Source organism: Acanthochromis polyacanthus, chromosome 5 (assembly GCF_021347895.1).
Source record: "Acanthochromis polyacanthus isolate Apoly-LR-REF ecotype Palm Island chromosome 5, KAUST_Apoly_ChrSc, whole genome shotgun sequence".
NCBI lineage: Eukaryota > Metazoa > Chordata > Actinopteri > Pomacentridae > Acanthochromis > Acanthochromis polyacanthus.
In genome coordinates, this window is record NC_067117.1 from 31,688,648 (window position 1) to 31,749,595 (window position 60,948).

Sequence of the window (60,948 nt, forward strand, 5' to 3'; positions counted from 1 at the left end):
CATAGTGTAAGCCCACACTGATTTCTTGCCATAACATCATCAACAACATTACTGGGCCTCTTTCTGTGAAATTCTGTACTGAACAGTGATGATGTACATTTAAAACGGTGGCAACTGACACAGCAACTCGGATACTTATAACATTTTGGGAACATCATAGAAGGCACCAAGGAATGTATCAGTGTGGAAGAAATAAAGAAAACCAAAACATTCAACATGTGGATTGAATTGAATTTGCAGTACAATTGATGCGTTAGTTTCTTACCAATGAATGTTCACTGTGACAAATTTCTGTCTTCCGTGAGCTTACTGCTGAAATGTCTTTATAAGAACATTTACTGGACATGACAGTTGCGCCTCGTTAAAGTAGAGATCATAAGGCATTATAAAGCATCCTTATTCCACAGATTGTGCACAGATTGTGAATGGAGGATTTAATCAGAGTTAATGCGTACTGGCAAAATATTAACTAAAAATCGTCTTTAGATGTTTAATTACTTAGCTCACTTGTTGAGACTTCCAGTGACCTTGTGTACATTGTAGGACAGTATATTTCCATGACACACTCTATCCAAACAACAAGCACAAAAATTGTGATTATTTTCAAACTGGGTACAAACCACATTTGTAGAGCTGCCATTAAAGACTAATTTTCTGCCAATTACTGACTATTTTAAGCCCTTATGAATAAATCTAAGCACGTGGTAGTTTCATTAAAGTTTATTTTCCATTTGAGTCTTACAAGTGTAATTAGGAGCTACAAGAACAGGAAGTATTACTTCAAAGATGGCGCTGGTGAAACAGGAGCCTGTCATGTGCAGCTTTGCGTTTATACACACACAATGGATGTACGACTAGTCAAAAGTTTGGACACACCTTCTTATGTCATGGTTTTTATTTAATTATTTTGTACATTGTGGATTAATATTGAAGACATCAAAGCTATAAAAGAATACATATGGAATTATGTTGTAAACAAAAAGAGTTCATCTTCAGTGTTAATCTACAATGTGGAAAATAATACAAATAAATAAAACACATTGAATGAGAAGGTGTGTCCAAACTTTTGACTTGTAGTGTATATGGAGGTCATTGTGCACACTGCACATCTTCTCTACTGTCTAAATGTGTTCTTCAGTCTTTTCAGCAAAAAATAATCTTAAAGATCAATAAAGTATCTTTAAGTCTGTCCATCTGTAAAACTCTTCTGACCAACAAACAGACACCACTCAGGGTGGCTTTGCTTTCAGTGCACCTTCCAGATTCCAGTGTTTTTCCATCAAGTACTCATACATAGTGCTGTGGTATTCCATCAAGGCTTGCACAGTTGTTATGACCCTGGGGTGTTGAACTCCTTCTCTTCTTCCGTGGAAGTCACCCGTCTCATTTTGTGTGCAAACGTGTCTGTGCCAGTCTTTACAAGTGATTGGTGGCTTCATTGTCCCACCTTCTTGTTCTGCAATCGGATTGGAGCAGCATCTGCAGGACAGACCGCCAATGAAATCACATCAATTACTTTGCACCTGTGTTTAAAAGCTGCCAATCCAGCATTTACTGGCAGCTTTGATATATTAGGCAGCTCGTCTTGTGACTCTGTTATAGAATTGTTTGATTGTAGTTAACAGGAAGGAGGTCTGAGACTCTAGCCTCTACAGTAGTCTCTAGCCCTCTAGTTTTAGTTAGTGTAGATGAGTAAGGCAGGTTTTGGTCTTTAAAACTTTTATTTTGTTAATTGCAGTTTGTGCCACTTCATCTTCTGTGGTCTTGATTTATGTTAATTACCAATTTTCAATGGAAAAAACAATTTCAAACCCTGATTTAAACAACAACCTGACTGTTTTTGTTACTTCCCATTCCCCCAGACAATTGGGTTGTAACAACCGAGTACAAACCATCATTTGGTTTGTGATCATTTGAAGTATTCCTAAGCTTCTGGGGCTTTCAGTCTTTGGGAACTTTTACAGTGAACTGAGTCAGACCTTGCTGCAGCTGCCATTTACTAAAACTGTAGCGTTGAGTGCAGCCTACCAATAACTGGAGCACAGCAAAAATCCAACTGACATTATAATGCAGCAATTATGTTGTGATATGGAAGAAAAGCATTCAGTCCATTGATCCATTATATATACACCCAACCCGGTCTCACGGGGATTCGTGAAACTGTCACGTAAGTTTTAGTTTCGGTTTCGTGCGCACCAACACGATTTCGTCATGTTTTTCGTGCCGCTCACCACGAAATGTTTTTCGCTGTGGTAATCACATCTGAAAGTGGTTTATACCGGCGGATTCATGACGATCTAAGCTGTCCATCGGCGTATACTGCTTGTGTGATCGCGTTTGCGGCCGCCGGACATTCTTGAAATTCCTATGCAAATTGGTAAGTGTACCACCGGCTTATGGTTAGGTTATGGTTAGGATTATGATTAGGGTTATGTTTAGGGATGATGTCATGCAAAATATAGCGTTGGATTCGCCGCGGTTTTACATTAAAAATATAATACACACATTCTTTTGAAATACGTTCTGAGTGGCACGAAAAACATGACGAAATCGTGTTGGTGCGCACGAAGCCGAAACAAAAATTTACGTGACAGTTTCACGAATCCTCGTGAGATCGGGCTGATACACCACATTAGGGTCGCAAGGGGGCTGGAGTCTATCCCAGCCAGCCTGTCCTCAAACCAAAAACGACCACATAGGTCGTTTGTACACGCCTGTATTACAACTGAGTGTTACGTTTTGACTATGCGACCTCTGGCAGTTGAGTAAATATCGACACTCCGGTGTCGCAGGTGAAACATCACCATGAACAAACATTTATCTAACACTATATCTATCCCTAACCATAACCCTAAACCCGTGCTGGGAAAGTGAGGAAAAAGCCGTTTTGCGAGGGAAAAGCCGTTTCTCGAATTAAATCCCGTAATGCGTTCCTTTTCCCCGTAGGGGCGCTAACGTAAATACGCTCTCATGGGTCGTATTTCGGTGAACGTTACACACGACCGATGTGGTCGTATGAATTTGAGGACTTGTTGATCCCAGCTGACTTCGGGTGAAGGCAGGGGACACTTTGGGCAGATCACCAGTCTATTACAGGGCTACATATAGAGACAAACAATCACATTCACATCTACAATTTAGTGTTACCACTTAACTTGAGCATGTTTTTGGACTGTGGGAGGACAACCCGGTCTCACGGGGATTCGTGAAACTGTCACGTAAGTTTTAGTTTCGGTTTCGTGCGCACCAACACGATTTCGTCATGTTTTTCGTGCCGCTCACCACGAAATGTTTTTCGCTGTGGTAATCACATCTGAAAGTGGTTTATACCGGCGGATTCATGACGATCTAAGCTGTCCATCGGCGTATACTGCTTGTGTGATCGCGTTTGCGGCCGCCGGCCGCCGGACATTCTTGAAATTCCTATGCAAATTGGTAAGTGTACCACCGGCTTATGGTTAGGGTTATGGTTAGGGTTATGTTTAGGGACGATGTCATGCAAAATATAGCGTTGGATTCGCCACGGTTTTACATTAAAAATATAATATACACATTCTTTTGAAATACGTTCTGAGTGGCATGAAAAGTCCGCCGTTTAAAATACATTGGTGCGCATTTCGTGGCGAGCGGCACGAAAAACATGACGAAATCGTGTTGGTGCACACGAAACCGAAACTAAAACTTACGTGACAGTTTCACGAATCCCCGTGAGATCGGGCTGGGGAGGAACTCGGAGTACTCACACATGCACATGGAGACAATGCAAGCTCCATGCAGAAAGATCCGTGAAAGGTCAGGATGTGAACTGTGGATCTTCTAGCTGGAAGGTGAAAGTGCTAACCACCAAGTCACTGAGCAGCCCACATCCACTCCAATGAAAGAAGAAAAAAGAGTAACATGCTTCAGTTTACTTATATTGACTTATTTTCATCATTAACCTCCTGTTATTATTCTAACTCATGGTAAAAGAAGTGTACTTCCAAGCAGCTCTACAAATGTTCCTCAGTTTGAACACTAACTGATCAAATGGGATTGCAAAATATCTTTTGTGTCACTTGGACAAACAACAACTTTCAGTTGATGAAAGCGCTGAGGTACTGCTACTAGCAGAGCGCTACAACATCAAGAACTACCATGAAACTATCAGAAGCGAAAATAAACATCTTGCTTGTGCATACACTACCGTTCAACAGTCTGAGGTCACCCAGACAATTTCACGTTTTCCATGAAAACTCACTCTTTCATTTATGTGCTAAGATAACTACACAAGGGTTTTCTAATCATCAATGAGCCTTTCAACACCATTAGCTAACACAATGTAGCATTAGAACACAGGAGTGATGGTTGCTGGAAATGTTCCTCTGAACCCCTATGGAGATATACCATTAAAAATCAGCCGTTTCCAGCAAGAATTGTCATTTACCCCATTAACAATGTCTTGACTGTATTTCTGGTTAATTTAATGTTATCTTCATGGGAAACAAATTGCTTTTCTTTCAAAAATAAGGACATTTCTAAGTGTGCCCAAACTTTTGAGCAGTAGTGTAGCTTTCAGGAACCTTCAACATCAGTAACGTAGCTACGTAGTGACTGACGCTTATGTTGTTACCATGGAAACCCACAACGACAGGTCAGCAAGGGCTGGACACACAAATCCAATCTGATCACTTGCAAATAGCAATGTGGAGAGCTAAAAATCTGATTTGACAAACAAATCTGATTTGCATGATGTCTGAACAAGGTCTTCCAACATTGTCTTTTATTTCTTGTTTCGATGCACATTTTCAATTTTAAAAACCCTTGGGCAGACAGGATTAGTGTTTCTAGGTCAGTCAGGGTTAGGGTTAGTTTTTTTTTGAGTAACTCTTAAGCGATTTTAATGAAATGTATCCAAAGGGCAAAAGAACAAAGTCTACTGCTTTTTTAGATCTTAATTGCAGACACTTACTGCCACACAGAACAACTTCACACCAAGTAAAGATCATGTGAATGCTTGTTTTAGAGAATGAGTGTCAATCAACAACTGTTTGCCAATTTGCAACCCAGTTATTTCCTTTACACATACAGTAGTTGAATGTCGAATTCTGATGTCGAAATCACAGCAGTGGATGAAGTGAAAATAAAGACAGCTATGCTAGCTAGACTCACTGAGTGTATGGGAGCTGCTCATGACTCAGCAGGCCTTGGAATAACATGCTCAAGTATTTCCGGACAGTTTGATGCCCTAGGCGAGACGTCTGCCAACTCTGTTTTCGTCCCTTCATAGTACAGCATCCAGTGCACAGTCTAGACCTACAATGAAAGCAATAGAGATTGGTCTTTCAGCTGAAAAGCTCTGAAATAGGAAAATATCCCACAGTATATTCTATAAAAGCCATAGAAAGTGGACATCAGTGTCAATTTTCTGTAGCAGGAAGGTCTGAGGAGGATTTAGATCAACTTTGTATTCAACTGACAGCAGATGTGGTTCACCTGCTAAATTAATATCCCTGACGCAAAACAGCCGCTAGCTCACTGCTCACCTTTAATAATTGAAACTGCCCTTTATTTTGATGCCTCTTCTGGAGCACAGATTTTTCAATCAAATCCCAGAGCAGACATGTGGAACCATAATTGGCTACCAAGATCAAAATGCCTGAATTTGTCTGCCTGGAGTTTCATCTCCAGTGTTAACAAAGGCATAAGCAGCATTTTTGTGATATCAGTGACAGATTTTCAGATGTAAATTTAGAGCAGTGAAAATGCTTCTTCCTCCCGTGTTGCACCTCTACAGCAACCTGCGCTACAGTCAACTATCAGTGGGTTTGAATACAAATGGGGCAACTCCTTGGATCCTTCCAAAGTGTTGACTCAAATATAGTCCAACCAAAATTGGGCTTTTGACTCCGGTACCAATTATTAGAGAGTAATTTCAAGATTGATGTAATGGCCAAAAGTCTTTGAATTTATAGAAAAGTGAAGTGACAGTGCCGTTATTTAACTTTTCAGCAATGTAATTTCAAAGTATTTAGCGATTTACCATGAAGACACCACTTAGCTCCTCAGCTCCATCAGCTCAACGGTGATACATACTCTGCTACATGTGCTGCACACAGTGCTCAGTGTCTGGACAAACTGTGCAATGGCACCATTTCTAAATCATCCCAATTATCTTTTTGCACATTATGTTCTTCAAAAAGCTTTTCTATCACGCCATATTGGACAACATAAACACAAACGTTCTAAAGTTTGGGGTCACTTAGAAATGTCCATATTTTTGAAAGAAAAGCAGTTTTTTTTCTATGTAGATAACATTTAATTAATCAGAAATACAGTCTAGATATTGTTAATGTGGTAAATGACTATACTTGCTGAAAACGGCTGATTTTTAATGGAATATCTCCATAGGGGTACAGAGGAACATTTCCAGCAACCGTCACTCCTGTGTTCTAATTCTACATTGTGTTAGCTAATGGTGTTGAAAGGCTCATTGATGATTAGAAAACCGTTGTTCAATTATGTTAGCGTGTGTGAGTTTTAGTGGAAAACATGAAATTGTCTGGGCGACCCCAAACTTTTGGTACGATAGTGTAGGTCAGTGTCAGCCACTAATACTGGTTGACAGATATATTGATTGGGTAATTAGTGTGAGATTACTCGTTTAACCATGTTGTCATCTTTAAGATATAACTTAACATCCTGGGGAGTACAACTTGTCTTACAAAAACTGATACGAGAGGACTGATGAGAAGACACGTGTTTACACAGTAAATATGAAGCTACTGCTGGTAGTGAGTTTGGCTTAGCTTCATACAAATATCTGAAACTAGACAGAGACACACTTCCTACTACAACAAAATACATTGAATTAAAAAAGGAACACTTATTTTAACAAGGTCAACTGTATTATGTCAGATTTTTGAAATGTTAATTGACCTCTTAGTATTAAAAACTAATAATAATAAGACAATGTGAGTCAATATGTCACAGCTTGAGTGACAGTGAAAGACTGAAACACACAAAACAATAATAACTTTATTTGTATAGCACCCTTAACCCTTGCGTTGTCCTTACCAAAAAATGTTGTTGCCTTGTCTGAAAAAAGTCCGAAAAAAAAGCAGAAAATTTTCCCCAAATTTATAAAAAAAAATTTGAAAAATCTTCAGGAAGAAAATTCCTGAAAAGTTTCCCTCAAAAGTTTTATTTTTTTCAATAAACAATCCTCAAATTTGACAGCGAAATTCACTGGATTTGGATTGATTTTTTTCTGAATGTTCTTAAACATTTTTTTCAATTTGTTTTTTTCCACCAGAAAATGTTGGAAATGTGGAAGTTTTTACTGTGAATTTTTTTTTTTTTTTTCCCACATTTTTAAACTTTAAAACGGGTCAATTTGACCCGCAGGACGACAGGAGGGTTAAGAACAGCAATCAACAATCAAACAAGACATAAGGAGAAGACATAGCAAAACAGTCAAGTACAATAAAGAGTAAAAATGGCAAGTTAAATGAGTAATTACCTAGATTAGCATGCATTTCAAAAAAAGGAACCAGACAGTTTAAAAATTAAAGAGCAAGTCTGAATGTTAAAAACAGGAAATTAAAAACCAATAAACTAGAGAATTTAAAAACATTTTGAGATGACATCACACCAAAGAACTAGGTAGCTAAAATTAAGATAAAACACTAAAACTAATTAAAGCTGAAAGCAAACTTCACATCAAACCAATGTACTCTACATACTCTAGATCTCAATGTAAATGTTGCATTAAATTATAATTATTCCTTACTGTTCATATATTCAGACAAAATCTGTTTTGATGCTGTGGTGGTCTTGTTTCTTTGGAAATGAACTGAATTCAGTTAAATTAAGAAAGTAAATAAGCATTTTTTCCCCCAAACAGCAACTAATTAATTAAGGTTTTTTGCCACAAGTTTTGGAAACAGTATGTTCAATAAAATGCACAATATGGAAGCTGACAGCACAAAATGCTGGGAGAATTTAAATTAGTTTTCAATTAAAACGGTCTGCAACATCTGCTTTGACAAATATGATGTAATCACACATACAAAGTGAAATATGAGCATAAAAGCAGTAGAAACCGATGCAACTGCAAGCTATAAGACCACTGAGTTGTTCAGTGATTTTTTTTCCGTTTATGAGATTTGCCAGCCGGCTGTCATCCCGTCGCCTGGTTTGTCACGTCTGGTGCTCAGCTAATTCTCTGATGATGCTCCATGATGGGTGTGAGGTTGCTGAGAAATTAGTGATGTAACCAAGCACCTCCAGGTCAGCAGGATCTGCAATTTTGTGTTCATGCGTTGCCACGTGCGCTCGCTCTTTACTGCCACGTGACCTTCTGCCTTTCTAATTTCTCCGAGGCCTCACGCTCTGCCTGCCTCTGACCTCACGTCCATGGACTCAGGTGACTAAAACCGCACACACACTCGCAGAGGAACCAGGTGTGTGTGATATAACTGAACACACAGGGCATGTATGGTTTATGAACCGGCTTCACATCATTGCAATGCACCTGTTCAAGTTGCACCTCCTAGATGTGGATGTAAATTCTTAATACAGCAGAAGCAGGACGAGCTAGAGGTGATTTGGTACCTTAGTTCAGAAAGACAGCTTTTGGTCGATCTGCTTCCTCAGTTAAAGCAGTAAAAAAAGCAAAACAAAAAAAACAAACAAGAAAAGCACTCAGAGAACTCAGTATTCTGCCAAGGCTGTTCATTCCACATATGGCCTTGTCAGAAAAGCAGCATTTGTTTATTACTTAATGATGATCAGAAAGCATGCCAACATAGAACGTGGACATTTAACATAGATGAACCCACAAATAAAATGACCTGAGAACAGGGGTGTATTGCGCATACGTGACCTAAATATGTTGTGGGCGGGAGGAATTGATGGGATTGGAAACACCCCCACAATCCATCAATCATTCCTTGTATCATTTCTGATGGACAAGTCCTGATAAGTCCACGGTGGAGGATTTGTAGTAGGACCACAATCATATGATCATCAACAAGCAGCTGATGTGGTGTTCACTTGTTGTCATGGTTACAGTGACGCTGTGTCGCTATCTCATAATGATACAGAAATCTTTAACAAATCCATAGATCCAGACTACAAGCTGCATCCCTGCTACAATCTAATCATTTGGTCCTTGTGTCATTTCTGACTTTGCCATAAAATTCCATCCAAATCTGTTTGTCTGTTTTTGAGTAATGTTGCTAACAGACAGACGGACAGACAGACAGTCGCATGCCGATCATCACATAACGCTGCCGTGTTCCTTAGCAGAGTGAAAAAAAAAAGTGGAATTTCATTCAAACAAACAGTAGACGCTCAGAAGGTTTTGCAGTTTTTAATACCAGCCTCAAGGCTTGGCTGAAGTCAGCACAAAACTGCCACCACGAATAATTACCTTTAATTTATTGCTATTTATCTCACACTGATGGACTTTTAAGTTTTGTAATGTTGTATGTATTTACTGCTCTGTGGTTCTTTTTCTATATCTGCCCAGAGACAGATAGCTAGCTAACGCTGCTGCAGTTTCTTTTATTATTTACACTATCCCTGGAAAAAATAAATAAATAAACCGAAGAGCTTTGTTAACAAGATTAACCAAATATGGACATTTAACCAAACGTGTGGTTTTCACAAAGTGATGCATTCATATCAGATTTGACATGCATTAACATTTTGGCACCATTTTCTTGACACTCCTGCAGTTCTCTTCACAACTGGAAGATAACTACGACAGACTCATTTCTAATCAGAACTACAAGGCTGATATGTAGTGATAATTTGCGGATTTCTGCTCAGAACATCACAGATTTACTCCTGCAAACGATCGGAGAAGAAATGTGGTCTGGGATGTTTTGCTGAATCGATGTTTGACCCCGATTGTTTCGTAGATTCTCGTAACTTCATGTGCCTTTATGAGAACTGTATAAATCTTCTAATTACCTTCTGATGAGAAAGCAAATATGCATATTTATAAAAATGTCAAACTTTTTGCTTTGAAATACGTACTAATGCTGTGTCCAACCAATGTGAAGAGTTTACAGATCTGATCTTAAACCACCCAAACTGCTCACAGAGTCACCAGAACTGCCTTGATAATGCCATCTGTTTCATATTTACACAGTGAAATCTGGATAAATATGATCATCACACCTGTGCCTATAGTGCATTTGCAGTTACTAAGCAACATTTAAGCGCTTCAGGCTAGCGATAGGCAATGTACATGTATTAAAATGGAAAAAATCTCACCTCCAGTTCATGCTGAAGAACAGAAAACTCATGTTGACCACACATCTCCAATCATTTTCCCATCCAGACTCTTCATTTAGAGTTACAATTTGAATTCTTACCATTGCAAAGCATTGTTGTGGCATCATAGTCTCCATTTTCTCTACATCTGCTTCCTTTTGAGATCAGATGAGGTGGCACTCTGCTCCCTTACTGCTATATAATAATATTAATTATATCTTATAGTTTGGTGTTCACCATTATTTCAAATGGAGTGTGCATGTCTCAGATTACAGAGAAGAATATCTGTGATTTTTCACATATAAGAGGGACACAGAGCAAAAGTTCCACCAGGTCGCCTCCAGCTACTGCAGTAAAAACTTCAGCCAAGTTTAATGGTATTTAAAAACTAATAGACATAGATACAAGCTAATGTTTAATGAGGAATGGAGTCATTTAAAAACACATAACTTACCCGGGAGTTCTGACTCACCCTCAGGCTGGTGTGGAAAAAGTTGTCCGATGCTGTGAAGATCTGAGGCCCGGGAAGATGAAGGACCTTCCTCACTCTGAGAAGCAGCCAAGAACTGCAAAACCTGGCTAACTGGGCCACAGCTACTCTCAGGCATCTCATTTTGAAAGCACACATCTGCCATTAAAGGTTTGCGCTGCACTCGGAGCGTGGAAGCGGAGCATGAACACCCATAAATAGGGCGTTCAGCTCTGCAGCTTCCATCACACGACAAAACCCTGACAGGTGCAATCATTTGCTCTAATGACTCCATACTGAGCTCCTTTGAATCAGCCCATTAAACTGGGGTTAATAAGGTGAGGTGCAATGCTTGTTAGTGTAAATCATTCCATTACTATTACTTCAAAATTAGGCACCTTCTGATTTTCAAAAAGGCACTGGGAATGTTGCTTACAGCTACATAAAAGGGTGTGTGGTGGACATAGACAGCACAGGACACCTGGAGGTTCATCTTGGTTGTGCTCTCAGTTCAGTGCTAATAAAGGAAAAACTTTTGCATCCTGTTCCGACTTCATTTGAGTGTCAGCAGCAGAATTAGCCTGAATAAAACACCTGTCATGTAGGCCACCTTCACGCCCTGGTTTCTATCATACATACACAAACAGGTGACAAATCTTCCTTCTTAGATGCTGTTTTGATGTTGCTGATGCAAATGAATACTGTATAAATGTAATTTCAGAGTTGATGTAAGTTGCCAATACCGAGCTTACAAAAGCATTGGCGGAAAAAACAACACAAAGCATCTTTGTGAGGTTTTGTGCCACCAAAACAGCTCCAGCACACCTTAGCATTGATTCTCTAAGTCTCTCTGGAACTCCAATAAATGGATGAAATGCCTTTATTCCAAAAGATTTTCCTCGATGGTGGGGAAAGGGAAGAACTGGCTGATACATCTTTAATATAGTTATTTAATTTGGTTCTTATCATTTTAATTTCCTGAGAGAGGTCTCTCCCATCAGGATAAAGGATGTTTCTTCATCGGATAGAAAGGATAGAGTGGAACCAAACCATGACACCCAAATGTATGCCTACTTAGCAAGCAAGAGAGAGATCAGTTCCCTTGTTTTGATTTTTGTTGAGTTTTTGCACCAACTGTGGTGAAACAACATCATCACAAAATTGTGATGAGTCTCCCACATGCATTTCAATCACCAAGTCAGGCAAAAAAAAAACCTGTAAAAACACCAACAGCCAGCTAAATAATAGGATACAGTATACTGTAGCATGAGACTTAATCCTATTAAACTGACTATAGCTGAAACAAACATGCAGTAAAAGCTTGCATTAAGCCGCATAATTTCCTCATTTAGCAGTAGAAGCATCACAAGATGAAGCAACACAAAAGTGCAACAGCTAGACAAACAACTACCAAAAAACCTGATGAAAAAACATAGATACAGTGTTCCTGCACTGTTTTGAAGTTCATTCTGTGTCCCCACTTTGACACAAAGTCTTGCAGAATGGCCTTCAGTATCATGAGCACAGTATGTCCTTGAGAAAAACAAGTAGCTGAATCTTCATGGGCAGTTTTTATTTTTGGGTAAAAGTCTGCAGACAATCTCCACACCTAGCAGATGCAGCTAATGGCAGGTGTCTACCTGTTGTGTCGCTTCCATAGTCACAAAAAAAAATGCCCTTTTTGCTGTAACACAGAGTGGCGTAACTTCACACATGTCCTCGAATGAGCCCAATAGGTGGGTCAAATCCAGACTGTAAAGCTTTTTCCTTGACAGCTGGCCGTCCCTTTATGCCAATATTATTTTGAAAAGCCAACGCACCACCTGCTGTAGATGTTTGCTGTTGTAGCAAAACATCTGAATCTTATGGGTTTGGACAACACATAGGTGCTTTGTTTCCAAAAGGCTAAAAAATGTTCAGCTTTTAAGGGCACTACTTTTGAGGCTGCTGGTTTATTTGTTAACATAAACACAGTCTATTAGAAAAGGACTGACCTTCAAATGCATTTGCTTCATAAAGTTAGTGACAATAGGCAACAACAACAAAAAAAGCATTTTAAGCATATTATTAAATAAAAAAGAATCCAAAGACAGAATCAGCAGAGCTCACAATCTTATTTTCAAGGTGGAATGTTAAAACAAGAAAAAAATGATCAGAAACTAAAATCCTTAAGATTGATGTGTTCAGGAATACACCTGCTGGGACTATTTTCTCTAGTTATTGCGAACTTTTGTAATACGTAGATTAACCACAGAGTGGAAGATCACACCATTTAGCAGTCCCAGTCCTTCTCCAAATGCTTTGAATACATTGTCAATGAATGTTTTTCATCTTCTCATGATGTTTGAAAAGAAAAATTGGGTGGTCTTACATCTCTTGCAAAACAGATTTAGAAATGTGGAGCATTTAAATTGACAGACTCTTTAAAGTTGTTTTGATGAATTGTTGTGTGTCTGGACGGAGCTGGGGCTCTTCACTTTGAAGACCTGTCAGCATGAAAGATGGATGTAAACAATGCAGGATTTAGCATATTTGTAAAATTGGTTTTGCAGATGTTTCATGAGAGGGGACGTGCAGTTAACATATTTCTCTAGCCCACAAGAATGCACAGTGGGTTTTGGTAAGAAAAGCTGGATACAAACAAAGAACTTTCACCTTTAATGGGATTGATCTCAGTTCTAATCTCTGTAAACTTGTTCAGCTTGTGGTTGTAATGATTTGACTGAAGTGGTCTCAGAAAATTTCACTAAAAAGACAATTTCAGTCTGAATAATGTGACAAAAAAAAGCATTCAGCTGAATTCTAAGGCTAAGATAATGATGAAAAACAAGTTAACAGAGAGACGATTAACTGGCAAACTGGCATATAGAATAAAAATGCAGCACAACTTTGGCAATACGCACACATAGCATAGGCAGGTCGAGGGCAGGACTGAGGCATTTTTAGAACATTTGCTCTCCCATGAGTCACTGCTGCCCCTCAGCTGAATGAAAGGACATCTCAGTGATAGCATCAAAGTAAACACAAACTCACATGGCCATAGGAAGTCACGTTATAGAGGCACATGTAACACAGAGGGACTGACTCATATTCACATTAAAAACCTGCAAACCATAGACATATTCTCTTGCTGCTTCTCTGGCGCTTCAAAAAATATCTGTTTTTACAGTGAACCATCATTTTAATTTCATTTTCCAAGTTAAAAGTACTGTATGGACGTAAAAGCGCTTTAGAGACTGGGAGGTTTAACGCTGCTCCAGAGAAAGACAGACTGTGTTTGCTGTTTAATTTAGGTGAGGATCATTTTATGTTGTACTGTCCTGTATGCCAAGATGTAAGAGAGGTACTTTTCAGTAAGATGTCCTCTGCTTATTTTGATTTCTTTTGGTTGGATGACCATGAAAAACTAGAGTTATGTTTTAGAAGAGGAACCTTTTTCATGGCAGAATTTCTTGGCCAGACTTGGGATAAAAGGCAACATGTTTTGTTTCAGGACTGAGCTGCAGAATATTGTGCGTTTTAAATATATTCTGCTGCAATGCTGGTATATTGGTGTCTTGTAAATCCATGAGGGTCGGGGACACTTGTGTGCATGACATGAAAATAAAGAAATCAATCATTCAATCACTCCAAACAGTGTTAACTTGTGGGGCGTGACTTCAATCAAACAGTTCACAAGGTTTACTTTTCTTTTAAACAGGCAGACAAACTTGTTTACATTTTCAGATGTCAGAGCTGCATGAATTCTACTAACAATAGTTCCCCACAACGGCGGCATGTATGATGGGTCACTTAAAGGGATCTGGATAAGACCTTGAAGTCTCTGGTCTTCAACACTGTTGATGTGACTACAGTCCACAGCAATCCATTTGGTGATTGTATGTGTTAACGTAGCTGCTGTAGCTTTGTTGACAGACATGCCCTGGCTGCATTCTGCCAAAATAGTTTGAGGAGCTCGGCTTGATCCGGTCTCGGTGCTAGCAGTTTTACTAACATCGGCAAAGATGTGTGATGTGCTTTGCCGGAAGATGTTATTTCAGACTTGTTGTACTTCAATGAAAAGACAGGTCAAGACTACGATATGTGCAGACAACTTTGGTTTCATCTGAAGTTCCACCTGTAAGCATTTTGAAACAAAAAATTCCATTCAGTACACCGAGACTTATGTTCATGTTTTCTGTGTTTCCCTCACAGTTGACGAAATTTGGTAAATTTACACGTATAGATCGTTGCTGAAAATATGGGAGGAAGTGGGGGTCAAATTTGGCAATATCATTAATTTGCGTTAAAAAAAGAACACGTCAGTGTTTCCAGATTAATCATGAACATTAATGTGCTATCACTGACAGCCCTACTTCCGATACGATTAGCTAACACAATGTAGCATTAGAACACAGGAGTGATGGTTGCTGGAAATGCTCCTATGGAGATATTCCATTAAAAATCAGCTGTTTCCAGCTAGAATAGTCATTTACCACATTAACAAGGTCTAGACTGGATTTATGATTAATTTAATGTTACCTTCATTGAAAAAAAAATGCTTTTCTTTAAAAAAAAAGACATTTCTAAGTGACCCTACTTTTGAACGACAATGTAAATGAGTGTAACTTTATGAATATGATGCATTTTGTTGCTTATAGCTTCACATTCAAGTGACAGCTTTAACAGTGGCTACTGTACGGGAAGCAACCGCATGAGGTTTGACAAACAGAATCCTCCAGAATCTACACTTGACTCATGGAACTCGGAGGAAAAAAAACAATATAAAAATGAGGCTGCTGTGTCCTCTGCATCCTGCTGACTGTGCCAGTAGTCAATTTCAGAGGAATTCGGACTCATTAGCCTCTGAAGCCTTCATTACTGCACAAAAACAAAGACGAGAAACAGCAGACGCTTAAGGAGGAGCTGGTATCTGACCAGCAGGTCGGTTTGGAAATCTGGTTAGAGTGAAGACATGTAAGTCCAAGACTGTGGTCGCACTGGCAGCTCTCAGGTATGAATGTCTGGAGTCACCACAGAAACCTCTCTTTAGTTCTGGGTAATTCTCTCACAACGTTGTGAAACGAGCAAAGAAATTTATATTAGGATTTTATTTCTCGTATGATTACATAATAGCGTCTTCATTCCTCAGTCATGGGAAGATTATGTGACAAAGCCGCAAATTACGCTCCCTGTTTTTAAGTTTTCTGCAGGAGAAATGCTAGCAAACAGCGTCTCGGCTACATGATTTTGGTCAGCGGTTCATTCTTAGTCTTTGACGCCAGGAATGAAAAAAACACTTGAAAAACACATGCACTGAATATTCTAGCAGAGACTCTGGCTCATACAACATCCATATTACCAGGAACTGATGTCAGGTTGTTTTATAACAATTTAAATGTAGATTTTAAGACAAAGTGGCACCAATAATTCACATTCATAAAAAAAAAGACACACATTCAGAGGCACACTGCATCTCCTGGGTCTCTGCTCCGGAGCTCAGCAGGCAGATCTGCCTTGGCATCATAAAACAGTCGTGGCATCTTGGTATTTTCTGGCTGTCTGTCCTGCTCTCTTGTATAACAGATCCCTCTGGGCTGTTGTTTTCAACTCCTACAATGGGTCACTTGTTGCAGCCCGAGGACGCAGCACATTGATTTGTTTTTTGAATAATAATTTCAACTCGCCGGCCTTACATCTCAGTCAAATTGCAAACAAATGAGCTGGTAATGCACACACAGTACGTTTGTTGTGTGTTTACTCTGTGAGTGATCAGCTACATGGTAAATAACGCAGGAGTTCTGGCTCCCAGCAGGCCCTTACCACATACTGGTACTGTAGGATCACAATGTCCAACTCATAAAGCATTTGAGGAAACACCCACAGAAACCGTGATTTTTCCCTTAGTTTTAAACCTTTTTCAGCAAGAAAAATACATAAATATGAAGGTTAGATTGAGCAGCATGCACTGTGCAGCCCAGTTTTAAATGTAAATTTTAGAAAATGTAACAACTCTTTAACTGGGGTAGCTTTAAAGACAAATAGTCTAGTTTCAAGCATCAATTTCTGACAATTTATCGATACATGAAGCTACACAGGCTCAAATTAAAGCCTCTTTTAAAGTAGTTCTGAGGTTTTATCGTCGTTTAAAGAATTTTTATTAGTCCTATTGGCAGTTCTTGTTTTTGCTTGAAAATAACAAATTCTGCTTACTTAAGATCATTTTCACTGTCATTATTGTGATTTAATCTGGCGTCTAATGTCCTGTCCTGCCCCAGTTAAATATTTTTCCAGTTTTAGAGATTTGAAAGTCATGCCAAAAGACTAAAACTAAACTTATCATGAGTGCTAAGCTGAACATTTATCTGAAACGGTGTCTTGATTGAATCCACAAAGCTGCACAAAGTTAAACTGATTTTGTCCTGGAAACACTGAACTTATGGTCAGGAAAAAACCATTTCATTTTCAGTCAACATGTGGTAATGTCTCAGTTGTACAGTTGTGTCTGGCTCCTTCATAACCTGCTGGTCACTAGTTTACTTTTAAAGTTCCAATAATGGTGCGTTTGGGTACTTTTTAAGCCAGAAATTTAGAAATTTACCAGGACGTCTCAATAGAGTAGAATAGAATAGGAAAGAATAGAATAGAACTTTAATGTCATTGTAACAAGTACAATCAAATTAAGCAATCCAGTCAGTGCATCATTCACAAAGTAGCTTAATTCATATAAAAACACAAGAATAGATTAATGAAACATCAGACCTCACACACACACAAGTGTACATAGTCACTTCCTATTACATAGTCTCATTATTACTCCACCAACGCAGTTTGTCTGTCTGTCTGTCTGTCTGTCTGTCTGTCTGTTTGTCTGTCTGTTAGCAACATTACTCACAAACGGACAAACGGGTATAGATTAAATTTCCTGGGAAAGTCAGAAATGGCACAAGGAGCAAGTGATTAGATTTCGGCAGTGATGCAGCTTATAGCCTGAATCCATGGATTTCTTAAAGATTTCTGTATCATTGAGATAGCGACACTGTGTCAGTGTAACCATGACAACAAGTGAACACTACATCAGCTTCCTGCTGACGATCACATGATTGCGATCCTACGAACTTTTGCAGACTCATCAGGACTTATCCATCGGAAATGATACAATGAACAGCTGATTAAATTGTGGGGGTGTTTCAGAGTCCCATCAATTCACGCCGCCCGCTACATATATAGATCACGTGATTCAGTATCTGTACATAATGTACACATGCATAACACACGCCTGTGCTCAACACAATGTCATTTTGTTTGTGGGTACATCTATATTAAATGTCTGCATTCTATGGTGCAGGGATTTCTGCCACGAGTGCTTTTCTCTGAGTGCTTTTCTAGTTGCACTTGTGATATATTGCACTTATTCCTTAAACAGAGTTAGGAGTGGTTATTGCTGTTGGCTTAAAACAGTTTTTGAGTCTGTTTGTCCGTGTTTTGATAGACCTGAAATGTCTACCTGACGGCAAAGGTTCAAACAGGGAGTGGCCGGGCTGTGAAGTGTCTTTTATGATGTTCTGTGCTGTTTTAAGACAGCGGTGTAGTTCTTCCAGTGTGAGTACACGACAGCCGGTGATCTTTTGTGCTGTGTTTTTGTAGCTTATAATCACCTTCCTTGGGGCTTGAAGTGTTCTCAGTCCTCCAGGTGATGGTTAATCGTGGGAGCTTTAGTAGAAAACAACTCGACTTTTTCACTTCTGATCCAAGATGCTTCTGCAGTTCACAGCTGTGTTCAGAAGTGCTGAAGCCTCTTGGACGAAGGTGAAACTTCATCACGAACCTAAAAGAAGAAGTTCAGTTGTTTTCAACTGAAGCTTCTAGGATAACCACCAGCACATTTAATTTATACGAGTACAATTTAGCCTTTGAGCCCCGTGAAGGCCACATTCCTCTGCTACAAATGTCTGGATTGTAAATTTAGAAATTTTAGACTTCCTGAATGCACCATTAGTTAGTTTTTTACATGGATTGGCGTGGCAGCAAATGAATATGATGCCTTAATTTATAGAAGAAACTATCTCCAAATATCACATCACTATAGGTTAAACAAAGGACTGTGCCATGCATGTGTCACTTTACTCACAGGAAGTGGGATCCATGCACTTAGGTGAGAACGTGCACACCCGCATGCTTATTTAACACACATCTGGTATGATAAAGTGATAAAAATCAGCTTCATGGTCATTGTTTTTGGGATGTTTTGCAGATGCCTGTGAGCTATTACATGAAGAGATAGTTTTTGTCTTTTTTTATTGAGCTTCTACATTCTATATTTATGTGATGTTTTTCTTCTGATAGAAGAGGGATTAACACAATTTGTTTTAGTTCCATGTGTTGCTTGGGATTGTGTGAAGTCAGTGGAAAGCTGTTGATGACAAACAGTGTGCAGCTCTGTGGTCCATGTGGTTCGCTGCTGCTGCCGCCTGATTTACAGCTCCACAGTTTATAAGACCTCAGGGACAGACGTAGAAATGTGAGTTCATCCTGGCTCGACAACAACACGAAGGAAAAACAGGGAAAAATTTAGCGCGGTCGTCATAAAACAGCGGCCCGTTGCTTCGAAAGCTAATCCGAAGGCCAAATTTTAATCACTCTTTTTTCGTTTTCTGCGAATTTCATGGTTTCTTGTGTCGCTGGTGTGTCCCAAAGTTGATTTAAAAGTTTCTTGGAGCAGATGGCTGCTGGGCTCAGTTTCTCAAAAACATCCTCTGGGTGAGAAGATGTTTCTACAGTTTCATTGGCAACGATCATCTTGATCTTGAAATGTTGTTTTGAAAACAGCGGCCTTGTCATTTACAGTTCCGTAGCACTGATTTTTAGACAAAGAAAAACTTTTAAACCACATATATCTTTTTATTATTGACCTTAAATGCATCACATGGACAAAAACAGGACTATGTAATGCAGTTGGGTTCTTACAGCAAAACATTTAGCCTCCATAAAACCAGCATCTTTGCTACTGTTACTGAGGATTTTTGTACCCACCGGCAGTCTTACTGGAGTGATTTATTATGAAAACATATTTATGGATGTATGCATTGTTTCTCCTTTGTGCTGCAGGCAGTGTTAACATCTTCCAGAGTTTCTGACACAAACAGAGAAAATTGAGAATTTGTGGATTCCAGGTTGGGTAGAGAACACACATTTATTATTTCTCACGTCTAGCAACACATACACTACCATTCAAATGTTTGGGGTCACTTAGAAATGTCCTTATTTTTGAAAGAAAAGCAATTTTTCCATCAAGACAGCTGAGAGATTAAAGGAAAATCCAACATAGAATCTTATTGAGGTGTTTGGCCACCATGTGCTGCCGGAACAGCTTTAGTAAACCTTGGTATTGGTTCTCCACGTCTCTGAAATTCTACTAGAGGGGTGAAACATCATTCTTCCCAAAGATATTCTCGTATTTGATGCTTTGATGATGGTGGTGGAGAGCGCTGTCCAACGCTTACACCACTGTTCAAAAGTTTGGGGTTGCTTAGAAAGAGAAAGAAAAGTAGTTGTTTTTTCCAACAGAGATAACAAGCATTAAGGAAAGGAACAAAATGAGATGATGGAAGTAAGGATATGGGTGGATTCTAGATATTTATGGACGCTAGCAAGGAGTGTACACATTAAGATATCTTGAAAAATTATGTCTGACAGCCAAACGTTATGAAACAGTAGCTGAAAACCACAAACATGTACACTACCTTTCATAAGTTTTTGGTCACTTAGAAATGTCCTTATTTATGAAAGGAAAGCAATTTTTTTCAGTGAAAATAACATTAAATTTATCAGAATTACAGTCTAGATGTTGTTAATGTGTTAAATGAATATTTCAGCTGGAAACAGCTGATTTTTAATGGAATATCTCCATAGGGGTACAGAGGAACATTTCCAGCAACCATCACTCCTGTGCTCTAATGCTACATTGTGTTAGCTAATGGTGTTGAAATGCTAACTGATGATTAGAAATTATGTTAGCTTATGAATAAAAGTGTAAATTTTCATGAACAACATGAAATTGTCTAGGTGACCTCAAACTTTTGAATAAAAGTGTAGACATACAAGTTCCTTCTCTTTTGCATGAGTTCTCTGAGTACCTATGAGGGTACTTGTGATATCAGGTTTGTCTTCCACCCAACTCCTCTGCAGTCGTCCACGTGCAAGCTCAAAATGTGTGACTGCACATAGCATTCGCACTCCGAGCACACTTACCGCACATGTGCCAGGAACATAAATGGTGCTCAAAGCAAAGGCTTGTTATGAAGAGAGACTGTACAGGGAGACTCTCCAGCATAAACTCTTTTACAAATCGGCATTAAAACAGCTATAATTGAAACAGCTGGACCTTGGAGGCGCTTTCATTTGTACTTGCTTTTCACAGAAAAGTTCTAAACCCTTTAAAAAGTACAAATTCACAGCCTTTTTGGAGGCATCCACTGGAGCACGTGTTTTTTATGCTTTCGATACGAGGTGGCGTGCGACCAACTCATGTGTAACCAGTGTTTTATGAACAGAAAGGCTGGACCTTAGACAAAAACTACGAATAAAAGATTGTTTAGCTACAGCTGTGAGCATCAAACATGCAATCAAATCACTTTAAAAAAAACAAAGTGGAATCAACGCCTACACATTGCAACGCTTTTACATGAACACAAAGCAGGTAGACCACACACACACACACACACCCTAAAAAACAAACAAAGTAGGCTACATGTGCAATGTACAGAAAACAGTCAGACAGAAAGAGGATTGCAGGGATTTAGCAACGAGATCACGTGTGTGTTCTGCCGAGCAGCCGTGACATGATGTTATGTAACCTATGAGAAAGAAACACATACACAAATACAGAGTTGGACTGGGAAAGAAATTCAGTCCAGGACTGATCCACTGGGACCGGCAGGGAAGGAGGGAGGGGTCGGCTCGCTGAAGGCTGATTACATATAAACACAGACGCTGCACGTTCTCATGTGGACCCCAAATAACACACACACAGGGAACAGTAAAGAGGCCGCTACAAACTTTATGGGTCTTTTTGTTTGTGACAGTCCACGAGTCCATTAAAGTTGCAGCACGCTGGCATTCTCAGAGTTTTCTAGCATTCAGACAAAAACAACACCCACAAAAGAGCTCATGCACGCCCCACTGTCATTTTTTTATAGCCCGAGAGTACAAATTACAAATGTTCCTCTGGAGGCTTTACAGTCTGCACAGCATATGACACCCACACCTCCTCTATGCTGCAGAAACAAGCAACAGATGTTGTATGTGAAGCCCAGATCAGCACTTACAAATACAGGCAATCAGGATGCCAAAATTACAGATGACAGATGATTACATAACACACTCGAAGAATATGATCCACACCAGCGGCCTGCAAAAGTGTTAGAAGTGCAGCTTTCTCCAGTCCCGTTGCTGTCACCTAAACAACCACAGCTGCATTCAAGGACACCTGTGGGACACTTCATGCAAAACAGCAAAAATAAAAACAACCTACATAAGGATTTAGTTGAAAGCGGGTTTCCAAGGAGAATTTTGATCTGGCGTAATCCCGCCCACTCAATAAGGGGAGTTTTTAGCAGGAATTTTTTTGAAACATCAGCTCAGAGCAACATCTGGCAGCAGCCCCAGACACCCATAACAGCTCAGTATTAAGTTAAACACTCGGAGACGAGTTGTGTTACACTGCCTGGTGTTAAATCCAGAAATAGGCAGCAGACAGTAGGAGGCCTGTGGTATTTCTGACACCTCCATGAGAGGATAAGCACTGTGAGAGTCGTTGTTTTTTTTTCTTTTCATTGAAGGACACATTGATCCGAGGCTCAGATTGGTTTATTTTTGAGTATGTGGGCCACATGCCTGTCTAAATGGCACTTTTAACGTGTGATTGTGCACGTCTGTGTGTGTGCTTATGTGCGCTACGTGTCCGTCTGTCTGATGTTATTCTCGTCCACAACGCTGTGCCATGTGACAAAGCTCCATTGTGAGTCTATTTCCAGTTCTTCTTATCAGCTGCGTCTGTGGTCGTGTACTGACATGTAGTCCGCAAACACTAAAGCCTGGAAGATGAAAGCAGCACGTCAGCGCCGGCTTAACACCTAAAACCCAGTATTGTTTGTGGCTCTAAAGAGCTCCGTGGGCTCTTTCAGGTCTTGTTGTTGGTTTTAGGGCTCATGCACCGTTTTAAGTGATTTCCCAGTATACAAAGTGTGATAAACCCCGCGGTGCGTCACCCAAAGATGGGGAAGAAAGTAGAGTTTTTAGGAGGTAAAGAGACAAACACTACTGTTCAAAAGTTTGGAGTCACTGACAAATGTCCTTATTTTGTTAAAGAAAAGCATTTTTTAAATGAAGATAACAATCAGAAATACAGTCCAGACATTGGTAATGTGGTAAATGACTATTCTAGCTGGTAAATGAATATTCTATCCATAGACTGTATCTATAGTGGACGTAGCATCTGGCTCCAGAATTGAAGCCAACCCGGAAGTGTCAAAAACTTGCAATATCACGCCATCCGCTAGGGTTGGCTCCAAGAAGCGTTTTCTCCGTAGACCCCAATTCATTTTTGGAGAAAATAAAATTTGATAGACGGATTTTCTACAGCTCAGGTTTTTTTCCCCGTTAGTTTTCATGGTCAAAATGAGAGATCAGGTGGCCGATCTTAAAATAAATCAATACTGAATTTTAAATAAATCGTTAAAGTTGGCGGAGCCAGGGGGCGTGGCTATACTTGATAGACAGCAACAGAAGCCTCTGCGGTAAAACATGTGCGGGATAAGAGAGTCCTCAGCCAATCCTGCCCCTAGTTGCTCTCCGGTCCAGACTGTTTGATGACGCTTTTTACGTCACTGGCTCCAAAAAATCCAAAATGGCGACCAGGAAGTAGCAAAATCCAGGCTTCATTTTCTCGGCGTTGAAACCAACGGGTGACGTCACGGTTAGTTTACGCCTGATTCTAGCTGGAAACAGCTGATTTTTATGGACTATCTCCATAGGGGTACAGAGGAACATTTCCAGCAACCATCACTCCTGTGTTCTAATGCTACATTGTGTTAGCTAATGGTGTTGAAAGGCTCATTGATGATTATAAAACCCTTATGCAGTTTTTTTAGCACCTGAATAAAAGTGTATGTTTTCATGGAAAACTTGAAATTGTCTGGGTGACCCCAAACTTTTGGCACAGTAGTGTATTTTTTCCAAACCACAGCTGAAAACTCTATTACGTCTGCACTGCCTGTAGACACCATGGTCCTATTATCACTTGAACTTATGTTAGGCCTTATCTGGGTTCTTCTCTCCTGCCTAGATCCCTGTTTGTGTTGTATCTACTCTCAGATGTATGTCGCTGTGGAGAAAAGTGTGTGCTAAATAAAATTGTAGAATTGTAAAACTTACTGTCAAATGAATGTTTTTAGAAGGTAATGCAGTGTCATGCGCAGAAAAGTCAATGTGGCTTTAAAACGACTCTTTAAATTAACAAATAAAACAATAGATCTGACACAAACACAGTGTCATGAATTTTATGCTAGTGGATCCCTTTATTAATGTCGTAACAGAAATGCACATGAACACAACAGCACTGCTAGTGTTGCTTCACTGAGGCCACAGGGAAACTGGATCAATCTTATAAAGCGACTGAGTGACTTCTAGCCATTACAAGCCCCACCTGCATCTTCATTAGGCTGACATTTGAAGAGCACTTTCTCAGAATTGGATTAGAGGATTAATTCTGCACTTGTGTGCACTTTGAGGTGTGAATAATTAAAATGCCAGCAGGTGTGGGTTCCATGGTGTAATGGTTAGCACTCTGGACTTTGAATCCAGCAATCTGAGTTCAAATCTCGGTGGAACTGTTAGCACATCTGAAGTCAGAGACGGAGTTTTCACACTGGATGCATCTGCACATAGCAGCTAAAATATGTTAAGCAAAAGGAAAGTTAAATGGGGTATGGAAAGACAAGGAATCAACTAAACAATGATTTTTTGTGGCAAAATCTGGTGATGTCGATTGAATTCTTTGCTTATAATCTATGAAAATTGATTGTATTTCTATGTCAGAGGTGTGGGTCAGTTGTCATGCTGCTACACTGAGCAGAAGGAGAATCATCACTTATTAATCTCTGTACTTTCGCAAAAAACTTCAAATGTCTCAATCTAAGGAGGCCCATATCTCACACCAAGCAAGAGGCTGTTAAATATAACTTTCTGACCCACAAAACACTCAAAAACTCACCATATGGTTGGTTTGGAAGACGTTATGATCTGCACAGATTTCAATTCTCAACCCACTTTTGTATCAGTCTCCCCAAACATGGCACAATAAAACTGAGAAACCGTGTGTTTAGACATATTTGAGCAAAAAATTCAGAAGTCCTGACCGATAACCTTCCAGTCAGTCACAAGCTCACCTCTCTAATCCATAAATGACGACACCGGTGTTGCTGTTGGCTGCTGCAGGAAAAGTGACAGGAGCAGATTCAAATAACTTCGGCCACATCAGAGACATTCTCAGCCTGAGTGTGAACGCTCAGCAATGTGGCCTCATCACATCGGAGCTTCAGTGATTAGAACCCGGAGAGCATCTCTGACACAAGTGCAAAGACTTGTGAAGCATGAAGTCATTCACTATTTATTCGCTGGCCGCCTCAAAGTCCTGGATGACATAACTTTTGAGGGCAGAGCTGCCAGTCAGCTGCTGCAGCATCATAAAAGACAATGAAAGAGTGAAGCTCTTCTACATTTACGGTCTAAACATGTCAGATCTGAGATTTAGTTATTAAATGCTGCAATAAAAGCAGTCCTCCATTTACACAATACAATACAAAAACTTTATTTATCCCCGAAGGGAAATTCAATTTACATTACTGGTCAAAAGTTTTAGAATGCCCCAATTTTTCCAGTTTTTTATTGAAATTCAAGGAGTTCAAATCCAATGAATAGCTTAAAATGGTACAAAGATAAGTGTTAAAAGCTAGAGGGTTTTAAAAAAAGGTTACACAAAACTGAAAAATAATGTAGGTTTCAGAATTATGCAATAAAAAAAAGCCTTTTTAGGGAACAAGAAATAGATGAACGCCTTAAAGCTGTTCTGCAGCAATGGAGGTTGATCAAGCCTTAAAGTTGGTGCTAATAAATCCTACAGGTGTCCCAACTTCTGTCTGTATAAAAGTAGTGTGACACCTTAGCATCAAACCCTCCAGAACATTATTTGAACAGTATTGTACAGCTGAAAGTAATATGTTGCTATAAATATGTAGAGGAAAATGCAATTAACAACAGAAGAGAGACAGACCATATAACACTTCAAAATGTAGGCCTTTCCTACTGAGAAACTATGAGGAAAGTCAAGGCATCAGTACAGTTTTCTTCACCATCAAAAGGCTCAGAAACTGGAGGAAACTCTGACAGGAAGAAATCTGGAAGAGCCAAAGCCACAACAGAATCAGAAGACAAGTTTCTGAGAGTCAACAGCTTCAAACACAGATTAATAGAGGTCGTAGTAAGAAGTCTGAGTTTCAACTGTGAAGAGAAGACTTGGAGTTGCAGCAAGAAAGCCATTGCTAAGATGTTAGAATAAGAAAAAGAAGCTTGTCTGGACCATGAAACACCACCAATGGACTACTGAAGACTGGAAGAAGGTATTATGGACTGATGAATCAAAATTTGAAATCTTTGCTTCATTATGCAGCATTTTTGTACACCGTTCAGTAGGAGAAAGGATGGTTCCTCAGTGTGTGACGTCAACTGTCAGACATGGAGGAGGAAGCGTAATGGTCTGGGGCTGTTTTGCTGAATCCAGAGTCGGTGACTTGTACAGACTGAGAGGAACCCTGAACCTAAACATCTACCACAGCATTCTGCAGCACCATGCAGTACCCTCTGGTATGTTCTAGTTGGTCAGAGGTTCATCCTACAGCAAGATAATGACCCAAAACATAAGTCCAAGCTAAACCAGAACTACCTTAGGAAAAAAGAACAGATGGTGAGCTTGAAAACATGGAGTAGCAGCACAGTCTCCAGATTTAAACCACATGGAGTTGGTTTGGGATGAACTGGAAGAAGATTGAAAGCAAAGCAACCTACAAGTGCCACACATTTATGGGAACTTCTGCTACAGAGTTGGGAAGAACTTTCTGAAGAATATTTAATTTCCATTGTGGAAAGAATGCCATGAGTGTGCTCAGCTGTTATATCTGCCAAAGGCGGTATTTTGATGAGTCAAAACTTTGGAATACATTTTGGTTTCTAAATTGAATTTGTTTTTAAACTTCATTTGATTGTTTGTTCTGTGCTTTCATTTCAGTGTACAATGAGACATCAACATGCATAGTTTTCAATGAAAAAATGGAAAAACTGGGGTGTTCTAAAACTTTTGACTGGAAGTGTAAATGAAAATGTGGAGGTGTTTACATTTAAGTAGTGTTTGTCTGTGTAATAGGCATAAGTGAAAGGTGCAGCAACAAAAAAAAAAGTCTAATTTAATAAGGATGGTCACTCAGCAGCTAAAACCACACTCCAAGAATCCTCCACTGCCTGCAGCTACCTCAGCGCCGGATGGCAATTTTGCATCTGTTACCGACCCTCATCTTGGAGAATTGAGCAATTTAAAGTCAGACGACCTCATGGGTGGATAAACCCAAACAGGCACTCATGGATAGTTTTCCACTTCAGCTCTCCTGAGCCGCTGCTACTTAGTGTAGACCGTGAAAGAAGAAGAAGAAAAAAAGAGTTCACATAATTTTTAAATATATTTTTAAAATACACAAAATATATTAATAAATATCTAATATAAAATAACATCAAGATAACTCAGAATAGCTATAAAATTTAAATGAAAAAAATCAAGAAAATTTAAATTATTTAACATAATAATTAAAATTTGCAAATCTATCATAATTTCATGAATATTTCCCTATTATACAATGCAAATAGATGTAACACAAAAATTCAGCAATTATACAGAAAAATGTGCAGATATTGAAGTGTACATTTGTTAAATGATAGATATCTTGTAAATTATTGAGGTTTTCACAACAAAAATGATGAATGAATGTGTTTTTGTTTGTGTGTGTGATATCTATAGGCACGGCTAAACTATGAAAATACAAATTTAATCATTAAACATATTATTTAATTATATGTATCTGCAGTCAAAATTCAAAAATTGCACAAAAAGCGCATTAAAACCAATAGGAAGGCAAACAAACATTTACTCACCAAAGAAAACTGGACATCGGAATCTGCTGGGGCCCTTTAAATTTAATTAACCAAACGCCAATATTAACCTAAAACCAACTAAAAAAGACTAACAAAGAGCAAAACATACACGTGTAGATGGCCTCTCTTTACTTAAATAATCGTCCTGGCTGTACTCTACACCAGGCATATTAATCAAGCCTCTTTCTGAAGTCTGACACCTTAAAATGGAATTATTCCTAAATGACCACCGACGCACTTATTTGACGGAGTGAATTTAGCTAATTGCTTGTGGAAAAATGCACTGTCTTCAGCATTTCATAAGAGAAGTTGATGAGAGTTTTTTGGAGGCAGCAACTGGCAAAATTCAGTGTTTTTGCACTTTGGCTTCAGTTGAAAGTTGTGACTGTTGCTGCTCGTTTCAAGGCAACAACATTAGAAGATAAGGCATTCGAAGCAGTCACGGTGTGTTCCGAACGTATTTCATGTCCGCGTGCAATGACATTATCAGGTCGATACAAACTTTAAGAACAGATCGCTGATTCGCACGTGGTTCTCTTCGTACTATAATATGTATGCAGCTCTCTACCACCAAGATGGTTGCATTTTCAAACACAGGAGACTCCTGTAGTTGTTTTTGAAAGGCTGTGACTTTGTTCTTTTGACAAGATACAAAAGCTAGTTACAGAATGTGAAGCAGCACTGCCTCAAAGTGATTATTCCTGAGGTGTGTCGAGCACAGTGGGCAGACATAGCACAGGGTTTTGGGGGAATTTTTAATCATTCCTGGGGTTTTTGGGCACCGTGGAGGAGAAACATGGACAAAACAAAGTAGACGTTCGACTACTGGGGAAGTTAGCTGGACTCTTCCACATTAAGCATCAAACTTTCTTGATGCCTTCATGGTCAGCGGGGCTTGGAAATGTTTTTTAACCTGCAGCAGATCAGTTCTTGGACATTAACCTCCTGTGCAGTGGTTTACACTCTACTTTTGACTTCCCACCAACTGAGATAACGAACCCACAGGGGAAGATGTGAAACATTTCAGCTTCCACGTTTAAAAATCCCTTTATGATACAAAGTTTGGGGAACTATGAAAGCAAAGCCGCACACTGTATCATGAAGTTGATTTAACTAAATTTGCTTCATATATTAAGATACTTTGGTATCTGAAATGTGTGTAATATTGTGTGTTGATATTTATAATATTAAATGACTATTATTGCGAGTGTGGTAGGGTTAAAAGCTTTAAGTAAAAGCCTGGACATTTGTCATGAAATCTGTAACTCATTTTAGAGTTATGTTTTATTTGAATTACTCTGATTGAATAATAGATGTAAGCCAAGCTCCTCGTTAAAGTGCATTACGGTCCTGTCCTTTTGTTGTTAGCCTCCAGTAATTGGCCCTTGGAGAGAGATTAGTGCAGTGATAATGGGCGGTGATGGTGATGTAGCCGGTGAAGAACCTCCACATGATTAGTGCTTAATGCAAACGCTGATGCTGGAATCACAGGAGGAACTAATAAACATCTCCCTTTATTCCCACTCCTTATTACCAGTCAGCATCTGCCTCCTAGAAACTGTCGCGCAGCTTTCATTTCAATTAAAGATGAAAATGTCCCATAAATGGTAACATGCAGACGGGTTATATTCCTGTTAAGACATCAGAGGTTTTGCAACTACAGAAGTCCAATTTCTGCTGTTAAAAAAAACATTAATGATTGAGCTAAAAACAGTTTTTTCTTGCAAAAATCTGCTACAGATCAGTACACACGGTGGTGACTCCAGACGTTTTTCTCATGCATCATATAAGTGCAGTGACACACGTTCTCAATATAGTATCTACCGTGCTTTCAAAAAAAATTAAAACATGAATAAATAAATATATAGCAACATATATGCACAACACTATAACAAAATACAGGCTACAAGAAATGTGTAAATGGAACACCCGGTGCAACCAGAAATGTTTAAATGAAAACCTAAAATACTGCAGCAAGTCTGTAAGTATGGAAATATGATGCGACCTATTACCCCTGTAGGAGTAATAAAACACTATACAGGTAACAACAAAATGTGCAAATGGAGCACAAGGTGCAACCGAAAATGTGCAAAATAAACAAAAGCAACACAAAAATGAAATAATGCGGCAAGTTTATATATGTGTGTGTGTGTGTGTGTGTGTGTGTGTGTGTGTGTGTGTGTGTGTGTGTGTGTGTGTGTAAATGATGCAAGAAATAAACACTATATCAGTAGTACTGTCTGTCTAACACTACAACAAAATACTACACTAAAATACAATATAGGTAACAACAAAATCTGCAAAGGTGCAACTATATATGTGCAAAATAAATAAAAAAAGCAAAATACCCCAAACAACGACAAAAAAACTCTAAAATACTGCAAGTTTGTAATATGGAAACATGACAAGTATTAAACACTTTGTCTATTAGCAGTACTGTGTGTTCAGCACTACAAAAAACATATAATACACTAAAATATAAAGCAGGTAGCAGCAAAATGTGCAAATGGAGCACAAGGTGCAGCCACAAATGTGCAAAAAAAAAACCCAACTAAAACAAAACAAAATACTCCAAAAAACAACAAAATCTCTAAAATACTGCAGCAACTTTGTAAATATGTAAACATGATGCAAGTAATTAACACTGTCTGTCTATATATATATATATATATATATATACATATATGTATATATATATATATATATATATATATATATATATATATATATATATATATACTACACTAAAATACAATGCCAGTAACAGTGGATGTGCAAATAGAGCTCAAAGTGCTACCAGAAATGTGCAAAAGAAGAAAAAACTAAAACAAAATACCCCAAAAAACAACAAAAAACCCTAAATTAAATAGAAAAAGCAGAAAGTTTATATATATATATGTATGATTGAAGATAAAATTATTAGTCCCCCAGTGAAATTTTAATCTTTTTTTAGTAATGTTGCTAAGAGACAGACAGAAAAAAAACAGACAAACCAACGCCAGTCATCACATAACTCTGCTGAGTTCCTTGGCAGAGTAAACATAGAAATATATAGCAAGTCTATAAATATATACACCCTGTACCAGTCAGTAGTAGTAGCTTTTTAAGATCCATTTTAAAGATAGTCGAAACTCTTACTGAGTCTTTTATGCTGTAAGTTTATTTCGGGTGACTAGACGCTGTCTGGTGTAGTGGTTCCAATCCCACAACACATCGTTGACATTAATGAAACCTGCAAACAAAGGGTTTATTCCACTATTTTGTATATTAGTGTCACTGATACTCAGCCGAAATGGCACTGATGTTAAATTGGACAAAACCTTGGATATATTTCAGAACAAAGTGAAGGGAAGCGAGAAAAAGCTTCTCAGTCACAAGAAGCACAATTCAGCCTCATTCTGCAACATTGTGTTCTTTTAGCGGAACGTCCTGTGCTGAACTGAAAGTATCCACCAAACATGCTACAAAGCGTCAGCTGCCAGAATGATAAAAGTACTGTTCTGAAACATTGTGTTCACGGCTCCAAATGAAAGATCAGTTTTGATTTCAGGGAATCAGGAAGGTGGATTAAACATGAAAGCAGCCCGATGAGGCTGTGTTTTTAAAAGTGAAATGTCATAATTGTAGGTTTCTCACAAAAGGTATCATGTTTAAGGTCCAGATAATGCCAGCTGAGACTGATGGGAAAGTCTTTAGTCACTCTGCCAAGGAACGTGGTTGAGTTATGTGACGATCGGTGTTGGTCTGTCTGTCTGTCAGCAACATTATTCAGACATGGATTGTGTATTTGGATGAAAGATTACAGTGGTGAAAAAAGTTTCTGGAAATGTGTGAAATATTGCATTGAGAATCACTTTTAGGTCTTCAAGTGGAGTTTCTTTTAGTACAATCACTGCCATAATACTAAACAAATTTTTAAAAGGCCATTAAACACTTAAAATTCATCGGTTCCATTGAGTCAGTTTGGTAAAAAAAATAAATAAATAAAAAATAAAAATCATTTGTATTTGTTTGTGTCTGCCTAATGCAGCCACACCTTTTGAAACACAAAAAACATATTTCCATAAACACTGAATGGTAATATTTGAGATTGTGTAAAATTTTAATGGTGTCCGAAAACTTTTCTCACCACTGCATCTATTTATCCATTATGCAAATTTCTTAAAAACAAAAACAAAAAAATTCTAGACACAAAAATTAAACAGGTGAAAAAGTTAAAAGTTAAATCAGGTGACCACCAAAGTAAACAAGAAAATCACTCAGAGAGCACAGTGCTCCACCGAGGCTGCTCAGTGGTATGATTTCCAACGGCTGAAATCTTGCAAAAAAATCGGATACCAAATCGCGTGACCTAAATGTGTCACGGGTGGCGGGAATTGATAGGACTCAGAAACACCCCCACAATTTAATCAATTGTTCCTCATATGATTTCCTACAGATAAGTCCTGATAAGTCCGCAGCGGAAGATTTGTAGTAGGATCACAATCATGTGATCATCAGCAGGCCGTTGACGTAGTGTTCACTTGTTGTCATGGTTACAGTGATGTCGTCCCGCTATCTGGCAATGACACAGAAATCTTTTACAAATCCATGGATCCAAACTATAAGCTGCATTGCTGACAGAATCTAATCACTTGGTCCTTGTGTCATTTCTGGCTTTCCCTGAAAATTTCATCCAAATCTGTTTGTCCGTTTTTGAGTAATGTTGCTAACAGACAGACAGACAGACAGACAGACAGACAGACAGACATACAAATGTCCGCTGATCATCATACAACTCCTTGCGCCTCCTGGGTGGAGTAACAACATTCATCCTCTGTGGACCATGAATGTCTCGAGAAAATTTGATAGAAATCCACCCAATTGTTGTTGAGTTATTTCACTCTGGGCCAAAGTTGTGGACGGACCGACGCTGACGTAACCAAAAATGCTTTGATAAAATCCTGAAAGCACCGTTTTCAAAAACAACATCTGACCAGTAACAATCTACCTGATGTTCTTCTGCTGAACTCACAGCTTCACTCCTCCACTGGTGCAAGTCCTTGTAGATCATCTGAACTAGTTCTGCACCCACACGGTCAGTAAAGTATTAGTGAATCACAATCCAGCTTATTGATTTCTGCTGACATCACCACAGAAACACACTTCAAAAAAAAGGTAGCATCTGAAGAGGATGAGTCACTGATTTAACCATCAATTCATGTTTTCAGAGGAAGAAAAAAAATGGTTGAGCATGCAATTTTTATCCAATTTTATCCAATTTGCTCCATCTTTCTGAAGGTTGAAGGAGCGATAAAGATGAAAGCAGCTAATTATTCAAATTTATGGACCTCTGTTATGCAAAAGTGAAACGTCAGTCTGTGAGGACACCAACAGGATTTACTGTTAGTCAGAGATCAGCACTATTATCGCCTGTTAAATACAATGACACTGCAGATGGTTTACTGGATCTATACTGACATCGAGTGGCTACACTGCAACAATACAACAAATCAATACATTAAGCACTTCAATAAGGTTCTGAGGTGTTACTTTACCTCTTTGGAAATGTTCTTTATACTGCTAAATATACTGGAAAGTTATAGCTAGTAATTAGATAACAGAATACGATTTTAAATCATGAACATTTCAAACAATATGATGTAATATTATAGATAAGCATGTGTTTCAGTCTCTTGTGCTAAAGCAAGAGTAATTCTAAGGCCTGTAAACAGTTTGATTCCACACATTATTTGTAGAATTCATCGTGTAAACACATGTAAACATTGTTGAGTGCTTCGTAAAAGGGACTATAAAAGGGTCATTCCACAACTGGAGGACATTTGGGCTTGAAAATGTTTGAAAAATTAACTGTTTTACAATTTTCTGCTACATACTGGCTCAGCTTGCACATCAATGGTACCATTTTTATTCCATGTTTGCTAACCTTACTCTAATCACAGTAACAGGGTTGCTAATCCATGCTAATGTTAGCTTTTTCTCAGCAGTAGAAGCTAGATATTTAGCTAGCTGTTACTGCTGACCAAGAGGACAAACTGACTGATGGAAAACAGTCAAAACAATTAGTCTGCTCCTGATAATATGAGGTAGAGTGAGACATTCAATCAAGGCTGACAATGTAATAAAAATATGAACAATAGAAGAGAGGACATAGCTTTTTTTGGAATATCTGTATCATGCGTACTAATGTTAATTAAAGGTGCTTTTAGTGCACAAGTAAAGGTCAAACTGAATTTTTTGTTACCTTTTTACCTACTTCACCCATCTGCTAATTACTTTGACAGTTGATTAACTTACGAAGCAAATGTACCTAATATTTGACATTTCTTAACCTTGTGAGCCCCAAAATCCGGCAGCAATTTGAAAAGGCAGGCTATCTTTTAAGAAAATAATCAGCCCGGTCTCACGGGGATTCGTGAAACTGTCACGTCAGTTTTTGTTTCGGTTTCGTGTGCACCAACACGATGTCGTCATGTTTTTCGTGCCGCTCACCACGAGCGAAACCCGCTGTGGTAATCACATCTGAAAGTGGTTTATACCGGCGGATTCATGACGATCTAAGCCGCCCATCGGCGTTTGCGGCCGCCGCTGCGGCCGCCGGACATTCTTTATATTCCTATGCAAATTCGGCGGATTCATGACGATTTAAGCTGTCCATCGGCGTTTGACATCCAGCCACAGCAGCGGCCGCGGCTGCGGCCGCAAACGCCGATGGACAGCTTAAATCGTCATGAATCCACCGGTATAAACCACTTTCAGATGTGATCCGGCGGCAGTAATGGCGGCCGCGGCGGCGGCCGCAAACGCCGATGGACAGCTTAGATCGTCATGAATCCGCCAAATTTGCATAGGAATTTAAAGAATGTCCGGCGGCCGCAGCGGCGGCCGCAGCGGCAGCCACAAACACCGATGGACAGCTTAGATCGTCATGAATCCGCCGGTATAAACCACTTTCAGATGTGATTACCACAGCGGGTTTCGCTCGTGGTGAGCGGCACGAAAAACATGACGACATCGTGTTGGTGCGCACGAAACCGAAACAAAAACTGACGTGACAGTTTCACGAATCCCCGTGAGACCGTGTTGAAATAATAATAAATCGGCAAAATGACATCTTTTTTCTGTCTGAAAATGAGAAAAACAGAAAGAATTGTTCCGATTTTCAACTTTTGCATGCTTGATAAACTTCTCAGCTGTTACACGGCCTGTTGAAAATGAACCAAATCTCACTATTTCATCAAAATCCCGTTTTACTCCACATCTTAGTTAAAAATTTGCTAAAAAAAAACAAACAAACTTTGCTCTAACCAGATTTCGCTAAAAACACAAACATGCGAGCTCCTTGGTACAACCGAAAAGCCATTAGTGACTCAGTCGTGACCAACAGTCTGGTGGCAAAACTTCAGGGACTTTTCTGATGAACTTGGCTAACTGCAGGCAGTGTGTATAAAATAGATATTTGAAAATCCATCCATCCGTTCTCTATACACCGCTTCATCCTCACTAGGGTGGCGGGGATATTTGAAAATGTAAATGTTAAAAACCTAGAGTATGTAGAGCCACCATATATTTTTCCAGTATTTGTTACACCTGCTGGCACTTGGAAAAATGTTGTACTAGTTAACTTTTTAAATTTCTAATTGTAATTATCAAAGAAATTTATTTTTTCTCGTTTTTGAATTTATGACATTTGTTATATTACAAAAAGCGCAGTTTGTTTTAGTTCTTTTGGAAAACTGTTTGATGATAATTCCAGCGTATCATGTGATTCAATGTTTTCTTCTTCTACCAGCAAAAAGGGTTATGCTAACATGTTGTGGGACTCACGTTCAATGCATAATAATTATTTAAAATATTCTGTTGAATAAAAAAAATGTTCCCACAATTACAAGAAACATCAATGGAAAAGAAGGAGATTTAAATTTCATTTGAACCGTTTGATTTTAGATCCAATTTGGTCATCTTTGGGATGGGACAAGAGAAAAAGGGCTTTTTAGGGAGAACTCAACTTATTTGGCATTTTAAAAAAATATTTTCAAACACTTTTCTCCTAGTGTTTTTTGTCTCAGGACAAGTAAATTTACATTAACAACTGCATGTTTTAGTATTCTGTAAATGGATTATTTGAAATTTGATGTAAAATATCCTCCAATTCTGGAATGACCCATAAATTCAAAGAATTTGCAGCTCATTTAAGCACTAAACAGGCCTCAGGTCTAGAGCTACATTTTGACATAAGGCCCATTAGAAGTAAATAAAAAACAATGTGTTTTCTTCTATTTCTATTAAAACCAGTCAACACACAATGAGCTTTTGGGGTCTTAATTTGCCACATTATTAACACAACTTGCCCAACAGTATACAAACTTCATGTACTTACAACTAGCTCAGTCTGCTTGTGATTTCACACTGCAAGAGGTTTACTTTGAGTGCATTTATATTGGAGGGAAAAATTAGCTTCCCGTTTGTCTACAGAAAACTGTAAACTCCTAAAACAAAACATACATTTAGAGCAGCCTGACCTGCATCGTGCATCAACCAGAACTGAGCACTGACATTTCTAAAAGTTTCTGAGGAAAAATGGTGTTAGAATTTTCACACTAAATGAAAAACACAGCTTCTTTCTGCAATTACCTTTTTTTATTTCAACCAAATGAAAACCAATGTTTACACATCTGAGCAGGATTTACTCCCAAGTTCCACAAAAAAATTCTAAAAAAATACATATAAAAAAGACTCAACTAAAACCATCCAACACAATCTCAACATTAACAGATCAACAGGTTTGGAGTAACTCTGAGATTTTTGTTCCAGGGAACCAACATAGTTAAATGAGGAATTTCAAAATCCATACTCACACAAACCCCCCCTCATACATAATGGTTCTTTAGTCCACTCACATCAGGCCGAGACATGGTTACATATCTTACAGAGATCTGAAGCAGTTCAGCTGTGACGGGGACCAAAGGGTAATCCAGTAAAATTTGGTTTTCAATTTCGTGGCCTCACATTTCAAACTGTGGGGAATAATTAATGGCTGCACTGAAAAACACGGGTTGAAATATTCAGAATATGCAGAGAAATGGAACTCAAACGTGGCCTGATTTCGCCATAATCCCAAAATCAATCAGTTTGCCCAAATTAAAAGAAAAAATAACACGTCTGTCTTTCCAAAAAGACCTCGTTTCTTTCCTTTACTCAAAACATGTTTTTGAAACTTCACTGTCAAATTACAGGACGATGTTGGCTAAAGTCTGAACTTAGTGGGATGAAAACCCAATCCCTTGGATCTGAAACTTCCCCGCTGGCACAAACCCTTCTTCACAGTGGTCGGAGTTTAACCCACCCTAAGGGGCGGAGCTACGAGGACGACGCCGTCTCCTCTGACGAACAGCATGGGGATGTTCCTCTTGGTCGACTGAAAGGACAGAAAAATAAAGCCTTTTAATGGGCATGATGGAATACATGTTGCAATCATTTCAGTGTTCACATGAGACTTTCAGAATTTTGCCAACCAAATCTGACAAAAAGCATCCAAACACACACATTTCTTTAATACAATAGATGCAAAAAATGCATAAAAATAGAGGCAAACAGATGTAAAGTGTCTACTGTGCATCTTCTCTTTCTACAGAGTGCACATCTTCCGTGAGAATATGAAGCACTCTCATAGTTTCAAAGTATTAAAAGCAGCATTAGAAATGCTACTTTATAAGACGATTGATGCTGCGTAATCAGAGAAGAGCCACTACTAACTAAACAGACAACCAGACCTGGTAACAATTCTCTATCACTTTACTCATAGAACACATAAATGAATGCATTCCTATTAATTATATTACTTTAGAATATTTATTTTCTTTTTTTGATGTCCCTACATTTTTGCACTAACCCATTTGCTGCTGTAAAACTGCAAATTTCCTCTCTGTAGGAATAATTTATGCTTGTCTTACTAATGGAGGGCCACGCATATTTTCAACATTTTTTCCAAACAGTTTGCCTACCAATCATGACAAAATCTAGAGTGATGCTTAAAAAACGCAACTTCATCCTGGACATTCAGAAATTTCAATACAAAAATGACATTTTTGATAACTTGGTCAGTGGAAACGTCCTCTTCTGAACATCAAAAAACCACACAGGAAAAGTTTATCCACCATGTTAGAACGAACAAACTCTGGTCTCACAGATACAGAACTTTCTGAACGTGTGAGATTCCAAACATCACACATGTACCACGGCTTTAATGGTCTTAACATATCTAAACTCGAAAAGCACTCAGACAGCGCTGTACTCCACCAAGGCTGTTCATTCCCTCATATTACAATGTCAGAAATGCAGCATTTTATTTAGAAAATAAATAAAAAACACCCCCACAATTTCATTAATTGTTCCTTGTATCATTTTTGACGGACAAGTCCTCAGCAGTGGATTTTTAGTAGGAGCACAATTGTGATCATCAGCAGGCAGCTGATGTAGTGTTCACTTGTTGTCATGGTTACAGTGACACTGTGCTGCTATCTCTCAATGATACAGAAATCTTTCACAAATCCGTGGATCCAGACTATAAGCTGCATCACTGACAAAATCTAATCACTTGGTCCTTGTGTCATTTCTGACGTTCCTTGAAAATTTCATCCAAATCTGTTTGTCTGTTTTTGAGTAATGTTGCTAACAGACAGACAGACAAACCAACGGCGATCGTCACATAACTTCGCCGTGGTGTAACTAAGAAGCATGACAGTGACACTCACCAGTGTCAGAAAGACACCACAAATGTGTTATGTATTTCATGTCTAAAACGTACAGATGGTGGTACAAAAGCACTATTCTATTGTTTCAAATCAAAAATGGGTTCTCAGCAAAAAGAAACAAGACTGCAACAGGAGAAATAATCGCTGCAGTACCTTGTAAAGTTCTTCATAAGTCTCCTCGTCGATCTCCACCGTCGTCACCGTCTCCTCCACATCACCCAGGATCATGTTCAGGTGCTGATCGTAGGCCTGGCTCAACCGAAAAACAAACATGCAAACAGGAAGAATAACTTAGCCATGTTTAAAACAGAGTTTCAAAATAAACCACGAGTCACCAAAGATTCTCAAAGAATTTCTCAGCATGCCACACTGACTGCTCTCATGTCCAGGACTGTTAAACTAGAATACAAATAAATCAAGGTCAACAGCTTACATGCAGTCGGCCGCGAAGCTCCCGGTCGTTCCTCATCTTGACGTAGATCCGCTCATCGAGACTGAGTCTGATCAGATCGAGGGGCTCCTCAACTGTGTTGGTAGTTGGTTGCTGCAAGCACATTAAAGATAGAAGCTTTTAATGCTACTAACCATCCTCAAAGACAAAAACTAACTGCACCACTGCTGCCTCTATTGCTCCCTGATGTAATTAAACCAAGTGACGCACAGATCTGTTGCAATCTCTAACAAAACCCAGAGCATCATTTCTGAGAAGCTGTTTGAAAAGATATTTCCAAAACCATCACCGACTCTTATAAACAAATGCAGTAATATTCTGTCTGCTGCCGCATGGAAACCATTTCTATTTGTTTCACAAGTTACAGCTTCATTTCTTAGTAGCTCCAGATCAGTAACGCCAATACAGACGAACAAACAGTAACTAAACTTCATCGTTTTGATTCACATTTACCAAACAGGAAGCTAGCTAAGAGATGTTTAATGTGCAGCTGACTGCAACTAAAAACTCAGTTCGGAAACATCTCGCACTACTTCACCATGAATTTATCTTTTTAGATTCTCTGTTGTTGCATTAACAAATCAGTGAGATACCTGGGGGGACATTTTCATCATCCATTGGAGCTATCGCGTTACAGTTTATAGTTTCTATGTTCACCAATATTTTAAAAAAAAAACAGGTGTAAGCAACCCATTTTCTCAGTTGATGAGTTACTTCCTTACTCTGTAAAATATCAAAAATGGTAAAAATCACTCATCACATTTTCTTAATTTATCATTCTTGCTGTCTCCATCAAATTTCCTATTTTATCCACACTAAAAATGTTTAGTTTACAATAATGGAAACAGAATAGCAGCAAATGCATGCACATTAGAGAAGCTGAAACATAAGAAGATTTACCTTTTACATTGTTATGTTAAGTTCAATCAATTATGCAGAGCTATCTTTCAAATGATTAATTTATTGGCTATTAGAATCAAATCTGGACCTTCTCAGCTAACTTGCCTTAAGTAGTCAAACACATTGGTGAAATAAATCAGAATTTGTTCTTGAAAAGTCATGCAGCTCATTTATATTTCAGTAAATTGCAGTAAAATGTGGAACTAATTCTGCTTTGAAACATAAAGCAAACTTCTGTGGCAACACCTGGAAGACAGACTGGAAAGAAATGAACACAAGGAATGCAGCTGTGGAGAAAAATGCAGTCCGTTCTTCTCACAAAAACACACCTAACCTAGTCATTTACCATAAATATCAGAGCTTTTAAATTCATGTTGGATGTTAGTGCAGCCAGAAGCACATATTTTTAAAAAAAATCCAAACTCTAATATTAGCTGCCATCCAACGTGAAATAAACAAAACGGAGAACCTGTAAACGGTGCTATTTTACATTTAATACCGTTAATCTGTATTTTAGTGAATTTATCTGAGCAGTAGCGTCAGTCCAACAACGGTTTGAAGTTAGCATCACATGCTAGCAAGGCTAACTCAGCTAGCTTGTTTAACAGGCCGCTTCGCGCTTTTAACGTATCAACAACGAACAAACAAAGGCGATAAACACAGAGAACAAAGCACACGAGTAAAACTGCTTGTCGGTTTTCTTTGGAGATAATTAAATTTACGCTTCGTTTATAATAACAGGATAAATTAAATGGAGCTGCACCAACCTGCTCTACTTCGTCCGCCATGATTTTTGAGTCTGCGTAGCGTCAACTGACCGGTACGCAGGTTGCCAGATCTGTGGAAAAACGCGTTTTCACATAGTACCAAGGAAACGATGCAAGATACAGATCTATACTTCCGTTTTCAAGACATTTCTGCAGTATTAACATAGCGCATATTTAGTGTAATGATCTGCACGAGTGTGATTTTTCATTTAAGCTTAATTCTTTAAACTAATCTGTTTCTTGTTCACTCTAAAGTACTCATTTTGGGTGATGTTTTTTCAAACTATATCTGCAGAAACATGAAAATAGATACTACTAGATGAGCCCTCAGTAGAGGGCAGAACCACGCCCTCTGCTGGCGAAAACCCTGTCCTCCCTATACAACTGATGCAATATGTATTAATTTTGATCATCGTACGTATCTCCCTCCCTACTTGATCTGCTGACCTGTAACTCCACAACTGAGCAGGGGACCTTAGACTGATCTTCAGTGCCAAGTTTGATTATCCTGACTTCAGCGGTTGCAGAGATATCGGATCGGACATAGCCACATCCATACATCCATACATCCATCCATCCATCCATCCATACATACATACATACATACATACTTACCCAGCCAGCTACCACACCGAATGCAATAACCCCGCCGACGAACCCGTCAGGCGGGGTTAATAAAAAGACAATAGAAAATAATAAATTAAGTAACAGTCTGAAATAAATGCAATAAAAAAAATGTGGTGTAATCTTTGAAAATAATAAAATAGCATACATTTTGCAAAGATAGCTTGTTTGGTGTGTTAAGATGACTGTAAAATTAGCAGTGTAACCCATGTTGCACTTCTGCATTATTGCACATTACTGAACATTTGCAGAAGTGTAGTACAAAAAGTACAAATAAGGCACAATTGTGTGTAAACGTATGACTAAGTTCAGTATTTAATAAATACAAAGTGCACATACACTACTGTTCAAAAGTTTGGGGTCACTTGGAAATGTCCTTACATTTTAAAATAAAAGCATTTTTCCCCATGAAGATAACATGAAATTAATCAGAAATACAGTCTAGGCATTGTTAATGTGCTAAATGACTATTCTAACTGGAAACGGCTGATTTTTAATGGAATATCTCCATAGGGGTTCAGAGGAACATTTCCAGCAACCATCACTCCTGTGTTCTAATGCTACATTGTGTTAGCTAATGGTGTTGAAAGGCTAACTGATGATTAGAAACCCCTTGTGCAGTTATGTTAGCACATGGATAAAAGGGTGAGTTTTCATGGAAAACATGAAATTGCCTGGGTGGCACCAAACTTTTGAACGTCACAGTATATGCATTAGAATTTCTGTAAATGTAACAGTCATCTTAGTGCTGAAGATTACTCAGGTTTACAAAACTGATGACAAGCATTTTGATTTCTTCACAATAAAGTTTAAGAAATATTTTTTTAATATTTACACCCTCTGTGTGCATTCTGGCTTTCTATCAAACAAAGCTTTGATACACATCATGCAAGTTTATTGTACACTACTGGTCAAAAGTTTTAGAACACCCCAATTTTTCCACTTCTTTATGGGAATCCAAGTAGTTCAAGTCCAATGAATAGCTTGAAATGGTACAGAGGCAAGTGGTGAACTACCACAGGTTAAAAAAAAAGAGAAAAAGGCAAGGTTACCCAAAACTGAAAAATAATCAACATTTCAGAATTATAAAAAATGCCTTTTTCATTGAACAAGAAATGGGTTAACAACTTAAAGCTGTTCTGCAGCAATGGAGGTTGATCAAATCTTGAAAGTTGGTCCTGCCAAACCTTACAGATGTGCCAAGTTTTCTTGATTACTTACAACTCCCTCCGTCTGCCTAAAAATAATGTTGGAACACACTGTGACACCATACCCTCCACAGCATTATTTGAACAGTATTGTACTGCAGAAAGTAGCGTGTTGCTATAAAAATGGTGAGGAAAAGGCAAATAACAACAGAAGAGAGACAGACCATAACACTGAAAAATGTAGGTCTTTCCTACAGAGAAATTGTGAGGAAAGTCATTGTATCAGTGAGAACAGTTTTCTTCACCATCAAAATTTGTTCTATGCTTTCATTTCAGAGACATTAACCTGCATAATTTCTAACAGAAAAAAACTAGAATAACTGGAGTGTTCTAAAACTTTTGACCACTCACAATAAAATGGTGTAAATAAAGCTGTTTTTTCCCCATATTTATTGCTATATTAAGAATAGAGGTGTTTTCACCAGGCTACTGGAATAACCCTATTTGGGGGAAAAAATCTATGAAATAATAATTCTTGTATGATTAGGGTTATTTTGTAAGGGAGTGTGTCATCAAAAGTTTTTTAAACAATTCTTTACAAAATAGCGATAGCCATGTGAGACTTTCTCGTATGACGCAACACTGACAAAAGCCTGTATTTATGCTTTGCTTTATGCGGAGCTTTGTCGTGCTGATTTAAATGTTCAAACAAATGAGTTGTGTTGCCTCACCCATGATCCTGTTGCCAAACTATTTCCATACTACTTTGCATTTCTTATTTGCAACCAAATCTTCTTTTTCCTGCTGTTTCACCTGTTCCTTTGCATGTCAACAAACCCATCCTTTTAAATAAAGTTATTCAGGATCAAGAGACCCCTAATATGGAGTAACTGATCTTATATATTTTAATGATGAAAAATTGGAGCTGTGCAATATTTCTTTTTGAGTCTATCAGCAAAAAAGTTGTATCACATGATGCTAAAACGATACATTGTGCAGACCTAGTGACTTCAATAAATTTTCTGTTATTTTTTTCTGTATATCAAGACATTGTCAGAGATAATGCATTTGTGCTAAGTTTCACTGAAGACAATGAAGGATTCTGCTGACAGAAGCACGGCTGGTCCACGGACTCTCTGGTGTCGCCCATTCGTGACCAACCTCTACATGGAGGAGGTGGAAAACAGAGCTTGTTTAAGGGAACATCTTGGAGCCACTGGGACAGATGGACAACACCTGGGTCAAAATCAAACTCCAACAAGCAGAACCCTTCACAGAGCATATTACCTCAATGGATAGCAACATCAAGTTCACTCAGGCAGACATGAAGGATGGTCAGCTGCCTTTTTTGAACTGCACAGTGCATATAGAGCTCCGGGAGATGACGTCACACAATCCCAGCACGCAACAGTCGAAATCAAAACACCGCCATATTGGCAGGGAGGCGCGCTGTTTAAACTACTGCCAGCTAACTCCTAAACGTTCTTCAGCGTCGACATCAGAGATATGGTGGACAGTTGTTGCGCCCCGGGATGCCAGAACAGCCGAGGACGAGCAAAGGGGAGAGCATTTTATCGGATTCCCAAAGATCCTGAAAGACGACAGAGGTGGATCACTGCCATAAAACGCGCAAGAAGCGAGCAGAAGAAAACGGAGCGGTGGGAACCCACAGGCAACGGATTCCGCTTATGTAGCGACCACTTTGTATCATGTACAGAATCCATTTCCTAAGCTTTATATCTGATCGTGTAATTTCTAGCAATATGATGCTGATATGTTTCATGTTAAGTCAACTAAGAGACATCTGCAATTACTAAACCTGTATGGTTTAAGCTACACTTACCCTCCCAGTGACGACAGCGATATCCTTCGCAGGAAGACTCCAGATCTGAATCCCGGTGACAAAGTTAGCCTGTGTCCATTTATACCCCTCAAGGCTTTTATACGCTTTAAGAGATTCACCGGAGTAGGATGAAGGAAAATTTATCAGGTAATTGTAGATGTCAGGGTACCGCAGGTGCGGTAAAAGGTCCGCTCCAACCGCCTCAAGATTCTTAAATAAGATACCGGGGGCATGATATGGATCAGATATGTTTAGTTTGTCCAGTTTGTTTGTATATTTTATAATATCGTCTGATTTAAAATGAAAAGTAAACTCAGACGGCGTAAATTTTCTACCAGCGCCATTCATTTTGAAGCGGAGTTTCCTGCCAACATGGCGGCATAAACAAACGGAGTCACGTGACGTCCGGAGCTCTATTGATGAGAATGGAGGCCTTAGCCTTGAAGTCTACAGGAAACCTACACAGCAGATCAATATCTGCTGTTTGATTACCACCATCCACTGGAACATAAACTGGGGGTCATGAGAACCTTAAAGCACCAGGTTGAGGATGTTCCTTCCAACACAGAGGGAATCCGCCTCTGATGACCACACTATCTCATCATGCATTGCAGATATCTCAGCATGGATGAAAAAAACGGCAACTTGAACTCAACCTCTCCTTGTCATCCCAGCCAGTCCCTCTATACAACAAGAAATCAACATCCAGCTTGATTCAACCCAACTCAAACCCACAAAGTCTACCAGAAACTTGGGTGTCATGATAGATGACCAACTAACCTTCAAGGCTCATGTGTCCTCTGTTGCTCGGTCGTGTCGATTCGTCCTGTACAACATCAGGAAGATCAGACCCTTCCTGTTTGAACAAACAGCACAACTCCTGGTCCAGACTCTCGTAATATCAACTACTGCAACTCCTTACTGGAAGGCCTCCCCTCATGCACGCTCAAACCTCTGCAGATGATCCAGAATGCAGCAGCACGTCTGGTTTCCAACCAGTCAAAAGCAGCACACATCAGTTGTCAGATCACTTCACTGACTTCCAGTTGCTACCTGCTTAATTCAAAACTCTGACATTTGCATTGAAAACGACAATGAAAACAGCTCCCTCCTACCTGAACTGTCATTCCGGTCTACTCTCCCTCCTGCTCACTACGCTCAGCCAGCAAAAGACTCTTGATCCAACCACCAGAACAGGGCCGGTCCTTACTTCTCCGGTGGTGGAGCAAGTTTCCAAACTGTGTTCAATCTGCAGAGTCTCTCTCAGTCTTTAAGGAAAGACTAAAAACAACGTCTGCACTGCCTGTAGACACCACAGTCCTATTATCACACATGAACTTGTTTTATGGCTCTGATCCGGGTTGTTTTCTCCTGACTAGATCCTTGCTTGTGTTGTGTCTACTCTCAGATGTACCTCCCTTTGGATAAAAGCGTGTGCTGAATGAAACTGTAGAATTATAGGAAAGGAGAATGAGCGTTCTCAGATTAGGAAAGCACCGAGGAACTGTAGCCTGGGCCTTCATCAAAACTACAGAAAGATCTGGGAAACACAACACCTAAACAAACAGCGAAGAAAGCAGGAGGAACAACGCAGTCATACGTAGCTGGAATCTTCAAAAACTCAGGAGGATTTTCTCCAAACATAACATCCCGGTGCACTTCAGACTTCAATATGTACATAATTCTCCTCAGTTTTTTGGTGTTAAGTGCCATTATAGTGCCAGTCCAGTTGTTTAAAGACAGTTTTAAGCGAGGACTGAATCGTTTTTCCTTGAGAAAAGTTTGAAAAACATTTTAATGGACTGTTTTCCAAGGAAAAAAATGTGAGAAATTCATCTGACAATACAACGTCCAACAGAGACACTGGCATGGAATTATTAATTTGCATATCTAAGTAAATAGACAATATTCTAAAAAGAGATTTTGAACAACAAATAATTCTCAAATTGGCTATTAGAAGGATAACTAAGGAGAGTGAGATCTACATGGAACAGATCCTTGATGAATGAATATAACTACTATGCCATTCACTGTACCTATTTTTGATGAGCAAACTGCACAAGAACTGCAAAAATATCTTTTAAATTCAGATTCAGATTCCGAAAACTTTATTTGTCCCCAGGGGGCAATTTAAAAAGGCACGTAGAGCAGGCAGTGCAACAATGATGCAATAAATAAATAGGGATAAATATGTATAGAAATCTAGAACAAGTAATATATGAATAAAAATAAAAAATAGGGAAATAAGATTAAAAAAAACACAGCTTAGTAACATACACAGTGCGAATATGAATGAAATGTAGGTGCAGTGCAGTCCTACTTTTGCATTATGACATTTTCAAGGGATTTTTACAAAAGATTTTTCAATGCTAGGCCATTAACGTAATAACTTACTACATTATTGGTAAGTTATTGGATTTAATACATTTATAACGGCCACATTTATTAGATTAACGTAACTGTAATGACGTAACTGGTTGCTACTATTATCCTACTATTATCATGACCGAGATGACTGAGAGTCTGCACAGACTTGATAAAGCACACATATCCAACTAAGTCTATTAAAACAGAACATACATGTTCACATTCTACCTGTAGGGGGATGAAGTGCCAACCTGGCAACCCGCTACGTGAAGATAAGCAGTACCACTCTCCTCCTTTCCAGACCTTTCCATCCTCCACGTCTCCGAAACGGCACAGCGAACTGTTCTGAGGTAAGGAAACTTCACAAATTCTCGTTTTTCTGTCACCTGTGACTCATTTACTTGCGAGTGTAAACCTTAAACATGACCAACATTAGCTGCGTGTCCTCGAGCGACTGGAAAGCAAAAACTCTCAAGTTCGCAGTGTCACATTCAGTGTAATATCGTGTTACCAGGTCAGCCGTGTTGTAGGGTCGGGTTAGAATAAGCCAGTAATGGGATATTTTTAATTATTTTTAGGCAAACTACTCGTAAAAACGGCACCGCTGGCTGCTTTAGTGGACTGCACATCACAGCTGCGAACAATTGTGGAGACTTGTTAGCGTCTATGAGAGTAAAACTGAATATAAAGGAGGTTTAATTGAGTTAAATGCACGTATAATATGTGCCGTTTGCTCTCTTGTAGCATAATAAAGATGATTTATGCCTGCATTACAAGTTGGTGGACTCAGACTGTTGGTGCCACGTGTGTCTGCCTCACAGGGAGTCCTGCAGGGAGGAAAGTTTAAGAAGTTAATTCAGATTCAGGGTGTTCTTATTCCTTTGAGTGTTGCTTTTACTGACTTTGGTTAAAAAAAAAAAAAAAAAGAAGTTCAAACTTAATTGAAATTGATATTTATTGGATAGTTGATCATTAGGAGGAAAAAGTATTTATATTTTATGGTCAGTAAATGCAAAAATTGTGACAATTTTAGGCCTTTAGACAGACGCATTTAGACACAAACACATTTAAAGACATTTACTTGAAATTATTTAAATTTTATTCATATGAAATAGGTTTTGCTTTAGAAATTAAAGTGTTTCTAGCAGTTTTCATTACTATTTGTCACACTGCATGATAACATTTCACATTTTTCTCAGGACAATGCACATTTTACATTTTCTGCTTATGCTTTTTCTACTTTTTGAAAATGTATATTTTAGGACATGTTTTTCTGCTTATTTAAAAATATATATTTTTAAAACTTTTTTAACTTAAGTTTATATTTTTTATGACATATTTTCTACTTATTTTAAAATATTTTTAAGACATTTTTTCATTTTTTTAAACTTATGTTTGTATTTTTAGGGCACTTTTTTTTTTTTTTTTTTTTACAAAATTTAAAATATTTGTATGACATGTTTTTCTGCTTATGTTTCTTTTTTACGACACGTTTTTCTGTTTGTGTTTATATTTTGAGGCCATGTTTGTTACTTTTATTTATATTTTTGGGCATATTTTTCAGCTAATTTTTTATTTATTCTTAAGACATGTCTTTCTATTTATGTTTATGAATTATTTTTCTACTTATGTTTATATTTTAAAGCCATATTTTTCTACTTATGTTTATATTTGTAGGCCATATTTTTCTTCATATTTTGTATATTTTTAAGACATATTTTGTACCTCTGTTTATATTTTTATTTCATATTTTTTACTACTATTTCCAAGTTTGTTTGTTTTTACTTTTGTTTATTTGTTTAGGCAATTTTTCTAAAGTTATGTTTATATATTTAAGACATATTTTGTACCTCTGTTCATATTTTATTTAATATTTTTCTGCTACTATTTCTAAGTTTTGTTTCTTTTTACTTTTGTTTATTTATTTAGGTAATTTTTCTAACGTTATGTTTGTATTTTTAAGACATATTTTGTACTTCTGTTTATATTTTTAAAGACACATTTTTGTGCTTATGTTTGTCTACGTATTTTTTGCACTGCTTTGACTCTGAGTGGGAACAAATGCAGTGTAAGCAATGCCCACTCAGGGATCCATAAAACTATTGAGCTTTCTACATACAACCTGTATTTTACCTTTATGCCCTGCTTCTTCCATATGTTTGCGTTCAGGTAAACACACTAAACTCCTTTTTGGACAAATCTTCCTCTTCTTCTGTACTTCCAGGCGTAGGGTTTGTGTCTATTGTTGTGTACATGCCTCCTCTCCCAGTCCAGCCCAGTGCTCCATACTGGGTGTGCATGCAGGCTGAGGAGGCAGATCAGAGCAGTGGTGTTGCCCATTCTACCCTGAGCTGCAGCGTAGCTCTGAGGTGGAAGAGATCCCTGCTACAAAGAAAAAACAAACATATGTCCTGAACACAGCGTCTGCCAGCCCTCTAACAGCACCCTGTCTTTAAAGAGTTCGTATTTTTACACTTTGAAACCAGCAGAGACGAGGCGAGTGTGTGTCAGAGTGAGAAATATTTCATGCCAGCTCGTCCTGCTTCTGTCGTGTCCTGAAAGCAGGCAAAACATTCATCATTAATGATTAACTCACACATGAGGGGGCGGCGGCCTAGAAATGCTAGAAATGCCAGATGGTACAGAGCTGCTACTACTGTTGTGTTTTTTTCTGCTCAATAGGGTCCAGTGTGAGTCAAAGGCCAAAAGATGGCGCCCAACAGCAGGGAAGAAGATGACGTCAACTTCTCTTTTAATACTGTCTTCACTGGGGGTAAAAAAGAAGAAAAAATATGATAACAGTCACAAACGTAGATCATCAACTTCACCTGACCTGGTATTTTTAGAATACAGATGTTCATTTAGCTAAAAAAAATCTAAAGTATAAACACATACAATGTTATATATATATATATACTAAAAGGAAAACATAGAGTTGTATTTTTTATTTCTTGTAAGCTTTGAGACACTGGGAAGAAGATATGAAATTATCTTACCTGTTATTATATTAAATTATGCAAAATGGTTTCTTGCATGTTTTCACTTTGTATGATTTGATTTTGTGTATTAAAACCTCTGAAGCACAAAACCCCAAAAGAGGTTTGTAATTATGAGGTTTGTTAGTTCTTTAAAAAAAAAACCAAAAACAAAAGTACAACATTTACCAGAGCTACAAACTGTAGAAACACAAAGAATCACCTGATTTTCAACTTTCCAATCGTCCTTGAACTATTCATCTCTAAATTTATATATTCTGTGTGAAGATTGTTGTACATTTTGATTTCATTTTTATTTATAAAACTTTGTATTGCAGTGAAACAATAATTATAGTAAACACATCTTTTACTGTGTAAATACTTCATGTAACATGATAGGAAAGTATTGTTGCAGCAGGAACGTGTAACTGATGCAGATTGTATATGAATTTAATGAAGCATATTTCACTTTTATGTTATCTTGAACTTATTTCAGTCTTTCAGTACTGTGAATCATAATATTCTCATGTTGTACCGATACACAAGAATGCCATTAATAAAAACTGTTTTTAAATAGTGCTGATTTACTGCACCCTGCTGAAAATCTGTAGCATAAACAGGGATGTGCTGAAGCTCAACAGATCATAATGTAGTTACAGGTCCTACTGCTGTTCAATGCATGGAGGTCATTTTCTCCTTAGATGGCAAAGACAATACCAAGATCCAGTTTCACTAAAATATGTTAAGCCTGTGCTAATTTTAGGAAAGAATGCAGTAATAAATCTGACACAACATTACAACCACTGACAGCTGAGGGGAGCCACTTTGATGATCTTGTTTCAAAGCTAGGAAACCTTGAGTCCTGCATTCATGTGGATGTTGCTTTGACATGCACCACACGCCTCATAAAAACACTTCCTACAGCTGTGGTCTCCCCAGATCTGAATATGTTAAAGTGTCTACAGCATGTAAGGCTGTAAGACCTCATCTATAACCTACCAGACCTGAAGGATCCATCGCCAACATCTCAACAGATCCTGTGTTCCAGTGGTTCACAGCTGTTTTATCGGGCAAGAGGTTTGAACATAGTGGCTAATCGGCGTCTTTAAAGGCTTCAAAAATCGCCCCTCTTGTTGTGGAAGTTAAGCGAGGATGAGGAGGCAGACACAGAGAGACACACTAGAGACTCAGATGACTTGGGTTGCGACTGAGGTGTACAAATATCAGTTGAAGTGACACCAGCAGAGCAGCAGTTCATGCAAGCATCACTTCTGAGGATTGTCTCTGATCTTCAGGTATACATTGTAGATGGGAGAAGGGTCACATTTAGACTATGTGCTTAGTGACATCAGAATAGACAGCATCTAACCTTGACCAGAGCAGAGTCCTGGTATATCTTCCTTCTACAGAGTCTGCCAGTCAGAAGGCCATATTAGGGTGAGACGAGGTCTGAACCTGAAGACGGGCTTGAGCCCGCAGAGGTTAAAGTGGACCAAAAGTGGTAACCTGCTCCAACAGGTAGGACAATTAGAGATGTCAGCTGAATCTGCAAATGAAATACCTTTGAAAGGGGGCAGAGTAATTTTCCTTCACACTCTAAACCCAGGCTACCTGAACTGTGCACCACGTTTCCATGGAAACAAACAATGTCACTTGCTGACCAGTGTTTAAATGTTAACAGTCAGTGAAAGCTGCTGGAACGAAGAGACAATATAGCTCACAAGTTGTGTTTTAGAATAGAATAGAAGGTTGTTATTGTCAATATCTAAAAATATCCAAGACGTCCAGAGGAACCGAAGACATTTCTCTTATGCCTTTGTATTAGTGCCATACATTTTTAAAAAAGGAGGTAAATAAAATATAGCTAAAGTAAAATAGATAAAAGATCAACCTATGAACTGGTGGTAGTGGAATATGTAACAGCTTTTTGAGGTGATAGTAGTGCAAATATTGCATCAGCTTGTTGAGATGTACATTAATGCAAATGGTTCTGCTAACAACACAGCAGAACAAGCAAATGAGAAAAGAGAGTACAAACGTGGCTCATTTTATCAACATATATACTCAAAATAAATGACTATTTGTCAAATGATCAATAATCTTTTTGCACAGCTGTTGTCAGCTAAATTAAGAGTGGGTGAACTTTACAGACCAGTGTAAATAAAAATACCTAAAAGTTAACGTAGCAAATGAGATCAGATGAATAATTTCCACCTTGAGTTATCTTTGCATAACAAGCCCCAGGCCCCTAAAACAGTGGAGCAGCTAAAATAAATCATTAATTTCATTGTGTACACCTGTGATTTTCCAATGGTGGCATGCCAGAAAGTTTTCTTTTTCAAAGGGCCGTGCTTGTGCTCGTGCCAGTTTCTGAATCTATGACTAGTAGGACAGAGGTGAGAAATAAAAGAGGCTACAAAGTTATATGGCTCAAGATTGCATATTAACACAAGGATGGTGAATGACCGAAAGAACTGACTGTTTGACTGACATGTACCCCAAGCTGCAAAATGTATTTGTAAAAATGAATAGCTGGCTTAATAAGATTTAAAAATACTGAAATTAAGAGTTGATTCAGGTGCACAGTATGAAAATAAATCAAAATGGTTAATACATATCTGTGTAAAGCTGTATAAGTTTAAAGAAATGAATGCTCTTGCTCGTAATCAATGAATCTGAAGCAAATCTGCGAAAACTAAAACCAACTACATACATTCATTTCAAGAAACCTGGATAGAAAACAGATGCTTTAAGTTCCTTGTTGGCTGCAGCTTCCTAACACTTCTAAAGGATTGATTTTGAAATATGGGGCCAGTGAGGCCCATTTTCTGCTGAAGACCAGGCAGCTGCAGTCTCATTTGTGGCCACAGAAGGTCAGTGTTGGACCACAGCTTTCAGTGTTCCACCCTCTGTCCAGTTCCTTTCTTTCAACAGATTTCAACTGGAACAATTTCAATTCTATGAAAATAACACATCAGCTATCTGTGTTTTAAAAGTTATGTTCTGATGACTGATGCTACCTACATGCCAAACATGAAGAATGGCTCAAATGAGGGAAATTATTTTTAAATGTTGCTCTATTTTCACGTTCAATCAACAATCTCTAGGAAGAGGAGGGATTAGACATAGAGTCAAATGTCATGGATTGGATTCAAACCAATAAGTAATTTGTTACCGATTTACTTGACGATGAAATGTGAGATGCCACACATGTAAAGGTTGCCTAATCCCATGAAGAGCTTACAAACTATCTTAAAGCAGTACTACAATTAACTGACACACATTCATTTTGACATTTTCTTTGTATTAGAACACCTAAATATTACTCATGTATTGTTTATTGATAATAACCTGCAACTAGGACAAACTGGACTCAACTAAGGATGTTTTATAACCTTGCCAGCAAGTTGATTTCTCGCGATATTTGTGAGTTCACAAATCTCTCAAGAAACCATCTTGCTCCGCTCCCGCATTCACTGTTCGTACAGAGCCAAGTTGGCACGGGCCAATCACGCAGCAGTATTCGTGTGTGGGGCGGGATATCTGGGTGTGAAGATGACACCAAGTGCCAGTAGATCAAAACAAACATGGCAACGGAGGACAACGATCGTGTAGATGCTGCTATTAAGTCAGTTTTAGCTGAATCTCGTATCACTTCTTTGAAGGAAGAACAACAAGAGGCGCTTTGCGCATTTCTGGATGGTAAAGATGTTTGTGCTTTTTTACCTATGGGTTTTGGTAAGAGTTTAATCTACCAATTGGCTCCGCTCATTGTGAAGATCCCGCGATTGGCTAAAAACAAACCTGTCAGAGGCGGGACATACTGTTGCATTGTCCAATCCGTGCCTCTTTCCTCCGAACGGATTTACATGGAGCGGTCCCAGATTGATATTGTGGAGTACTATCAAGTACTACACAATTATTAATCTGGCTATTGCCAGGTTAGATGTTTTATGGCACCCATCCAGGTTGTTTTCCCCTGACTAGATGCTTGCTTTTGTTCTATCTACTCTCAGATGTACGTCACTTTAGATAAAAACATCTGCTAAATGAAACTGTAGAGTTGTAGGAAGGCTTTACACCAGATTGCAGAACCTGGCTGCAGAGATCTGATCCCATTCAGTGCCAACAGCATTAACAAGGTTCTACAGTGATGCTGAGTAATGAGGTTGGTGTCCAAGTCCATCCCAAAGGTGTCGGATGGTGTTGACGTGTGAGTTCTGTGGAGGCTGGTCAAAGATTGTGGACCTTTTTGCAGATGATGTGGTTCTGTTGGCTTCATCATACCGTGTCAGTCAGCGCGTTTGCAGCCAAACATCCAAGATGAAAGTCACCATCTCTAAGTCCAACATCAGTGGATTGCCCCATCTGGGTTTGGGGTATGTCGCTATCGAAAGCAAAGGAGTTTAAATATCTCAGTATCTTGTTCACAAGTGATGGGTTTGTGGGAGCCTGAGATGGACAGACAGAATGGTGTAGTTGTGTGGAATTTGTACCAGAATGTCAAAATGGAGAGGGAGCTAAGTTGGTGGGTAAGACTCTTGATTGGTGGTTACAGAAAGAATGAGATTACAGATAGAAGTGGCTGAAATGGTATTTTTCTGCAGGTTGGATGGGCTTATCCTTATAGATAGGATGAAGAACTTGGACATCTGGAGGGAGCTCCTAGTAGAGTCGCTGTTCCTTCGTGTGAATTGGAGCTGGGAGGCATCCTGAGTACCTTTCAATGGAGAGTTCCTGGGCTTGTCCAACCAGGAGGAGACCCAGGAGTCAAGCTAGAACTGGCTGGAGGTTTTACATATCTCATCTGTCTTGGGAATGCCTTAGGATCCCCAGGAGGACATCTGGAATGGTTTCCTTAGCATTCTGCCACCATAACCTGACCTCTGATTCATATATGTGCAGGTGTAGATATGTTTTGGGGATGGGGATGGATAGATGGATGGTTAAGTTCTTCCATACCAAAGCGGGAAAACCAATCCTGCAAGGATATTGTCAACTGTTGCCACAACATTGCAGGCCTTCTATGGCCCAAAATGTTCAGTTTGTTTCAATAAAACAAAGCCAAAACCACTTAAAGCAGCCACACTGAGCTTGTGGATATAAAAGAGCAGGTAGGAAGTCACACTTTGAAGGGACAAACCAACTGCTGTCACGACACAACATCCCAAAAATAAACACACACATAACCTCAAACACTCACGTACACATCTACAGTAGATTCACACCTCGTCACCAGCACTGCTCATCTGCATTGTTTTGGAAGATTACTCATACTGACGCATTCCCATGAATAACATCTTCTCCATCTGGACGAGGACAGATGCAGCTAAAGAAACCTGCCACCAGCTCTGCTGCTCACACACTCATCTGATGCTATATTTATATGGACCATAATGTTCCAACACTGACCCAGTTAAGACAACGCTCAGCCATGAAAACAGCATTTTATGATGTCGAACACGGAATAAGGTCTAGACTGCGTGTTGTTCTATTGCCATTAAAGCCCTTCTGAATTGCTGCTGCTTTTAGAAACAAACTACTGGTTAATTTGCTCTGTGCAGTCAAACATGCCACACATGCTCGGCCTTGTTTTTGTCATCGTGTCACTTTTCACAGTGCTGCTGTGGGGTCGAAGTAAAGGCTTTCTTCTGAAATGAGATACGCACACTTTCTTTTTAAAAAAGGCACCTTGTCTGACAAAATGATTGATGGGATATAATTAAACATTATGGCTTTTTTTTAAAGGACATCAGGTCACTTGCTGCTGCACTAAGCAACTTCTCATTCTGGCAGCTCCAAGGTGGAAATAATTTAATGCTGTCAGTGAACTGCACACGGTACACTCAGGTTTGACATCCATACAGTTCAAGAAAACAGGGGAAATAGGAACAAAACACTTTAAAAATGGCAAGTGTTCACCTTTCTCACCAGTGCTGAGGCAATTTAGATTGAGCATGCCAGTAGAGATTTCCAAAGACGGGCGCTAGTAATGTGATAATTTAGGGAACAGGCTGTATAGATAGATAGATAGATAGATAGATAGATAGATAGATAGATAGATAGATAGATAGATAGATAGATAGATAGATAGATCCCAAGGGGAATTCAAGACTATTTGAGAACTGTTGGAAGAGGTTACAAGAGGGAGCTCAACCACAAACTCTACCAAAGGAGCTGCTCAGGGATCAACAATTAGATCATGACAAACTTGCTTTTTTAAAGTAATTTAAGTATTGTTCATGTGCACTACTTGTTTGGACACTGACAAAATATTTTCCTAGAGTTCAGAGAGCCTCAAGGAACTCTGTTGATATTCAAGGAACTCTGCTTGCTTGGGTGAACTTTTATCACCTCAGTTCAGAGAAGTGGTTACTGGAGGTTCCTGGACAAACCTTATTAAAATTATCATTTCTTGTAAATTTAGGTGTCCAACTAACTGCCACTTAAAACCTGCATTTACTTTATGTTTTATTGATTTTATTTCTAAATTGCTGTTTCATTGTAGTTGTTGGTTGCAGGATTTCAACATGCATGTATACAATCTAATCATTTTACTTTAATTTGTAATAAAGGAATAAGAGGACTGAAAGCACTATAATGCTTTATTTTGATTGGATATGAAAAACATTTCAAAAGTTCAAACTTTTTGTAATATAACAATATGCATGTTACTATGCATATTCTGCTTGTGCTAGAAGTCTGGAGAAGTCAGTGTTGGTGGTATGGCATTGATGGCATTTTTAAACTGAAATAAGAAAAACTTTTTCAAAAAAATATTTTGGAGGTTTTTTTTTGGAGGGAATAAATTACAGAGCTTAATTTTGGAGATATTAATGCAAGTCTTAGAGACTGTTTGGGGGTCTTGTCTCTCTTTCAGCACCGGTGTTGATGTTGAATTTTCCTAAATGTTAAAAAAAATAAATAAAAAATAAACAAACAAAAAACCTGTTGTATGCAGGAACATCTACAACACTACCTAATATATTTTTTCAGTCGTGGACACAAGATATTGCACTTTAATAATAATAGTAATAGTTATAATAGTAAAGAGTTCAAAATGGAATCCTAAACCCCACAATTCAGTTCTTCAAAGAACTTTCCTGCAGGTTCCTTGAGTAATTTCCGCAGCAGGAATTCCTCAAGAACCATTTTAAAAGTTAAAAGGCAAAGACAAAGGTGAGGAACTTCAGAAATCTCCTTGAGAGAGAGCACCAAAAGGGTTAAACACTATTTGCACAAGACAAAGCTGTTTCCTGTTATATATGTTTTGCACATGGAGTCCTGGTGCACCAACGTATATTTTTTCTCCTCATATATAAATTGACACTTTGGGTAATTACAGGACTTAGAACTGTCACAGAGCTTAACAATCAGCCCAAGCATAAATCTGTTCTGTGCGTCATTACGGAGAAATGGCCGGTTGGCTCAGTGGGTTGAGTGCAACGTTACAATGTGAAAGTGATGGGTTTGATCCCTATGTAGGCTAATAAATGCTGCTTCTGTGCAGTGTCTGCCTCGCTCATTCCCATTTTCACAGCATGAAACATGCTGTGAAAATGGTGTTATCACCACGGCTATTCAGACAGGACTGGACCACAGTTCCCTTTCTCTGCTTGTATGTGTGCACCAGATATGTTATCTTATTGGTTCCGATTACCTTGTATGTTTGTCTGAGTTGGCAGCCAAGTTCTTTAAATTAACCCTCTGAATGCCCAAACCTGCCGTCAGGTCTGGAAGACGTGTTATAATTTTTAAAAACTGACAAAAATAACACTATTTATTGGAGCAAGACACTGTAAAAAACAAAACAAAACAAAAAAGAAAGAATAATCATCATTTCCAAACTGTCCTTCAACCAGTCATGTGTTAATTTGCAGGTTTCGTCTGGAAAATTAATCAAATCTATGATTAAAATGATCATCAGTTCTTTTATTAGGGACTCTAACCCTTACCTAATCTTAACACTAACTCTAAAATTCACAATGTTTGCTTAAATAAAATAAATAAATAACAAATTCTACACTCCTCGTCACAACTGAATAGCCATTAGTGACTCAGCTGCGCTCAACAGAGACTTTTTGGCTAAACTGGGCTGAATTGCAGTCATTGTTTACAGCAGCAAATATGAGGCAAGTATGGAAACAAATAAAAAGCAATCTATAGTAGGTACTACTTTTTGTCAATTTTTAAAAAAAATAAATAATCAAAGAAGCTCAACATCAGTTTTGATTTTTATAATTTATGAAATTACAAATTTGTCACGTTGCACAGAATACATTTGTGACTCATCTAAACTTCTAACATCTATTTCAAAAACAGTACAAGACTTTATGTTGAAATATGAGTTCAAAGTGTGGCTCAAATCTAACAGGAACAAATTTAAAAAAGCCCAAAAACTGCTTGGACATCAGAGGTTTTAAATATCTTGTTTGCTTTGTTATTAGATTGTTTCTGTCTCATTTCCCTATACCATTACATGGAATATGGTTGCTCAACCTTCAACACTAAAACATAAGCATAAGGCAACCAAAAGTTAGAAAAAGTCCAAATCTTTGCACAGCGTATTCCCTGAGAACTTTGAGTTTTGCACCATGGTCACATTTTGATGAAGCTTTAGAAACTTAAAGCATCAGTATTCATCAGACAATGTGCTTGCTGCATCATCAAACAGCACCGGAGAGCTGCATGTTGTAGCTCTGGAAAACCTCAAATATGATAGACCTACCAGTTCACAATGCGATTTGCAAGCCGAGCAGCTGAGAAACTGCTCCAGATTTGAGGGTAGCTTGAGCTTTATCTATGTCGTTTTCATTTGTTTTAATTTAATGTCAAGGAAAAGAAGGATAGTAAAGTTGCGGTGACTCTGGTAATGTTGACAAAATCCCAAAATCTGACTGACTTGGCCTCCTAACATTTACACTTTCTAAAATGTCTTTTCTTCTGTGTCTGTTGCAGTCTTCAAACACACCACATGCTTCTTTTTGTTGGCAGTCTTCACCATGTTTCTCTCTAAAGCATGTGAGCTTTCCACTGTTGTTGTTTTGTTAATTATCTACTACCTTATTCACTTTGCATCTTGATACCATCACCCCTACTTGAAAGCATCTTGTGGGTGAGAAGGGCACATTTCTGAGTCTGAATATAATGGTCAGAAGAAATGCAGGCTATACAGCTTAGCTTTGGTGTTAAGATAGAGTTAAATGCAAACGTAGCATTACAAACTGACTTCAGGTGTAGATGAACAACTACATTACTCTTCAAAAGTTTGGGGGTCACTTAGAAATGTCCTAAAAAAAAACAGTTATTTTTTTCAATGAAGATATCATTAAATGAATCAGAAATCCAGTCTAGACATTGTTAATGTGGTAAATGACTATTCTAGCTGGAAACGGCTGATTTTTATTGGAATATCTCCATAGGGGTACAGAGGAACATTTCCAGCAACCATCACTCCTGTGTTCTAATGCTACATTGTGTTAGCTTACGGTGTTGAAAGGCTCATTGATGATTAGAACACCCTTGTGTAATTATATTAGCACATGAATGAAAGAGTGAGTTTTCCTGGAAAACATGAAATTGTCTGGGTGACCCCAAACTTTAGAACGGTAGTGTATATCACTGCAAATGAAAGAATTCCTCAACACTGTGTTTGTGTACGGGAAGCACACTATACATAAATTAAGGTTAAAAATATCATACTTAAGCAGCCACTGATTCTAAACTTTGAATCACTCTGACATCAAAATAGCATCAATTCACACATTTACTCTTTACACTCATCAGAGATCCAGACAAATGACATAACAACATGTCAATCAGAACACGGGAGCTTCCAAAAACAACATGCTGTTGGCAGGTTCATCCAAAACTAAAAATATACGGCAACAAGTCCAAGTGGCATGACACCATCGTTTGTCTGTTCGCTGGTATCATTATGTCGTCTCAGCCTGATCACAGACTCACGGCCATAAGTCAGTCTGTTCTCTTGCATCATCTTCGGTTGGCTCAGACAAACATGAAGCCACTGCTTCACCACCTAAATGTACACAACTATTGATACCATTATTCCTGCTTTAATTTGGGATCGCAGTGTCTACGTATGGTTTGTTTCACTGCATTTTCGTTCAACCAATGCCATTTTCCAGCTCAAAAATGGCGATCCTGGTAGGTTAGGTTCACATTTCCTCACAGATTTAACATTGGTTGATGAGGTATTTCTGTGGGTTTACTTTTAAAAAGGCAACATACAACTGCACTGATGTCAGTCACACCGGTTGTATCTTTGTGGATCTTTTGTGACCCTGGCAACTGGAGGAGCAGCTCCATTAGCACAGTAACTGCCCAGTTACGTTGCTACAGATGTAAACAGCAGGTCTAGAGCCAGACACAGTGTTCTAGATTTTTAAAAACATGAGTAGCACCTGATGCACAGTGGCTTGGTGGTTAGCACTTTCGCCTTGCAACTCCCTGGTTCATGTCCCGGCCTTCTGGGATCTTTCTGCATGGAGTTTGCATGTTCTCCCTGTGCATACATGGGTTTTCTCCGGGTACTCCGGCTTCCTCCTGCAGTAAAAAAAAATATGCTGAGGTTAATTGATTTTTCTAAATTGCCCGTAGGTGTCAATGTGATTGTTTGTCTCTATATGTAGCCCTGTGATTGACTGGTGACCTGTCCAGGGTGTCCTCTGTCTTTGTCCCAAGCCAGCTGGGATAGGATCCAGCACCCCACGTGATCTTAATGAGGATTGAGTGTTGTATAGCTAATGGATGGATGGATGGAGTAGCACTTGACAAAATAGTCTGCAAAAGTGTGTGTAGTATCTGAGAAAATAGCTGGGAGACACTGCACTATATATATATATATATATATATATATATATATATATACAGTGCCTTGTGAAAGTATTCGGCCCCCTTGAACTTTTCAACCTTTCGCCACATTTCAGGCTTCAAACATAAAGATATAAAATTTTATTTTTTTGTCAAGAATCAACAACAAGTGGGACACAATCGTGAAGTGGAACGAAATTTATTGGATATTTTAAACTTTTTTAACAAATAAAAACCTGAAAAGTGGGGCGTGCAATATTGTTTGGCCCCCTTGCATTAATACTTTGTAGCGCCACCTTTTGCTGCAATTACAGCTGCA

General features: G+C 38.6%; 1 protein-coding gene, 1 long non-coding RNA gene and 1 other non-coding gene across 3 annotated transcripts; 2 read left to right on the top strand and 1 right to left on the bottom strand.

Annotated features, from left to right (window-relative positions):
- Positions 1–24,531: 24,531 nt before the first annotated feature.
- Positions 24,532–24,603, top strand: trnaq-uug (transfer RNA glutamine (anticodon UUG)). Its single transcript has one exon. It is a non-coding gene; the product is annotated as a tRNA-Gln (tRNA).
- Positions 24,604–36,585: 11,982 nt separating this feature from the next.
- Positions 36,586–40,951, bottom strand: lsm3 (LSM3 homolog, U6 small nuclear RNA and mRNA degradation associated). Its single transcript, XM_022198765.2, has 4 exons — positions 40,840–40,951; positions 39,155–39,265; positions 38,875–38,970; positions 36,586–37,385 (listed from the first exon to the last, which is right to left on the bottom strand). The coding sequence occupies exons 1-4, from the start codon at positions 40,858–40,860 to the stop codon at positions 37,305–37,307; spliced, it is 309 nt and encodes a 102-aa protein (XP_022054457.1). The 5' UTR covers positions 40,861–40,951; the 3' UTR covers positions 36,586–37,304.
- A 6,089-nt stretch (positions 40,952–47,040) lies between these two features.
- Positions 47,041–50,372, top strand: LOC110954291 (uncharacterized). The gene is made up of 2 exons (XR_002595917.2): positions 47,041–47,171; positions 49,504–50,372. It is a non-coding gene; the product is annotated as an uncharacterized LOC110954291 (long non-coding RNA).
- Positions 50,373–60,948: the final 10,576 nt, after the last annotated feature.

What these genes read in the sequence shown, in the direction of transcription:
- lsm3 (XM_022198765.2), bottom strand. Translation starts at nt 40,860, where the DNA reads ATGGCGGACGAAGTAGAGCAG. An exon ending in TGGCGGACGAAGTAGAGCAG is followed by an intron (nt 39,266 to 40,839) that starts GTTGGTGCAGCT and finishes ATGTGCTTGCAG; the next exon opens with CAACCAACTACCAACACAGT. An exon ending in AGCTTCGCGGCCGACTGCAT is followed by an intron (nt 38,971 to 39,154) that starts GTAAGCTGTTGA and finishes CGGTTGAGCCAG; the next exon opens with GCCTACGATCAGCACCTGAA.